This window comes from Eptatretus burgeri, chromosome 5 (genome assembly GCF_056783735.1).
Source record: "Eptatretus burgeri isolate ZD-2024b chromosome 5, Ebu_testis_v1, whole genome shotgun sequence".
NCBI lineage: Eukaryota > Metazoa > Chordata > Myxini > Myxiniformes > Myxinidae > Eptatretus > Eptatretus burgeri.
The window spans coordinates 31983041-32055129 of record NC_140965.1 but is presented as its reverse complement, the minus strand read 5'-3'; the positions used below and the strand labels follow the sequence as shown (position 1 = coordinate 32055129).

Here is a 72089-nt window from a genome sequence, read left to right as displayed (position 1 = left end):
ATCTGTCTAAACTTATTCATTCACATGGGAACACGGGACAGACACGGCTCTGTCTCATCTTATTCATTCACATGGGAACACGGGACAAACACGGCTCTGTCTCATCTTATTCATTCACATGGGAACACGGGACAGACACGGCTCTGTCTAAACTTATTCATTCACATAGGAACAAGGAACAGACACGGCTCTGTCTAATCTTATTCATTCACATGGGAACACGGGACAGACACGGATCTGTCTAAACTTATTCATTCACATGGGAACATGGAACAGACACGGCTCTGTCTAATCTTATTCATTCACATGGGAACACGGAACAGACACGGCTCTGTCTAAACTTATTCATTCACATGGGAACATGGAACAGACATGGCTCTGTCTAATCTTATTCATTCACATGGGAACAGAGACAGACATGGCTCTATCTCATCTTATTCATTCACATGGGAACATGGAACAGACACAGCTCTGTCTAATCTTATTCATTCACATGGGAACACGAGACAGACACGGCTCTGTCCAATCTTATTCATTCACATGGGAACACGGAACAGACACGGCTCTGTCTAATCTTATTCATTCACATGGGAACACGGGACAGACACGGCTCTGTCTAATCTTATTCATTCACATGGGAACACGAGACAGACACGGCTCTGTCTAATCTTATTCATTCACATGGGAACACGGGACAGACGCAGCTCTGTCTAATCTTATTCATTCACATGGGAACACGAGACAGACACGGATCTGTCTAAACTTGTTCATTCACATGGGAACAGGAGACAGACACGGCTCTGTCTAATCTTATTCATTCACATGGGAACACGAGACAGACACGGCTCTGTCTAATCTTATTCATTCACATGGGAACACGAGACAGACACGGCTCTATCTAATCTTATTCATTCACATGGGAACACGGGACAGACACGGATCTGTCTAAACTTATTCATTCACATGGGAACACGGGACAGACACGGCTCTGTCTCATCTTATTCATTCACATAGGAACAAGGAACAGACACGGCTCTGTCTAATCTTATTCATTCACATGGGAACACGGGACAGACACGGATCTGTCTAAACTTATTCATTCACATGGGAACACGGGACAGACACGGCTCTGTCTCATCTTATTCATTCACATGGGAACACGGGACAAACACGGCTCTGTCTCATCTTATTCATTCACATGGTAACACGGGACAGACACGGCTCTGTCTAAACTTATTCATTCACATAGGAACAAGGAACAGACACGGCTCTGTCTAATCTTATTCATTCACATGGGAACACGGGACAGACACGGATCTGTCTAAACTTATTCATTCACATGGGAACATGGAACAGACACGGCTCTGTCTAATCTTATTCATTCACATGGGAACACGGAACAGACACGGCTCTGTCTAAACTTATTCATTCACATGGGAACATGGAACAGACATGGCTCTGTCTAATCTTATTCATTCACATGGGAACAGAGACAGACATGGCTCTATCTCATCTTATTCATTCACATGGGAACATGGAACAGACACAGCTCTGTCTAATCTTATTCATTCACATGGGAACACGAGACAGACACGGCTCTGTCCAATCTTATTCATTCACATGGGAACACGGAACAGACACGGCTCTGTCTAATCTTATTCATTCACATGGGAACACGGGACAGACACGGCTCTGTCTAATCTTATTCATTCACATGGGAACACGGGACAGACACGGCTCTGTCTAATCTTATTCATTCACATGGGAACACGAGACAGACACGGCTCTGTCTAATCTTATTCATTCACATGGGAACACGGGACAGACGCAGCTCTGTCTAATCTTATTCATTCACATGGGAACACGAGACAGACACGGATCTGTCTAAACTTGTTCATTCACATGGGAACAGGAGACAGACACGGCTCTGTCTAATCTTATTCATTCACATGGGAACACGAGACAGACACGGCTCTGTCTAATCTTATTCATTCACATGGGAACACGAGACAGACACGGCTCTATCTAATCTTATTCATTCACATGGGAACACGGGACAGACACGGATCTGTCTAAACTTATTCATTCACATGGGAACACGGGACAGACACGGCTCTGTCTCATCTTATTCATTCACATGGGAACACGGGACAAACACGGCTCTGTCTCATCTTATTCATTCACATGGGAACACGGGACAGACACGGATCTGTCTAAACTTGTTCATTCACATGGGAACAGGAGACAGACACGGCTCTGTCTAATCTTATTCATTCACATGGGAACACGAGACAGACACGGCTCTGTCTAATCTTATTCATTCACATGGGAACACGAGACAGACACGGATCTGTCTAAACTTGTTCATTCACATGGGAACATGGAACAGACATGGCTCTGTCTAATCTTATTCATTCACATGGGAACATGGAACAGACACGGCTCTGTCTAATCTTATTCATTTACATGGAAACACGGGACAGACACGGCTCTGTCTCTTCTTATTCATTCACATGGGAACACGGGACAGACACGGCTCTGTCTAAACTTATTCATTCACATGGGAACATGGAACAGACACGGCTCTGTCTAATCTTATTCATTCACATGGGAACACGGGACAGACACGGCTCTCTCTAAACTTATTCATTCACATGGGAACATGGAACAGACACGGCTCTGTCTAATCTTATTCATTCACATGGAAACACGAGACAGACATGGCTCTGTCTAATCTTATTCATTCACATGTGAACACGGGACAGACACGGCTCTGTCTAAACTTATTCATTCACACGGGAACACGGGACAGACACGGATCTGTCTAAACTTATTCATTCACATGGGAACATGGGACAGACACGGCTCTGTCTAATCTTATTCATTCACATGGTAACACGAGACAGACACGGCTCTGTCTAATCTTATTCATTCACATGGGAACACGAGACAGACACGGGCACTGGGCGACATGAACCAGGGAACTCCACGTCCACCAGCCAAGGTGAGTTGCGGTTGTGTCGCCAGTCGTGGGGCCGCTTAATTCGGATTACCCACTGCACGTGCTTGCTTGTGTTGACCGGGAAATGGCAAGAACGCAACACCACTCATCCACGGGTACTTTCCGTATTTACCGTGTTTTCTTGAGTCGGATTTACATCCAGGGACGCAGCTATGATGATTCGCCATTTTCACAGAGGGTTCCTACAAACAATCTGTTTTTGCGACATACACGTGATAACTTTCAAACAATTGGATACCGTCAACGGTGTTTCGAGCGAGCGCAATGAAAAAGTTCCCTGATTGCGAGGGAGGAGGGCACGTGCATTGGGACCGACTGCCCATGCGTGACATGGCACTCTCACTGGAGACCATGTACGTGATGTCATATTTATGATCCGCCATCTTGGATTACAGGTAAACAAAGTGGATTTGCATGTGGACTGCGTGATTGTGTTTATATTTGTTAAAATAAAAGTTGAAATGGTGAATTTTTGCGCTGTATCTGTTCTAGCAATCGTGCGCACAGGGAAGATTCGTTTTTGTATGATAGACTGCCTATAAGTAACAATATTGATAAAACTAATCGATGAATGAATATCACGGTTTTGATAAGGAGGCTGGACTTTTAAGTTATGAGGGGCGTTCAAGAGGGATTTGGAATGAAATTCTCATAGCTGTCCGAGAAATGTCAAAGTTCGGTGTACTGACTAAGGAGTCATTCTGTGTCAAATCAGCCAAAAAAATGAAATTCTGCGGTGACCCCCTCAGATTTTCTTGAAAATTTTCTAAAAAGCTATCTTAACATATATGAGGGAGGTTTGCCAAGTTATACCTCAAAATTCCAAGTAGTGTCCGGGATATGGCCCTACAAACAACCTTGGGGTGTTTCAATTCTGGCAGTCGTGAGTTGCAGATTTGTATCTGAAGCATTTTTGGAGTGCTCTAAATTCCAGAGTTTTGCAAACAGAGTTCTGAAAATTCGCACAAATCGTGTCTATTAGTGAGGCTTTCAGAATCTGACATCAAAAATGTTCTACTTAAAATACTTTTTAAGATAAGTACTTTCAAAAGTAGTGATTTGTAACTTGCAGTCAAAAGATAATATGAGTTTTCAAATTGCTGCCAAGTCAGTTTATTCATCATGAAGAATTTTGTTGCCTGATTTACATAATCTAGTGATTGGATCATTTACACAAGAAAACTGAAACCTTTTGGAACAAAATCTTGGGTGCTATAGGTGTCTGAACTTTGCTCCAGACTCAACGACACTGAAATTTACCCCGGTTTTACCTAGTGTTCACCATGTTGACAGTTACACAGCTCTTTTAATCATTTGTCACTTAAAGACACATACATAGGCTAACTGTGGTAGAAAATTCAAGAGTTGTTCTCAATCCCTTCTATTTATAAACGACAATTTTTTAAAAATGCATCAATTTCTAATGATTCTGCACTCCCAAAAGCTACTTTTTTTAAAATAAATTTTTTTCTCACAAACATATAGAAAAAATAAAGATATTGTAAGGAAGTATGACTTAAGTGGAATCTAACAATATATAAATCAGTTTAGTAAAGCTTAAAGAAGTGTACCAAAATAATTTCCAAAGTTAGGCATGAAGCACAACTCTATCTTATTTCGGCTTTAACCAAATACACAGCCCTGAAGTAACTGCCAATGCTTATTGTTACGTTTTATTATATCCTGCCAATTATAAAACTAATCACTGTTCAATTTGTACAATGGATCCAAGTACATTTGTCCAAAAATTTGATATGAAATTATGAAAAAAAAAGTTGAATCAGATATTATACCTACATTTACAAATGGATGTAGACTTTCATACAATGTACACTAAGTATATAAACAATTAGATATGCAAATGAATATTTATAATGGTGATTATTATGATCACATTATGTGTCTTAATTTGTAGTTGAGATTGGCGGCGGCCTTAAACTAAAATATCCTTTTAAAAAAATGTGAGCCAAATTAAAGTAACCACATACTTGTTCTGACCAAAAAACACAACAATTTGATCATTGTGGTGCCAACTTATGAATGTTTGGCATGGCTTCCACTTCAAAAGCACACCGATTGCTTTATTCTACATCTTTCATCGAACATGTTTTTTTTTTAAATAGTGGGCCTTTTCAAAAATAGAAGGGGTTGAGAATAACTCTTGAATTTTCTACCACAGTTTGCCTATGTATGTGTCTTTAAGTGACAAAAGTTTAAAAGAGCTGTGTAACTGTCAACATGGTGAACACTTGGAGTAAAACCGGGATAAATTTCAATGTCGTTGAGTCTGGTGCAAAGTTCAGACACCTATAGCACCCAAGATTTTGCTCCAAAAGGTTTCAGTTTTCTTGTGTAAATGATCCAATCACTAGATTATGTAAATCAGGCAACAAAATTCTTCATGATGAATAAGCTGACTGTTGGCAGCAATTTGAAAACTCAATTTTTTTTGACTGCATGTTACAAATCACTACTTTTGAGAGTACTTATCTTAAAAAGTATTTTAAGTAGAACATTTTTTATGTCAGATTCTGAAAGCCTCACTAATAGGTACCATTTGTGTGAATTTTTAGAACTGTGTTTGTAAAACTCTGGAATTTAGAGCCCTCCAAAAATGATACAGATACAAAATTAATCTGCAACTCGCGACTGCCAGAATTGAAACACCCCAAGGGTGTTTGTAGGACCATATCTCGGACACTACTTGGAATTTTGAGCTATAACTTGACAAACCTTCTTCATATATGTTAAGGTAGCTTTGAGAATTTTTTCATAAAAATCTGAGGGGTCACCGCAACCCCCGGCTGAAATGACACGGAATGAGCCGAAGGGTGTGTGTGTGTGTGTGTGTGTGTGTGTGTGTGTGTGTGTGTGTGTGTGTGTGTGTGTGTGTGTGTGTGTGTGTGTGTGTGTGTGTGTGTGTGTGTGTGTTGTTGTTGGTTGTTATCTCCATATGATGCAGGTTTCATAAGGTGGAACGGAGTCTCCCAGGTCTCGAAGTATCCACCTTCGTGTGTGTTATTTATTCGTATGCAGCCTTGTGGCTGCTTGGCTGCATCATTTTCTGGGGGTGATGCTGTTCCGCTGATGCAGTGCCCATGTTACCAGCAAGCTGTACTCATTTTGCCGACCTCGGAAGGATGACACGCTGAGTCAACCCACCTGGTGTTAATTCAACGGTGACAACATGGTCTTGAAATCAAGACCCTAGGATCTTATGCCAGCCACCTTAACCATGAAAGCCAACACCAGTGGTGGGTGGGTGTGCATATGTATGTTTGTAAGTTGCTGTTGTTGACTGCTATCTCCACATGTGAGTGGGTTTCAGGAGAGGAAATGGAGACCTACCCGATCTCAAAATATCCACCTCCGTTAGTGTGTGTGTTTGTGTGTGTTTGTGTGTGTTTGTGTGTGTGTGTGTGTGTGTGTGTGTGTGTGTGTGTGTGTGTGTGTGTGTGTGTGTGTGTGTGTGTGTGTGTGTGTGTGTGTGTGAGAGAGAGAGAAAGAGATATGTGTATGATCACATATGAACGATTGTGCATGTGTATGTCAATCATGGTGTGTGTGTCTGTGTGTGTGTGTGAGTGTGTGTGTGTGTGTGTGTGTGTGTGTGTGTGTGTGTGTGTGTGTGTGTGTGTGTGTGTGTGTGTGTGAGAGAGATCATGATGCATGTGCATGTACAATCAGGATTAGTGCATGGGTGTGTATGTATAATCACCATTCATATGTGAATTACATGACCTTGAAATGATGATGGTGATGAACGTTAAGTTGGGCGTCCAGTTTGCTACCATTATTTGTTTAGTTGGTGCCTTTCTTGTCGAGTTGGTGAAAGAAGATAAAGCTTTGTTGCTGGATAAACATCCTAGAATATTGAAGGAGATGACAGAGCAGATAAGCATGATGTTAACAACATATATGTGCAATGTCAGTCATGAATTTTTTTTTGTTTTGTGTACCTTGTCGAGACTCGTATGAGAGCTAACACACAACGCACAGCAAAGGGGGCATGAGACAAGAGGGGTGGGAGTGTGATGGACAAAACAGTGGGGAACAGAGACATTAGGAGATCTGTGGAAGGAAGAGGGATGGAGCGAGGAACATGGCTCTCAAAGATTTGTCGGTGAGTAAAGATTTACAATCCTATTAATGTTCTGAGCAGATGTTCTGGGCTGAGCTCGGAGCGAATGTTCTGGGCACAGCTCAGAACGGATGCAGTTGTATTCTGGGAAGCCAAAAGCATAGGCTCTCTGCGAAGCTTACAGCTGCTACAAGCTTACATCACTCTGTGAAGCTTACATCATGTTGTAAAGCTTACACTGCATTGCGAGGTTCATAATCGAGCCACGAGGCCATCGGTGTGACCGGATCCATTCCACGTTTTATCTACATACAAGCGCTACTCGTTAAGGAGGATTAAAGTGGTCAGTATACATCTCCATGTAGCTGATTGTAAGACTTCATGGAGTAAGAAAGATTGGAATGTATTTTGTACGCGTTTTCATGTCACCGCATTGCACGTCTCGTACATTCGTGCCATTTGCAAAACGTATTTAGATGCCATTTGAGGTCTGTTTCCCTGTTGGTTTGATTCATCGTGGAACTGTAATGCATTTCTGAAGTATTGTTGTCACAAAGCATCATTCCTTTACAGTTTCACGGAGCTTTTCGGAGCTTTCACGGAGCTTTTCGGAGCTTTCACGGAGCTTTTCGGAGCTTTCACGGAGCTTTTCGGAGCTTTCACGGAGCTTTACAAAGCGATTAAAGAACTTTCTCGAAGCTTCTTTGGGAATGAATAAACGGCTGAAGGCTTCTGTATGAACCCCACTGCTTGTGTCTATATCTGCGTATGACATCCAACGAACCTGCAATACTACGATTATGAAAACCCTAAGGGCAGATAAGTGCTGCCATTAAAAAAAAAAATGCCCATATATATTGTTATGGAAATGGCCCTTAGTAGGCTACTAAATATAGGATTAGCCCAGATCCCCCATTAAATGCATGTTTAGCCAGGCTGTTCGGCAAAATGGACGTTACATGTGTGTCAGGAGGTGTCACAGGCTGTTATTTGTTTGTGCAGTGGTGGTGTACCGAGAGGTTCCTCTTCTTCCTTCCCCTCTCCGGACGATAGGCCCCATCCAGTCGGCTGAGGGGGGAGTGGCAAAAAGAGGAAGTGAAACTAAGGGGAGGAGCCAGTGGCTTGGAAGCGAGTGAACGAAGGAGAGACAGTGGTGATTCTGCCGGGAGAGAAACTGGATCTGGGCGCGCCGGGTCTGCTTTCTGTGGCCTGGAGAAGCGAGCCAGGGCCGAAGGAAAGGCAGGGAAAGGACTGCAGGAGGTCTGTCTGCCCTCGGCGGGATGAGAGATGACTGGTGGGAGTCAGGATCTGCTGTGTAGGGGACGGCTGTGTTTGTCTGCGATCTGCTTTGTAAAGGAGGCCTGGTGAACAGGCCAGGCATGGACTTGTATGCCGGACCTTGTGAGAAACTAACTGGAGCCCACCGTCGATCTGGCGGGCTTGTGCCATCGACCTTACGCGGGGTGTGAGCGCGTGGAGGCCGCGAACGGTGCGACAAAGGAGGGTGAGCACCATCTTGCCACGCGGCGTGCTCGAGCTTGTGGACTCGAATCCATGGACATCCACTTGTTACGAGCGACATTCGTGCTTTTGACACTTTCCTCTCGTCCATGAAACATCACCAAGTACTCTGTCTTGTCTGCATGCTGTCTATGTCTTGTCTGCATGTTGTTTAAGGTATATCTCGGTAGGGACCCCCTCGAAACCCGTAATCCGTAGTTCCCTAGTTAAGAACTGATTATAGATTAATTAAAACATTGTCATGAATATTTTGCTTGTGTTGTGTTCCCCGAGGTTCCCCAATAAATCTGGCTGATTCCTAAGTAGTTGCCGCCTTGGATTAATTTGTGTTGCGTCGAGGAACGATCCGTTCGATTGGTATATAAAACCGAAAATGGTTACAGACTGGCAGAAAACGCTCGGCATCGAACAAAACCAGTCTGTAACTGGGTCTATTTGCCCAACTGGTAAGGTCCAGGGGTACGTTGGTATCGCGATTGAAGACGCGTGACCCGAGGCCTGTGCCGAGCCAGCCGGCGTTATAAACCCTGGAGACGGCGGTGGTGAGGGTGGCAGCAAGAGTTGGATGAGAATCCCGCCACTGCTGAATCTTTAACAATATATATATATATATATATATATATATATATATATATATATATATATATATATATATATATATATATATATATATTGTTGCGAATTCGCGTCCGCCGGCGTGCGAACGGCCACGTAACTCGGATCGCGGCACGTCGCCCACTGGACGGACAATTCTGTCGTGACCCTCTCGGACTAATGCCGGGAGCTAGTCACGGGTGGGCCTTTCGGCCTCACCACGATCGTGCCAATCGGCCCCCCGCGTGGGATAGGGTTGTTCGCCAAATTCGACCTACCTAAGTACCCACGCGGAGGGTAGACCGGGTGATCACACCTCGCCGCAGGTCGACTCCGGACACGGGCCACTTAAGCAACCCGTTCCGTACTATCGGGATAACCGAGCGGTGTTATCGTCGGCCTCGACGGTTCCGATTAATTATCGGGCGTATTAAGCCCACTACCAACTCTTTACGTGAAGCAAGATGGAGATTCAATTAAAGAAAAGACGAAGCGAAACGGGAAAAACAGTTCAACATAAGGCACATTTATTCCGCGGCACACGGAGAGCACACATATACAATTACAACAATTATGCACATATATCAAATGCTACAAAAGAAACACAACAATGCAGATCTACTACCGACTACGCGAGCACACGGCAACACTTACACAGTTTTACTTTATAGACGGCGCCAACAACACATTTACTCAAAAGCAAAAGAAAAGGGCCACCCTCAAAGACAAGGGGGCAGACGGGGCCTGTGGGCCGCGAGACCGGGTGGATCCTACCTGTGTCTTTGTGATGAGCCGCAAATGTGGCGGCGCGGCGGTGCCCCGACTCCGCGCTCCTTCGCGGGTTTCGTTGGCACCGCTTGGGGTGGGGTGGGAATGGGGCCCCCCTTTTCGCAGTATCTCAGCGCGGGGGGGGGGGGGAAGGGGGAATTGTTGATGCGCTGGGGAAAGAGGATAGCTGGCTTGCTTGGGTCCCGCGACGAGCGACTCCACTGCGAGCTCGTCGCCGACCGCCGTCTTCCTTGCCTCGGACCCGAGCTATCCGGTCTCCTCCGCAATTCTCCTCAGCCGACTGCAGCAAACCACCTGTACGCCCTCGCCTCCCGACTCACTCCGCACTCCAACCCGACTCGACCGCGCTCCAAGCTCCAGGCTTCCCCTCTCTGCAGCTCCCCGACAGACTCCGAACCCCGACAGACTGCGAGCTCCACTCGGCTCTCCGACCTCTCCAGACTGACTCTTCCGAAACTGACTGCCGCTGCCTGGATTTCTGGATCAGAACGAGCTCGGGGGTGGAGCCACGCTCGCCCATTGGACGGAGAAAAAGGGGCGTGAGTCTCCCCTGATCCTCGAATTTGCATATATCGATTCAACACCAACGCGCCTGGAGGCGGGGCCAAACCGCCCCGCGCTTGCTGATTGGACGGATCAGAAGTGGGCGTGTATCATTCCTGATCCGAATTCTCCTCGGAAAGGCCGCACTTTGCACTCGCGGTTCGGCGCGCGTCCCGTACGAGGCCAGGACAGCCTGACGCTCGGCATTCACAAGTGGTGCGGGAATGGCCGCAGAAGGAGAGGTGAAGGTGGTGGAGGGTTTATTGTGGTGGTTTATGGCCATGGCGACGTTTGGAATGGCGGTGATGCGATGTTTGCGGGAGCGAGTTGTGAAGGTAAAGGTCGTGGCTGTTGGCGTTGTTGTTGTTGTTGTGAAGCGGCTTTGCGGTTGATGGTTGTTGTGTGATGGCGGTTGAGACGTGGTTGGTTTAAAATAAAGATAGAACAGGAAAACGACTATCTCAAAGCGTTGCAGCCCGAATGAATCACATTTATTCCCTCTAAACAACGGGTTTGGGGCTAACTACACATGTACTTGCAGAGATATCTCACCTACGGGACCTGAATGGTGGTTTGCGAATTTCCTCAACCGCAACAATATATATATATATATATATATATATATATATATATATATATATATATATATATATATATATATATATATATATATATATATACTAGTGGGGTGTGCTTACATAATATGTAAGCACACGAACTGTGCTTCCCCATTGTCTCGGGTTGCTCAACTGCATTTGATTTTCATTAATTAATTAATTAATTTATTTATTCATTTATTTATATTTTCAACCACTGATGTTGTCTGATGAATCTGTGATTTTTTTTCCGGCTTACCAGCCTCGATGTCCATCGGCACACAAAATTTTAGCTTTCTCCATCACCCGTAAGGTACAGGTACCGCTCTTGAATATCATTCAGTGTATCAGCGGTTAAAAAATTAAAAAAAATTAATACATGTGACATCATGCTTATCTCTGCTCTGCCAACATGAGTTAATGTCACTATAGGCCAACCATTGATTGTCCAACGTACCAACAGCCACATCAATGATCCAGCCAAATTTCAACCGGTTGTAGGCATCCAAACTTTGCCATGCCTTCATGTCTTCCAGGGTGTAAAAATTTCACTAAGTATGGTCGCAAGGTTCATCTCACTTCTGGGCCATGCTGCGTTTGCCAATTCATACGGGTATGTGTTGCCTCCACTAACCTGAATTGTTATAATATCGTTCCCTAGACAAAATTCCAATGTATCGACATATCCAAGTTTCAAGAGAAGCTTTGACCCTGATGCTTTATCCATGACAAAGCACAATGCATAACACTAACTTTCTGCTTCACCCATCGTGAATTGACGTTACTTTATCCCCCGTTTGTACTACAATATGGCCGCGAAGTCATGAGTGCACGCAAGTTGCTGACGTCACTAAACACCCTCATACAGAAAGGATTTGAAAATCTACTTATTAATAAATTCTGGTACAGGATGTGGAATCGAACAATAGTTTCCCTGTTTGAGATGTAGTGTAGTAGATAGTAGAAAATCATGCAAATTATGATAAAGCATCAAATTTGGCATTTCTGTTCTGCATGGCTTTCTGATCAAATCTTCCCGATTGGCCATTTTAAAATCCAAATTTTGAAATATATCGAAAAAAAAAAATTCAAAAAAATTTGAAGTCACAGCTGGCTGAAATTCTTGAAGCGCAAGTGAACATCCCAGACAGAGAACCAATAGTGGGGCAACTTAGCTAAATATAGCATAACAATTGTGCATTTTGTGAGGAAAGCACCAAATTTGGCACACTAGTAGCCTAACATATTATGAACAGATTTGGATATTGGGCCATCTCAAATTTTTGATGGCAGTGGAAAATGGCTGCCACAGCCATCAGCGGCTGAATTTGAGATGGCCCAATATCCAAATCTGTTCATAATATGTTAGGCTACAACTGTGCCAAATTTGGTGCTTTCCTCACAAAATGCACAATTGTTATGCTAAGTTGCTCCACTACAAGGGGAGATGCAGTCATCATTGATGGCTCAGCACTTATCAATGCCCTACCTCCACGCACTTCAAAGATATTTGATGACTATGCTAAAGAAGACATCATCCCAAAGGTGGAATCCTATGGTGGTACGAGAGGGTGGACGTAATGTTTCATGTGTACAAGAAGTCAAGTCTGAAGTCCGAGGCAAGGTCGAAAAGGGGGCAAGGAATCAGAAGAAGAGTGACAGGAACCAGTAAGACTCCAAGTAACTGGAGAAGCTTTCTTCGAGATGGCAGCAACAAGACCCAGCTGTTTCACTTCCTTGCGGAAAAGATGTGTGAAGCACAGACGACAAGCACAGTCATTGTCACAAAAGGAGAAGATGCCATGAGCAACACAAGGAAGTCACTGGATGCTGTGTCTCCATGTTGTCATGAAGAAGCTGACACTCGAATATTTGTATACACCAGAGATGCAACGACGGATGGTAGCAAGTTCATTAATTATCATTAAGGCTAATGACACGGACGTACTAGCCAGAGCAATATCTGTACTGCCATCCTTACAGGAACTAGGTCTTGAGAACATGTGGATTGCCTTTGGCCAAGGAGCCAAGGCATGATGGATTCCAGTCCATGAGGTAGTTTCTGCAATAGGGCCTGAGAAAGCGAGAGGGATCCCATACTTCCATCCGTTCACTGGATGTGACGTCGTGTCTGCCTTCCGCGGTAAAGGGAAGAAAACTGCACGGCAGACTTGGAACGTCTTTGATGATGTTTCTGAAACATTCTCCAATCTCAGCCAGCATCCAACATTGATTCGTGATCTTGACTTTTTTTGAAGTTTTTTTTTTTTTTAATTTTTCAAAATTTGGATTTTCAAATGGCCAATCAGGCAGATTTGATTAGAATCCCCTGGAGAACAAATGTGCCAAATTTGATGCTTGTATCATCATTTGCACGATTCCTCTCAAAAACTGCCGTTATCTGCCCCACTAAAGGCTGCCCTGTCGACTGAATATAAACGGGCGGAGCAACGCAGCAGTTTGGGCGGGACTTATGACCACGCCCATTTGGTTTGGCGGCGTGGCCACGCCCGTTCGGGGGGGGGAACTTATGACCACGCCCATTTGGTTTGGCGGCGTGGCCATGCCCATTCGGGGGGGACTTATGACCACGCCCATTTGGTTTGGCGGCGTGGCCATGCCCATTCGGGGGGGGGACTTATGACCACGCCCATTTGGGCGGGGTTAACGGCCCATTTCGCCGCTGATACCCGTGCTGTTGACATCGGTTCATCGCAATTCACAGAGAGGGAGTAAAGCGAGAGGGCCGTATGGTCAAGAGAGAGTTCGGAGGCAGGAGCTTTTGAAGTGAACAGCGCAATGGTTTTCCGTGCTGCTTGGTTTGCAGGGCTGTGCTTGGTGCTGCTCGAGACGGGGGGTGCGCATCGTGAGTACCCTGACCCGAATGGTCTGCATGAAATACCTGCAGCACGTTGTCCGTTTCACCGAGAAGATGCTCCCAGTTGTTCGTGGCCCACTGTGTTCTTTGTGTTCGTGACGTTTCGTGTGTGTACCCTCGCCGTGTGCTTGTGCTTTACCCGGCTGCCATCAACACCTGGGTGTACCGGATTGTTGCATCGTCCTCGGTTGGTGTGTATCCACCATCAAACTCGAACCGTAAAACAGCTCGGGAGGCTGCTGTATTGTTTGTAGCACTTTGGGGGGGGGGGGGGAAAAACCATTGAGCGATTTCCATCTCACTTTGATCTTTGAACCACGTTGTGCTTTGAGCAAGCGTTCACATCTTATCCCTTACAAGGGGGAAGCGAAATCGTTTCTCCACATCCAGTGTGTCTATCGTGAATTTGTGCCTGTACGAGCTTGTGAGGACCAATCGGTTTGTTTGTAAGAGGCCATATATTTATTATGTACGCAGATCCGATGGCACGGTTTTTGACATTCCTCCCAACACTCCTCTCCTCCAATGATCTATCTGTCTATATATCTCTCTCTCAACTGTCCTTCTGCACCCTTGCGATGATGATGATGATGATGTTTGGCCGTTTTGTCCTGTTGAAGCCATTAAGCTAGAAATAACTGTCTAGTAACGATTTTTTGTGAACTTGTGAAATCCATGAGAACATTGCAGTGTGTGTTCGTGCGTGTTTCTCAATTAAAAAAACCAAAAAATATATTATTTTCTAATTTTGCAAAACCCACCAGCAATGGACTCGTAGTAGATAGCTGATCCCTCATCCCATTTAGACCCTCCTGGAACCTCATCCTATTTAGACTCACCCCCAGTTGCTTTGGAATGCCGAACTAACATTGAATTATGAACGAGAACGGCACTCGGGCAGTGTGACGTGACCACTCCTCATTTTCATAAATGCCAAGGTGAGCCAATGAAAAAAAAGCCAAGAATTCACAAGGTTTCGGAAAAGCGATGATAATAGAAAACCCATACGCCGAGAAAACCTATAGAAAACCAAGACGCCAAGGTGAACAACGAATAGCCAAGATCTTGTGAAGAAAAGCCAAGGAGTGGTCACACTGCACTCTGTGGAGCTCAATCCTCCGCCAGGCTGGACAGTTTACATTTTGTATTCCACTGATAGGTTGGACCTTGATCCGCTCCTGAACCAAAATCAAATCGGCTTGTTCTTCTCGCCGAAGCAAACTCATCCACTTTGGGTTTGTCATCCGTCCAAAACTTTTTGAGATATCTTGTATGTCGTTTTTGATCCCATCTCTAAATGGTGACGAATCACTTGAAATTTTTTTTTAAAGTTTCTCAGATCTGGATTCTTGGATCTTCACCAAAATCAAATTAGTTATCCTCTGTCACACACTCAACTCGTCCACCGATTTTTCATCTGAATGTGTCCACAACTTTTTGAGATAACATGCAATATCGTTTTTAGCCCTCTCTCTCAATGGCGAAGAATCACTTTTAAAAAAATAAGTCTGGAGACGGCGATGGTTCACGAGCAATATACACGGTTCGCCTTTTTTATTTTTTGACTTTCGGGGGGACGCCACGGCAAACTGGCGGGAATCGGGAAAAACGTAAACGATGAAAGTTGTCATACTCGAAGAGCACAACTTGCATACCAACTTTCATTCGAAACAGTTGAAAACCCTAGGAGCTCGATGCCCAATTTATTGATTTTTTTTGACATTTTCTAAGTTCGTGACCTTGACCTTGACGAAAATGAAAAATCGAGCTCAGTGGGGCTATGCAGGTGCCATTGGGCTAACCAAATACCGAAACCCCCTGCCAGATTCGACAAACCCCCTCGGAGAAGATGTAACTTGAAACCGGCTACTCCCTAAAAACACGTTTTTTGGGCGTGGCTCCACCCACCCATAACACAACTCGATCATGATATAAACCTCCCACCAAAATTTTATCAAGATTGGATCGAAACCCACGGAGCTATGCTCGGGACAGACAGACAGACAGACACACACCCATAACGAATATAGTGGTCACTTACTGACTCGTGAACCAATTATCGGATCCGGATTCAGATTTTCACTGAAATCTATTGAATTTCTCTTTGTCACACACCCAACCTGTCCACCAAGTTTCCTCCGAATCGGTCCATAACTTTTTGAGGTATCATGATCTCACCTTATCAGATGAAATGTTATTATGTATTACTTATGAAATCTAAAGATTTCGTAAGTATATTGATGACTTCCGTCCTCTGTTTGTGTGTGTGTGTTTGTGTGTTTGTTTGTAGGCACGATAACTCGAGAATGGAAGAAGCTACCAATGTCAAATTACACCATGTGATTCAGGAGGGTGATGGCTAGCGCTGATTAGATTTTGGTCAAAATCGGTCAAAGGTCAAGGTCACAGTGAGGTCAAACATCCAAAACATTCGATTTTTGATGGTTTGGTACAGAATCATCGTAGAAACTTCTGGTTTGCGTCGCTACCTTCTCTAGATACAGCTTTTATTAGACAAGGTCAGAGGTCAAGTTAACGATTTCGTAAGTACCAGTCTATGACTGCTTGTTTATTGTTTGTCATGTTGTTTTTTTATTATTGTTGTTTTTTTTTTTTGGTTCTTGTTGTCCTCTGCTCATGAAGCAGTTTGTATGTATACTATAGACACGAGGAGATGTCAATGTACTTTTACATAAATTATAAGTGCGTTAGTAGACGATTGACAAATCGACACAAACCCGATGTCCATTCTCTCAGTGAGTATTCTCAGCTTTTCCTCTTTTGTATTTCACTATCTTCTATTTACTTGACCTTGCATTCTCTCTGTGAGTATTTATTCATTTATGCCCCTCTGCCCTCTTTCATCCTTTCCATGAGTTTAGGGTTTGTATTTGCAAAGAAAAGGAATCTCGATTACCATGGGATCGCAGCATCATGGACTATGTTTTTAGAGTGAAACTCCAGAACCGAGCTCGCTGAATTATAGCAGTTGTAATGTTTTAATGTTCATAATTGAAGGCTGATTAAAGGCCTCCATTGTCTTGGTTTAGAGTTTATCAAAGTTGACTTTCTAAATATCCCTGCATCAAAAGTTTCGTCTGATATCTACTCGGTGCTTGTTTGTATTTGTGGCAACTAAGTTAATCCATTATTTATTTATTTCTGGTTGGGAATGGGTTCTAACATCATTAGACTAATTGGAAATATTTATTACGTCGGAATCGACAATTTGGGGAATACCAATTAGATTGGGATGTTTGTAGAAGTTGATTGCATCTTGTCTCGTCTTTCCACCTGGAACCAATCTAATTGTAATGATCGTGTTTCTCTCCACATCCTAAGCCCACCTATTCAGCACTGCCTCATTATCTTTGTTGACCTTCCACTCTTTGTAGTTTGACTCCCAAAAATCCTCCAAGTTAGTACAAAAACGAACCAAACTCACCAAAATCAAATGATAAACAAAACAAAAGTGCCTCAAATATAGCAGTAGATATGTTGTTTACAATGTAGTGAAGAGGTGAATTGGGTTTTTTTTTTTTAATGAGTGAGGACATCTGTGTAAGCTCAATGTTGTGGGATGTTTACAAGGATAAGCAAACTCGAGCTGTTATCAGCTGAATTTGGGAGGCCAGAGCAGACATGCTTTGCATTTCTCGACATCAAACATTTTTGTAAAGTCCTCACTTTACCTTCCCTGCTTGTACTTGCGTTACATGCCAGACATCGATATACCTTTACATGAAGAAAAGGGACATTAGGAGTCAACGCAGTATGTGGCATCTGAAGTCTTTGGGACTTGATCGCACGAGGAAAGTGCTCAGACGGAACATCAAAATGGCTGTTGCAATTGATGGGAATATTTTCTGGGAAAAGGGAGACTGCATTGACGGGAAATGAGAAATATTTAATTCTGTGACGATATCTAAAAATTTTGGCTTGTCTTTATCGCTGTGGGCAGCTTCTGTTGTGGTTAGAGAAGCTATGGGGTGCATGCATGTGCGTGCTCTTTGGAGACTGTGCCAGAGAAAACAGGAAGAGTGTGAAAGGTCATATGTATTGATTTGTGAAGACTGTTTCTCGAACTTCCCCACAGTTCATATTTTTGTTTTGTCGTGTTTCATTTGCAGCTCGGGTCAAGTCAAAATCGTTGTATTTCATGTCCACGGCTGTTGTTTACTGTCATAATGGCTCCATGTATGTATCGTCGCGCTTCTTTTGACATGCTTTCCAAACCACAAGGATAAATGCTCCATGATAGTCGTACTTCAGCATTCCTTGTGCTGGTGTAGATGCCATTGAGCTCTTTAATCTGGGTTAGATTCCTGACGACTATAAACTCTGAACCCCATACTTTGCAGGAAAGGCTTTCCATCGAGTACACCTGACAGAAGGGAAGTTCGGCCAGGTGTATCACCTGAAAAGAGAAGGCTAGTGTGTAGTGGTGCCTTGGCTAAATTCTAAATTCTAAGTTACTGTCCTGGTTTAGGGTTGCTGGAGTAGCTCTTTGAGCTGGAGTAGCATCCTCTCCAAGGTACACTCAGCTATGGAAACATTCACAACCGGTCATGGTCACCCTCATGTCCTCTTGGGTTATTTCAAGGAGGAGGAGGAGGACGAGGCATTCACTTGGTTTATTGGCAACGTTTTCAAGCTACCACATATTAATAAAATATAATCCAACACACACTGCATATTCATCAAATGCTGGTTTAAATTTTCCAACTTCAGTGCCAACTCACCCCTCTCACCCCTCACTCTCAAAGCAACCATCACACTCTTCTCCCTCCAAGCCTCCCTCTCACCTCTCTCAAAAACGCCCCCCTCACCTTTCTCCCACCATTCACCCCTTACTCATCCTTCTCAAAGTTGCCCCCCCTCTCTTCCACAAAGCTGCCTCCTTCCACTGCCCTCTCACCTCCATCTCTTCACTCCACCTCCTCAAATCCTCAAATGCCTTCTTCCCCCCTCTCCCCCAGCACCACAGAGCCTTTTCTCCTCCTCATCTGGCCCCCTCCCCGAGCTATTCTGCAATCCCCCACACTCTTTCAACAACCCTCCTTACCTCTCCCCCTCATCCCTTGTCCTACCCACCCCCTGCACCCAAAGCCTCCTTCCTCCTTCATTAACAGTGTGGACCTCAAATATCTGGGGCCTTCGCTCAAACCTTTCAGATCTCTCCATACAGGTTGCCACTGACAAACCAGACATAATCTACCGAACAGAAACTTTCCTCCCCCAAGACGTGTCTGACTCCCAAGTATCCCTCCCTGGTTACTCCCTCCTCCGGTATGACAGACCTCAGCCTCGTCCTGGTGGAGGAGTTGCTCTCTTCATCAGACTGCATTCCTCACTCTCCATGCACTGCCTCCACTCCCCCACACCCCCAGGAATACCTCTGGCTACGGCTTCCCCTCCACTCCCACCTCATGTTTATATGTGTACTGTTCCGTCCACCTAACAGTGATGTCTCCATCTTCACCTCACTATCTGAAAATATGGACCAACTTCTGTCTTCTCATCCAAACTCTCTTCCTCATATGTGGTGACTTCAATTGTCATCATGCCAGTTGGCTAGGTGTGGGTACCTCTCTCACCTGCCATGGCATTTCAGCAAAACCTTTCTGCGACTCACTGGGACTGACTCAATCGGTCAACTTCCCTACCCGGATCTCAACCAATGGTACACCATCTCTTCTGGATCTGATTTTGACAAATTTCCCTGACAATATCTGTAGCTCTTCCTCCACTGCAATCGGTTCTTCTGACCACGTCCTTGTCAAAGTGGACATCTCTCTGGCTATTATCAGAAAACCACCTCACTGCCGTCCAATCTGGCATTTCACTCGAGCTGACTGGCAGGGTCTCCAAGCAGCCATCAAACTTACAGACTCGTCTCCCATCGCTACTTTCTCCAACATCAACTCATCCTGGGAATTCTTTCAAAGAAACTTGCTCTCCCTCATGCACAGATTTATCCCCTCTCGTCTTCAGTTGTTGTACCCTTCCTCCCGCCCTTGGTTCACTGAAGCTTGTGGTTAGGCAGTTGTCCTGAAACAACTTTCCTTTGCCTCATGGAAAGCGAACCCAACTGAGGGTAATCGCAGTTCCTTCCATAAAGCTCAGAACAAGTGTGTATCTACCCTCAGGAGAGCCAGAAAACAACATCTTTCTAATCTCAAGTCTGAACTCTCAAACCTCTCTCCCTCCTCAAAATCCTGGTGGCAATCAAATCTCTTTCTGGTGTATGTTCCCCCTCCATCCCCTCTCTTACCTCAAATGTCCACACTGCTGATACCGCATATGAAAAAGCTGAATGCCGAAACTCGGTGTTTGCAGCTAAATCTTGTGTCCTAAACCCATCACTTTCTCTACCCACTTTACCGAGTCGCACCCAACTGTCCCTGGACTCTGTGTCCTTTTCTCCTGACAAGGTGGAGAGCTTGTTGTCAAATTCGACTCAGGTTCTGCAACTGGTCCAGACTTCATCAGCCCACGTGTCTTAAAAACCTGCTGTTCTACTCTTGCTCACCCTCTCGCTGTTCTATTCACCCTCTCATTTGCTCAAGATCATCTGCCATCTGCTTGGAAATCAGCAAAACATTACTGCCCTGCATAAAAAAGGTGCAAAAACAGATCCCTGTAACTACAGACCAATCAGCCTTCTCCCAATCATCAGCAAGGTTATGGAATCCATCATCGCTTCAGACATTAAATCCTTCCTCTTCTCCAATGGCTTGGTTTCAGACCAGGTCACTCTACCCTGGATATGCTGCTTCTGCTCTCCCAACAAAGGATGGAAGTCCTCAATGCCGGACATGAAATCCGAGCCGTATCCCTGGACATATCACGTGCTTTTGACAGGGTCTGGCACCCTGCACTACTCACCAAACTCTCTTCCCATGGTATCCAAGGCCATCTCCACTCATGGCTCGCAGACTTCCTCTCCTGTCGCAGTCAACGTGTGGCCCTAAATGGAGTTCTTTCATCCCCTCTTCCTGTCCAGGCTGGAGTTCCTCAAGGTAGCGGTCTGGGCCCTGTTCTTTTTCTGGTTTTCATCAACGATCTCTCCGACTCTCTGGAAAATCCTCTTTATCTCTTTGCTGATGACTCCACTCTCTGCCGTGCCATCTGTCATCCCTGAGACTGGCAAGCAGCTGCTTCTTCACTCACTGCAAATCTGAGTAAAATCACAAACTGGTCAAACACGTGGAACATGTCTTTCAATCTGGACAAATCTCACACTCACTATGTCTCCCTGAAAGGACCATGTAGAAACCCCCCCATCCACTTTCTCAACAATCCTCTGGAAGAAGTCCTTTCTTTCAAGCTTCTGGGTCTCACTATCTGCCATGACCTTTCCTGGGAAAGCCACATTTCAAACCTCGCCTCCAAAGCCAGTCGCCGACTGGGAATCCTCCGTCGTGCAAAGTCCTTCCCCGGCCACCTGAGCTCCTGACCACTTACAAAGCTTTCGTCCGCAGCCTGATGGGGTACTGCTCTCCCCTCTGGGCTGGTGCTTCTGCCTCCCACCTTTCTCAGCTTCATGCTGTGGAAACCAAGGCATTTCGGATCATTGGTATCTCCCGCGATGAGGCTGAGTCTTTGGGCCTCTCACTCAATCACCGCAGGTTGGTCGGTGGTCTTTCTGTCTTCTACCGTCTCCTCTCCAGCCTCGCCCCCCCCCTGCTCTCTCTGCGATTTGTCCCCACCACATTTCCGCAGGGCGCTCAAGGTCCGCCAACAACCCCCTTCTGGTAAAACTACCAAAATCACGAATCACTGCTCACCTTCACTCTTTCATTCCTCTTTTTTCCCACTTTTTGAATAAACTCCCTCACTCTTTTCAATCCCATTCTTCCCTCCAGGACTTCATAACAGCTGTTCACCACCACCTCTTATCATCCCCCATCCAAATCCTCGATTTTTTATTTTTCTACCCCCGATAATCCACCCAAACCCACCTCCTTCAAATTCCCTGCTTTCCTTTTTGAAAGTCCCTGTAATGCCCATCTTGCATTCCCCATGTTCCCCGCCCCATCCCTCTCCCTTCCACAGATCTCCGAATGTCTCTGTTCCCCACTGTTTTGTCCTTCCCACTCCCGCCCCTCGTCTCATGCCCCCACTTGCTGTGCATTGTGTGTTAGCTCTCACACGAGCCTCGACAAGGTATACAAAAAAAACAAAAACACAAAAAATATCAAATTATTCACTGCATAAACTTGCACAATTAATCAAAGAGCCTCTTGTACCCTCCATGGAACACTGCCTCAGGTAATGGACACGTGAGCCCTTTATATCATCACCTGCCAAGAGCCTCACACGCATCATCACACGTGTTTAAACATAGTGCCAAAGTTTTGCGCATAAGAGTAGCTACATTGAGACATGATAGAAACAATTTGATGATTGACTTTAATTTCTTTAATTACCTCCGTCCGCCACGAAGGTTGCCGGATGTTGTTTTCACCTCTGTCTGTCCGTGAGAAGGGTATCTCAAACCGTTATGGACAGATTCAGACGAAACGTGGTGAACAGGTTGGGTGTGTGACAGAATAATTGATTTGAATTTGGTGAATATCCGGATCTGAAGCTTGCCAAATGGCTTGGCAATTGATAAACTGATTGGTAATGGAACACACCTCAACACATGTGCGAGACAGACCGAGGACCCTTTTCTGGTTCTGCCACTTGTGTAATGAAAAAAGTTGATTTTGGGTGATTTTCATTCCTTTTCCCCCTCTTGTTAAGCTTTCTTCACTTTTCAGCACTGCTGGTGTCATTTTGTTTCATCCTTGGGACAGGTGCTCTGATTTGGAAAAACCACAACGTTCAGCCATGTGCATGGGTTTGTCCATTTACTAATGGGGGGTGTTTTGTGATTGTACAATCAATTGTGTGTATTTGTGAACATTAAACAAAGTTATTATGCAATTGCATGGGTTACAAGGCCCTCACACTGCCTCTCATGGGGCCCAAGTTGAGCTCGGGGCCCACCTTGAGCTTGGGATCCTGGGCACGGGCCCTGTGTGCCCATGCATCAATCCGCCACTGCTTCCCCTTCCCCTCACACACCGCCTCACCTTCCCATCATGCTGCCTTCCCTCCCCCTCCCCTCATGCTTACCTGCTCCCAAACCCCTTCTCTGCACCCTTCACGTATATCTCCTGGCGGTCTCAACGTGCTGTTTTAACGTACCCCGTTACTAAATTCAAGTCGAGAGCCCCTCCTCTCATGCTTACCATCTACCAAACCTCCTCCCCACTTCCCCCATATTCTCTCCCCCATCCTCCTCACTGCCACCCCATCCCGTAGTGTATAGCGCCGACGTCTGGTGAGGTGTTGCTCTTCCCACCCACCCCCCCCCGCCCACCTCCTCCTAGTTCCCCCAGCCTTCCTCCATCCTTATCCCTCCTTGCTCCCGCCTCTCCCTCTTTCTTCCTCCCTCTTTCTTCGACCCCCCCCCCTTAATATTCCTGTCAGCGAAGTGACGGGTTGTATTTGCTCGTATTCAATAAATCGAGGGCTCCACTGTTTGGGTGACCCAGTTTAGGAAATTTGTATATCCTGTGGAGGCAGTAAAAGGAAATTGGGAAGTTGGACTAGTTTGCCTGGCTGGAAATAAGACAAGTGCTGTGTGTTGGATTCTAGGATCTTTGAAACCGTGATCTGTGCTCTCCTCTTACCCTCCCCGTACAGGCCTGAGCCAAAAGGACGCGAGCCAGGTGTTGTTACGATCACGTCGTGATTACCAAGCTTTTGAGGAGTTTAAGCAAGGACACCTTGAACGAGAATGTGTGGAAGAGGTGTGCAACCGAGAGGAGGCTCGAGAGGTTTTTGAGAATGAGCCTGAGACGGTAAGGTTGATGGTAGTTTGTAGCTTGTTATACAACAGTAATAATTGTAATGACAAGCGGGGACCCGTGGAACATCCGCCCCATGTAAAATGTGACTTCAAGTCCTCAACTCTCTTGTGAATATGACGGCTCTGAAGATGTCTTTGGCTTTGCATAGCAGTAAGCACCAACACGGACGGCAACTGTATGATTAATTTTTTTGGTTTTCAAGTTGAAATTGTGAGTGGAGTTAGGTGAACTTCCCATTGGTTGGCTGGAATGGAATGTTGTTGCACACAGAAACGTGGCGAAGAAGCGTATTATTATCTGGATGATTAAAAATAACTGGTGATTGTTCTTGACACCGTAGAGTTCCAAAATAATTTGAGGACATTGATAAAGTGCACACTCATTTATTTGGATGTTTCACAAAAAGGAGCTTCGATATATTCATTTGTTTGCTGTTTAGTTTTGGTAATGTAAGTTCATTAGTATGATTGTTTTTTCTCCCTCCCCCGACAACTACCTCCCCTTATCTCAATGTTTTTGGGGGTTTTTTTTTCTTCAACCAATCTCTATCCCCCTTCACTGTGTTCATCATAATGTGTTGATAACCCTCAATGTGCTGGTTGTCCATATATGAATTTTAATGGGAACTAGACAACCCGTGAACCCGTTGGGTTTCCATTGTGACAGCGGTTGATAATAAAAAATAATAACATTTAAAAAAAGACAGCTCCAGCGAACTATACCGCTGAGGTTGTTTGCATTGATCAAATACTCCCGAAAAGTAGTTGACTGAATCGGGAATTGATTTTTTAATATTTTTTTTCGTTGCCCAATTTGAACAAAACTTGATATTGCGCGTCAATGTGAAAAAAAAAAAATAACGGAAAAAGAAAGTCGAAGAAATTGTTGTGCGTAATATTCTAAACACAATTTTATTTATAAATGAACACGGAAGTATTAGATCAAAATGGCTGTTTATTTTATGCTTCAAAATAAATCGTTCTTTGTCTGTACTAAATGTTTAAGATTTTAAAATAAATAATTTTAAGAAAAAAAAAAAGAAGATAGCTCCAGCGAACTATACCGCTGAGGTTGTTTACATTGATCAAATACTCCCGAAGAGTACTTGACTGAATCGGGAATTGATTTTTTAATAATGTTTTTTTCGTTGCCTGATTTGAATGAAACTTGATACTGCACACCACAGGAGAATGGTGAGTAAGGCGGCCCTAAAATTTTTGCGCTATCGTGTCCCGTTTTGGCTGTATTTTGGGAACATACAATATAAGAGTTTTAGTAATATTGTTGGGGTCGGTGGCGAGGACGACCGCGAGATGGAGCAGTCGGGCCGTCTCCCACCGAACACCCGGAATCGAAGGTCGTCACCCCGGATAACTCCGGAGTCGACGGGTCGCTTAAAGGACCATGGTCGCCAATATTTCCACAGCGTGAGGTAGGGTCCACTTGTCTAATTCCAATTTACCTAAGTACCCATGCCGTCTAACTACCGGGGAAGCCACACCCTCGGCCGACTTTGTCCGAACCGAGTCGCTGTTCACGACTCGGATCCGGCATAACCGAGTGGGAGTTACTAAAGCCGCGCCGGTCCAAATAACAACTTGCGGCACAGACGGCCTCACTATTTCTTAAGCCCGCATCATGCTGGGTCAATGGTAGAAACGACAGGCAACGAACTGGAACATTTAACACGGGGTTTATTTATAATTGGGAGGGAGACACAGAGCAGAGTTATCATGAATATGCAGGCAATGTACAATGAGCAATCAACACTTATACAATTTCTACTTATGGGACGGCACCACCACAGACACACACACCAAAAGAAAATGGACCCGGATTGTCTTTATTTCGACTCTCGCAGCCAAGGGGATAGACAGGCTGGAGGTCAGAGTTTGGTCGGTACCTGGCCGCGTTCGCATGGCTTGCCGACCTGCCCTTGTGGAGCTCGGGATTCTTGTGGAAGGGCTTGGGAAGATCGGACACTCGAATCCACACGGAGAACCTCGCTCCAAGGAACCAAGACGAAGCGGCAGCCGCCAGCCAGCACCAAGACGGAAGATGGCCAGCAGACCAGAAGAGACGACCCAGACGGATCACACCGACAATTCTTCAACCCCTCCTGCGAGGTGGGAGGGATCCGTCCTAAGGTAACTCTGCCTCCCATTGGACGGGTGGCGTGTCGGTGGCCCGCCCCCCGAAGAGGCTCTGTCGTTGCTTCTGGCCTTCTGGCTTTCCATTGGCTGGAGGAAACACTCCCTGCCCTTCTTCGGAGCGGAGCCTCTATCTGAGGCGATGGAGGCTCCGCCCACGCCTTCAGCCTAAAACACGTGGATAATGGAGTCGGTGTGCGAAGGTTTGGTTGGGTGGCAGAACGAAGCAGGATATTGTTGTTGGGGAATATAAAAAAAACTAACTACAAAATAAACCAATGTCACCCACAGGGTGACCCGTATCTTGCCAAAAAGTGACCACGTGTGACTTCTTTAAGGTCACACTGAGGTGAACAGAGCTGCTATCCACCAGGAGCGACTCCTTGAGGAATATCTGCCTACGAGAGATTCCGATGAGAATCGTTCTACAGAGTAACCATGAAAAATATGCGTTTGCCTCATAACGTCACCAAATGACGTCATAATGTCTCAAGCTTGACATATCTAGAAAGCACTCATCGAGGTGTTCAATTTGAGGAACTACACGATATGGTTCCTAAAACTTGAAAATTTGACCTTGGGGTCAAACATGTTGACCTTAGGCGTTAACCATGAAGGTCAAGGCCAATCGCCACCAAAAATTAATCAGCTGAGCGCCGGACCATGAACTATATTCCCATGAAGTTTGAAGACGATCCGATAAAAATTACTCAAAAAATAAGGGTTTCGTCGACTCCCCTGATTTGCGACAAAGTGACCTTGACCTTTGACCTTTGACCTTCAAAATTTTGTGCACTGAAAGGGACCTCTATAGGCCTCTGATATGCGAAGTTACAAAAATTTTCAATGATAACTGTGCTCTGCAGAATTTTTTATACGTGATTACAGACAAAAAAAAAAAATTCAGAGCTGGCAGATCCGTCGTATATGCGATCCGTCGTTGCCCGGAACGTCATTAAGCGGCGCATGACTGTACTTAACGAAATAGCTAAACTTTGGGACTGCTGACTGTCTGTGTGCTAGAGGCTTCCAAATCCGTAACAATATATGGATAGATAGATTGCTTGTACAGCCTTCTCTTACAAGAGCGATAATACATTTTCGTTTAAAATCACTGGCTTTCATTTTAACTTGTAGAAAAATAGTTATGGAACTGTATTTGGTCATTTCAAAAGAAAAGCCTCATGCATGACTCGTGCAAGTCTCAATCAAATTTACGTATGAACAGACAATACCAACACAGGGGCTGTTTACGCTTTAGCAGGAGGTCTCGTATGAGGAAATATCAATGTAATACTTATATACTTGTTTGTTTGTATGGGGAAAAAAATTGTTTATATTTCTTATTTTTATACAGGGTCTCATGACAGAGTGAGGACAGACAGTGAAATTCAACATACTGACAGTGGGGCAAAAGCTGGACACAAGCAAGGGAAGGAACAAATGTGAAAAGATGGGAGTAGAAGTAGGAACCTGTAAGTAAGGTTGGGTTGGGTAGGGTTAAAGGGTGTAAAAATAAATAAAGAAATACATAAACATGGCGTAGGGATGGGAAATCACCTGAGATACTGGTCCATGTTGGTGTATATATATATATATGAGAAATTGAATTTTATTTCCACTTTGCTACTCTGAGTTCCCACTGACATGCACCCGGAAATGTTGATTGAATTATTTTATGTTTGGTGATGAAAAGATTTTAACATTTTTCTTCTCCTTCCATTGCAGAATTACTTTTTTCCAAGATACTTGGGTAAGTTCACTTGTAGTCTTAATATTATAGTAGTTATTGGCTATTACGGATTAAATCAAAGATAAAGAGACTGCGCGACTCAGCCTGATGAAAAGTAGAACTGCCATAAGAAGATTACTGTCTTCGAACTCCAGTATTTATTGCTCTGAAGCGGTTGCTGAACTAGGCTCTTGACTGCTGCTATTACAAAACTCAAGTCCACTATTACATGCTAACCAACCTGAATACTACTGTGTAGTAGATTACCACAGCAAAAGCAGTGTGACATCCGCATTCACAGTTCGTCGTCGGAATCATCGTCAGTTCCGCTTTCATCATCCATAAGTTCCATTTCTGCACGGGTCTGTTCATCGTTGGCGCAGTTTTGACACCCACGGCACTCTGTGCAGGACAGTCCTTTTGACCGGCAAGAACACTCATTGGTTTCGCATTTCGTCTTCTTGCAATTACATTTCGTCGCCTCTAACAGTTCCTTCGGTGCTGGTGGTTTGCTCAGCCAGTGAACAGTCAATGCTCTGTTGTGTTCCACCCATCCGTGAAATATAGGAGAAGAGGCTTCTATAAACCTCTCAGTCACGCGGTGGTGGATCGCAGACTGATAGTTCACTCTTTTGCAATGCAGCATCAGAGCGTCGCTTGTTGGCAGCAACTTCTGTTCTCTCAGCGACTGGCTGCAGAATAGCTTGTAGCGAGCCTCATTCACACTCTTCATGGTCGGCTGATTGTACATGGCGCAGACGAATTGTTCCAGGTCGTGAATGATATTCTGATCTAGCGTGAATTCTCGACCAATGCTCCCGAAACAGATGATGAGATGGGGACCCTTCATCATCGAGTCGAATGGCCGTGTTTTGCCCTTACCGTGGAATGCACGGGTGGTATCACTTCCCGTGAAATTGTGCAGACAGAACTTTCCAGGGCATCACTCAGCTTCCTAATGTCAACGATGATAATGTCCTTGGGACTTCCTGTGACCAGATGGAAATTTCACGCCTGAATCGACTTCGAGTGAGCCAACGCCAACACAAACACATCGGTGTCGAAACTCTCTATGCACACCGACTCTTCATTCTGTCCCGCGTGAGTGGCATGTAGCAGGAGCTTCGTGTCAGCTTCCTCATGGTCACATTCACGTTCAGGTACTGACGACACAGTCATGACACCATTCGACGCCTCGATTTTCTCACATTTGCCGGCATGACTGACGTACAACAGCATGTCACCCAGCTTTGATGGAGCGATGTTTCTCGTCCACGATTCGACGATGAACTCTATCAACGCCTCCTTGTTGGCTCCGCTCAGGAGATAATTGGCCCACTGTTTCGGAAAGGCTTTATCACGTCCGTTGATGGTTCACACCTGAAGATCGCACGCCCTGCCCGCTCGTCTGGCATGCTCCAGGCACTTGATGCTGATACTTGGGTAAGTATCAAACACCACGTCCAGTCTCGAAGATTGGTTATGTCGTGCTTTGGCCACTACTATGTTCAGCACCATCTCTTCCAGTTTGCCGAAAGTGTTAGGCAGTGAACCAGCCTTTATCGCCTGAATAACGGCCATTCCATCCACAATCGCTGCACCTTGGATAGGCCGAGCGTCCACACGGCAATCGAGCCACAGTTTCAGTATATGGTTGCGGAGTTTGGCTTTGTCCGTCTTAGCAATCGAACCATCACCAGATGCCAGCGGGAAAGATATGTTTGCCAGTGGGTACGCGAGCAGATCGTGGAGTGTTACATTGCTTTTCCTGCCAATCAACAGCAGTCGTGTGAAAAGACGACGTTCATTCGCAATTTCAACCTTCGGCGTCTGCTGGTGGGGAGTCGCCGACTTGCCTCGCGCCTTCGAGAAAGTTGCCAATTTGACCTTCGAAATCGGACTGAAGAATGGGACCTCACCCGAGAGAAGCCGATCACTCATGAATTGCACGACAGCATTCTCTCCCTTGACATACACGTTCATCAAGTCCGCAGAAGTGGCTGGCGGTGCGATGACACCTGAACTAATATTGACGAGTTCAAGGTGAGCACCGGAGAAAGGGTTAATCATTTGAATTACTGTGTCCATCACTTGTACCACCGCTGCTTCGTTCTTCTTCGAGCTCGACACATCCAAATCCTTTCTCATTAGGGGCTCGTCGTGGATATCCGCCATTGACTCACATTTCCTTGCGATTTCTGCACGTGCTGGTTGGGACAGGATCCACTTCTTCACAGCTGTGCTTTTCTGAGTGTAACCAATGATTTGTCTTTTTTCTGGCATATCACCATCACTCAATCACCAGACAACCATGGGCGCCGCCATCTTGATTTGTTGTTTCCTGGTCGTTTCCTCCGCGATTATAAGCACACGACGCCCACTTCACGGCGGTAATTTCAAATGGTAATAACTGTCGGAGTGTCAACTTGTGCATAAGGAAACAAGTAGGAATTTCAATTGTGTGTTCTCATGAATGTACAGGGTGAATTTCGTTTAGATTGGTGATCTGCACAACGAAACTGAACGAACCGACCCACCTCCGCATGACCATACATATATATATATATATATATATATATATATATATATATATATATATATATATATATATATATATATATATATATATATATATATATATATATATATATATATATATATATATATATATATATATATATATATATATATATATATCTGGAGGTTTATACCTTCTTCCAATCCCTCACCAATTATACAAACGGATATGTTGAAAAATATAATAATGTTGGCATGTGTTGGACTATTGTATTTAGTTTGAACTTATTTGAATGTACCTCTTGCAAGTTTCAGGCAAAGTTGGAATTGGAGCATTAAAATATAAATTTACCCAGATTGATATCTTTTCAAATTTGTTAAAATGACGTTTTTGATTTGTGATCATCCTGTGTTTTTGGTTTCCATTTTGCATTGGCCAAAGGTATGCTATCTTCACATAGCACACCAGCTTCTCCCATGGGAGGCCAAAACTTATCAAGTAATCATAATATAACACACCAGCTTCTCCCATGGGAGGCCAAAACTAATCAATTAATCATAATATCTGTAACTGGGTTGATGATTATTAATTTGATATTTTCTGAATTCCTGTATTATTTTTTTTTTTACAGGTTGCCTGGCTGAACAATCAATTTCCAGAAAACAGATTGGGGATCAACTCTGGAAGGCATCTCTTGTCAAAAACAAATTGCGAATGTGTGTCACAAGTACGTTTGCTACCTGTAGTATGTACCCCGAGCTCAGCAGAGCTCTCCTACCATCTTTCCTTCCTATATAACACCATTGGTGTCCAACTTCATATATATATATATATATATATATATATATATATATATATATATATATATATATATATATATATATATATATATATATATATATACATACATAATATTTTAGCTGAGTATGCTTACACATAATTGAAGCATACGAACTGTGCTTCCCCATTGTCTCGGGTCACTCACCTGCACTTTATTTATTTATATTTTCATTCATGGATATTGTCCGACGATTCTGTGACCCCCCCCCCCCCTTCTGGCTTCGATGTCCATCGGCACGCTAAATTTCAGCTCTCTACGTGACCCGGAAGGTACCGATCTTTAAAATCGGTCAGTGAGTGAGCCAGTCAGTCAGTGGTTAGAAAGAGCTATATATATATATATAATATATATATATATATATATGACAGGATGGGGGTAGGAGTCGGAATGAGAGTTGGGTAGTCATTTGAGAATTATAATGGTAAAATAGGGGGAGAAAAAAGGAGGTATAGCAACAGAATAGGAGTGAATGGGGAAGGGAGGATGAAGGGGGTATCAAAGGCTTGCCATTATTGGAGCACTCTGTTCTGAACTAAGGCAGAAGCTAAAGGTGGGCACAGAATAGCTGTTTCTACCTCCTGCAACATAAGACCGGAGATGGGAGTTTGAAGTTGATGACCACTTTGACTGCATTTTCAAACTTTATATATTGTATCATCTGCACTTTCTGTAAAAAGCTCTGCATATGTTATACAGAGTGAAGACTGGATGTTGATTTTTATTATTATTTTATTTTCCAGAAACAATTACTTGCTTTGATCTCGTCTCTTCCACTTTTGATCCTTGCCCTATGCTATGTAAACACGCTTTCCACCCACATTTGCTTATTTTGCTCTGACGAAGAAGCATTCAAAATCTCAATCGCACCTCATTTCTCACGGGGGTAAGCGTACTCGTATCAACTTTTCCTTGATCAAATCCATTGTTTACCTTGTATTGCACACTGTGAGCCTTCACAAAAATTAGTAATGCAGAGATGGGCACGTTCTCTTTCCCCAAGAGCTGAAACAAATAGCACTAGCTGACTTAAAAAAAAAAAGAACACATCATCATCTTTTTATTTCTGATCTTGTCTCATCGTTTTAAATGCATTTGAGTGTAAAGAAGCAAAAAATTATCATCCACAAAAGTATAATCGCTGCACAAGTATGGTCATAGTGTGGTCGCATTAGCCATAAACTGCACAGTTCATTCGGTGTGAGGTCTCTGTCTCTGTCTCTGTCTCTGTCTCTGTCTCTGTCTCTGTCTCTGTCTCTGTCTCTGTCTCTGTCTCTGTCTCTGTCTCTGTCTCTGTCTCTGTCTCTGTCTCTGTCTCTGTCTCTGTCTCTGTCTCTCTCTGTCTCTGTCTCTGTCTCTCTCTGTCTCTCTCTCTCTCTCTCTCCTTATCTGCACAATCTTGTTGAGGAACTCACTGCGAACCTCATCATTGCTCAAAAAAAGCAATGAGCTTGAAGTATCTCATCATTTGCCCAATTATGTATGTTTTCAGCCAAGACGATTAACACAACTGGAAAGAAGGAACAAAGAAGTTCATTGCATAAACAAAGTGCAGAAAGTAAACAATAAAAGATACCTAAGGGCATTGGGTGAAAGGACCAGAAAGGAGTCTCTAGAAGACAGAGAGGCCAACAACCTTTCTGTAATGTTGGAGCAACAGACCCAGCGATTCGGCTTCATCACGGGAGATTTGAGGGCCTTGGTTGCCACGGCATGAATATATCACGTGAAAGGTGTCAGAAAGGAAAGTCAGCCAAAAGAGGGGAGCAGTACTCTCCAAAACTGTCGATGGTAAGCCTGATTTTTGGAGCAATGGCAACAAATACATGATTTAGTGGGGATTTGCCCTTGCCCTGTATCTAGTGCTTTAGTACATGGGAATAATTCTATGTTGGCTTTAGAGAATTGTTAAAAACAAAATGCAATCCCAGCTTTAAGAATGGCTTTCAGAAAAAGTCTTCATATTAATGAGAGTACTTTTGGTAACTGTCGTGCTGTTTCTGCTTTTGTATGTTACATGATGGGGTGTTTGTATTTGACCATCAGTTTTAACAACGACAACAGCAAAACACTCATGATGATACATAAATGGTTTGATATATCTTGTATATATTTGTTCTGGAGCAAAATAACAATGCTTAGTTGTATAGCTTAATTTAATCATGCTCATATAATGTACCATCAAGGCAAGCAGCAGCCTCTTCACTCTCTGCAGATCTGCATAAAATCACAAACTGGTCCAACACATGGAACTTGTCTTTCAATCCTGACAAATCTCACATTCTCACTATGTCTCTCCAAAAGGACCATCTGGAAAACCACCCCATCTACTTTCTCAACAATCCTCTTGAAGTCCTTTCATTCAGGTTTTTGGATCTCATCTGCCATGTTGTTTCCTGGGAAAGCCACATTTCCAAGCTGGCCTCCAAAGCCAGTTACCGACTGGGCATCCTCCATCATGTAAAGTCCTTACTTGGCACAACTGAGCTCCTGACCATATACAAAGCTTTCGTCTGCAGCCTGATGGAGTACTGCTTTCCTCTCTGGGCTGGTGCTCCCGCTTCTCACCTTTCTCGGATTCTTGCTGTGGAAACCAAAGCTTTTAGGATCATTGGTATCTCCAGCGATGAGGCTGAGTCTTTGGGTCTCTCACTTTCTCACTGCAGGCAGGTCGGTGGTTTTTCTGTCTTCTACCATCTCCTTTCCGGTCTTGCCCCCCCCGCCCCCTGCTCTGTCTGTGGTCTGCCCTCCCCCCCCCACCCCCATATTTCTGCAGGGCGCTCAAGGTCCGCCAGCAACCCCCTTCTGGTGAAACTCCCAAAATCAAGAATCACTGCTCACCTTCACCCTTTCATTCCTCTTTTTTTCCTGCCTTTGGAACAAACTCCCTCACTCTCTTCAATCCCACTCTTCCCTAAAGGTCTTCAAAACAGCTGTTCACCACCATCTATCATATTCCACCATCCAAAACCACAATCTTTTCAACCCCCACTAATCCACCCCAAACCCGCCTCCTTCAAATTCCCTGCTTTCCTTCCTGAAAGTCCCTGTAGTGTCCATCTTGTTTACCCTGTGTTCCCCACTGTTTCGTCCTTCCCACTCCCGCCCCTCTTGTCTCATGCCCCCCCTTTGTTATACGTTCTGCATGTTAGCTCTTATACGAGCTTCGATATTGTACACAAAAATAAAATATTAATGATAAAAAAGTCAGGACATCCTCACGACGGGTCTCATCCAAACAGACCTTTTCTGTCAAGGCTATCTGGTGCACTTTGTCATTGTAAAAAATGCTAAATGAATTTGTTTCTAACACCGGTTGAGTTAATATTCTTCTGTATTTTTCACATCTAATGTTTATCTATTTCTTGCCCGGCGACCCATACCACCACAGATCTACCCAATCAGTGCAAGCCAAGTCCATGCCACATTCCAGGCACAAAGCAATGTAACGACCTGCAGGGTAATTTCAAGTGCCTGTGTCATAACGGCTGGAAGGGCAAGACTTGTGCAGAGGGTGAGTGTTTCACGTGTGTCATCTCGGGTTTTCCTGGTCGCTCACAAACCAAAATGTGGGTGGTTTGTGAGGAGCCAGCCGTTCTTCTGAAAGCTGAAGATTAACTATGTTGAAGTAGTTTTCAGGTCCAGTGGCAAAGGATGGATTCTAACATATTCAAACGTAGCAACCTGGTCGGTAAAGTAAAATACAATCTGTTAACATTTTCCTCCTTTACAGCACGATGATGCAAAAATGAAATACAGGCTTGGAAAGTTTCCATTTACATGTTGTATGGGCACAATATTTACAGTCTCCGATTCCTACAGTCAAGTCGATTTCCTTTGATAATGACACCAAGTTTGCTTGATGCTGTGGCCATATCTTGATGGTGACATGCCAAAAGAGTGGAGACTTCCTTGATAAAATGGCAATGATAAATTGTTAATAATTACAGTCCGTGTCAGATTTAGAAACATAGATTGAAATTGCATTTGAATGTTAGGTATGTACGAGTTCCCTTACAAGGAACGTCAACCCAGGAGGAGGCCATTAGGCTCACCAAAGCATGCGCAATGTTTGCCAACCTATTGTAGTTTGTCCATGCTCTACCATTTTTAAATGCTGAGCATCAAGCAGGGAAGCAGCACGGAATGGCATATTCCAATGTTGTTGTGTTTTTTAAGTGGTTGGTATGACTCGGCCGGGGTTTGAACTGCCGACCTTTGTACCATAATGTGATGTCACGTCCATTTCCAGGCTCTGCTGTGTGATCACTTCCGGTTAATAAACTGCTGTTTGGACACTCGCCTTGTGTCTCTCAGTCTCTCGACTTACGATGCCATCAGTCTCCGAAAGACTTTGCAACCTCCCAGACTCAGAGCGGATGCTCTAATCATTACACCCCCCCCCCCCACCAAGTCTAGTTGTTGGTGAAACAGATGTATAATCATGGTGATTTTACTACTGTTGTTAATTATGACAAGTAATTATAAAAAACATTTTTAACTGTAGAAGGATGTTGGGGTGGTTATGGCAAAAAGTGTTCAAACAAGGTAGGGATGGTCAAAAAAATTTTTAGCACGTGAAACCATCTGAACGTCTTTCTTTGAACTTGAGAGGTTATAAAGCACGTTGCTTCACGCAGTGTTCAAGTTTATACTCGTACTTACAATGGAAATAAAACAATGATTTTAAAGATTGTTAAAACAAAAATTCCGGAAGTTTAGTGTGATTGAAGCGGTCTTATGCACCACCTTATTTAACACGTCCAAGTACTGCTGGACTGGAGGTTCTGTGGGACGTGACAAGAAGGCGATTTGTGTTCTCCATTGTTATATCTGACACTCTGACATTGTTATATTTGTTATCTCCAAGTACTGTATATAATTCAATTTCAAAAAAAACATAAAGATTGTAAAGCTCGTATAACAAATTGATTCCAGAATTTACCGTCGTTGACGCAATGGCTATTATATTGTTACGAATCTGGCAGCCATGAGCACTCAACATTCAGGTCCCCATAGCTCCGTTATTTCGTTAAGTAAATGTGGATAGATAGCTCCCTTTCTCCTATGTCTTATGGGAATTAAGTGTACATGCGCTGTGAAGTTATTTTATAGATAGGATTTTTACCCCAACAACAACAACCCTCTGCTCGCAGCATTGTCCGCGCTCTTCGCGCGCTCGCCGGCATGCGGGCATGTGCGGAATTCTATGCCCCAGGCGGTGTGGATTTCGCACCAAATATGGGCATGGAGCCAAATAAGGGTATGCGTCATTTTCCGCCCAATGGGCGACGTGCGGACCAAAGCCGGGGCGGTTCTTCTCAAGAAGGCAGAACTGTGACATGCCGTCAACCCAATGGGAGCAGGTGCTGGGGGAGCGGACCGCACCCCCAAAACGACGGAAAAAGGATTGATGATTGCGTCCCGTCTGCTCGAGCGCGCTTCTGTCTGGGTCTGCGGCTGACTGCATCTGGCGCATTACAACAAGCGGTCGACCATCTCATCGTGGGAGATCACCTCGTCTTGCCTCCTCTGGGTTCAGCTGCCCTGGTCTGTTCTTTGGCGCCTGGTGCTCTGGGAAGGTGCGGTCGTCCAGCCACGCGAATGCGGCCAAGTAGCTAGCCGCGTTCTCTTCCCTCAGCTCGTCTTCCCTCCCAAGCTGAAGGGGCAATAAAGACCTCGAGATCCATCTTTCTGGGGTATTTGTGTGTGTGTCCGTGGGCCCTGTCTCTAAGTAGTATTGTTTAAGGAATTGCTTGTACATTTGACCCCCTTCTTTATTCGGATAACTCTGCCCTTACATGTTCGCCTCATCCCCCAATTATTGTAAATAAATTCCTCTCTTGTTGAATGTCCCAGCTCATTCCCCGTCATTTCTTTCATTGGCTTAGCATGGTGCATGTTGAGAAATAGCGAAGTAGTAAATTGTTCATTTGGACCGACAGGCCTCGGTAACCATCCGCTCGGGTTGCACAAAGTTCGAGCACGGTAACGGCTCGTTCCGCTCGAGGTCTGTCGAGGATGTGAATTCCCCGGTAGCTTTGCCGCGTGGGTACTTTGGTATATTGAAGTTTAGCAATTAACCCTATCCCACGCGGTCTAATTATTGGCGATTTATGGTCCTGTAAGGGACCCTTGCCTTCTGGACTTATCTGAGGGTCACGACCTAAATTCCAGTGTGTTCGGTGGAGCCGACTATACTGCTCCCTCTAGCGGTCGTGCTCGCCACCGATACCCGGCCCTACAACAATATCACCATATCTGACACGTTGCATTAGTTATTTGTGCCTGTTATTTGTGTCCTTTATGATGTCCTTAAAAAAAAAAACAGTAAGTTTCCTGTTTGGAATGATTTTGGATCATGTTTGACTGCCAGGCAGGCACAGACAGAGCAAAAAAAATATTATCTCACTCCTCTCTGTGCCTCATGTTGAACATCCAAGTTGGTAAAGTATATACTATCCATCCTGGGAAGATATCTGACCTCTGTCATGTAGTACAAGTGATAAATGTCACAAGTGTTTTTAATCCGACATTTCCTCGGATATGATGGTGATTAAAATTATTTGTTTGATATCTCAAATCCCCCAACCTCGTCATTGTACCAAACAGATGTTAACGAGTGTGAAAAACAGAACGGGGGTTGTGAGCATTATTGCAGGAACGATGTGGCTGGCTACATGTGTGTCTGTGAGAAGGGCTTCGCACTCCGCACAGATGGCCATTCCTGCGAAGGTTTGTTCCTTCATTGTGCACGTCTTGTCACATACACTTTCAATATGTCACTCACTACAGATTATGCTTTGAGATGGATTACAACTGTTATTGAAAGGTGTCCACGATTGTGTGTGTTCAGATATCGATGAGTGTGAAATGCCAGACGCGTGTGGCTCTGCTGATTGTATCAACAGTCCAGGATCGCACTCCTGTAACTGCAATAAGGGATTTGTGTACAATGAAACATTGAAGGCTTGTTATGGTAAGTTTTTATTTTCTTTTAATTGATTAATTTATTTTCCATGTGTTTACAATGGCGGGTTTGGTACCTCCTCCACCGAAGGTTTTCACCCCTGTCCGTTTGTCTTCTTTGTCTGTGAGCAGGATATCTCAAAGTTGTGGACGGATTTGGACAAAAATTGGTGGGCAGGTTTGGTGTGTGACGAGGACAATTTTATTCGATTTTTGTGAAGATCCGGATCTGGATTCGAAAACCAGAATATTATTTTTGTTGTGATTCTTCACCATTGAGAGATGGGGTGAAAAACGATGTATATATAGCATGATAGAAAATAGAGTTGATGACTTTATCCAGTCTGAGCGGTGTCCCGTAAGCTGTTGAGCTTGAGTGTAGGTAAATACAGTCACAAGTTTAATAAGAAGCAGGAAGTGACATATCAATATGGGCCAATTCGGTGTCATGTCCACAAAATAATATGATCCACTTTTTAACCCTCAGCCCGAATTGGGCTGAAAAGGGGTATTGTCGTCACAGGCGTTGTCCGGGCATCCGTCCGTCTGTCAACTTTTGGTTTCCGTCAATTTCGAGAACGCCTTGTCCGATTAAATCCATTTTTGCAGGGTGTGTTGGGGTTGAATAGAGGAAGGTTCCTTTCGAAAATGGGCATGCTGCGATTTTCAATATGGCCACCATCTTGAAATTGGTTTGCGTCAAGGGGCTGAGGGGTTACGCCCGCTTTGCGGTGCTATTTTCTTTTTTTGTATGCACTATTGAGGCTCATATGAGAGCTAACACACAGAAATGCACAACAAGGGGAGAAGGAGACAAGAAGGGTGGGAGAGGGAAGGACAAAACAGTGGGGAACAGAGATATGAGGAGATCTGTGGAAGGGAGAGGGATGGGGTGGGGTACACAGGGTAAACAAAATGGACACCACAGGGACTTTCAGGAAGGAAAGCAGGTAATTTGAAGGAGATGGGTTGGGGGTGGATTAGCGGGGGTAGTAAACATTGAGGTTTTAGATGGGGGGGGAGTGAGAGATTATGGTGCACACCTGTTTTGAAGACCTGTATGGAAGAGTGGGATTGAAGAGAGTGTGGGAGTTTGTTCCAAAGGTGGGGAAAAAAAGAGGGATGAAAGAGTGAATGTGAGCAGTGATTCTTGATTTTGGTAATTTTACCAGAAGGGGGTTGCTGGCAGATTTTGAGCGCACTGTGGAACTATGGTGGAGACATATTGTTACAAATCTGGAACCCATGAGCACTCAACATTCAGGTCCCCATAGCTCAGTTATTTTGATAAGTAAATGTGGATAGATAGCTCCCTTTCCCCTATGTCTAATGGGAATTAAGTGTACATGCGCTGTGAAGTTATTTTATAGATCGGATTTTTACACTTGTAACAACAACTTCGCTCCAACCTGACACTCTGCTCGCGGCATTGTCCGCGCTCTTCACGCACTCACGAAGCATTTCGTTCTGGTGCCAAATGAGGGTATGCATCATTTTTCAGCCAATGGGCGCAGAGCGAGCTCCAAGAGAAGCAAAGCCTCTTCGGGGGGGCGGGGAATTGAGACGCCTAGACACGCCCCCGACCAATCATGGAGAGACGGTGTGCTCATGGCAGGAGCGTTGGCCAGTTCAATTATTCGGGGCGTTCTGGCTGGAACGTGAAGGTCTCGTCACCTAGTCGCCTTGTGAGCCTCGTCACCTGGTCGTCCCATCTGGCCTGCCGGCATTTGGTGTGGTCCACTTTCGCGCCGGCTGGCGTCCATCTTTGCACTGTGTTGCGGATTCGAGTCCCGCCGTACCAGATCCAGGACGTTGAAAACCACACGAGGCGGAGAGGTGCGAGACAGGTTCTCCCCTTCAGCTCACCTTCCCTCCCGAGCTGAAGGGCCAAATAAAGGCCGCGGCCATCACTTCTTTTGGGTATTTTTGTGTGCGTGTGTGTGTCCGTGGGCCCGTCTTCAAGTAGAATTGTTTAAGTGCCTTGTACATACTTGCATTTCTTTTAGTCGGTTTAACTCTGCTCCTTGTGTGTTCCCTTCCCCCCATTATAAATAAATCCCCTGTTAAATGTTTCAGCTCGTTCCTGTGTTTTCTTCATTGGTTTAGCACGGTGCATGTTGGTGGATTAAAAAGGCCGTTGCTGCCTTCGTTGTGCATTTGGACCGACGGGACCTCGGTAACCATCCGCTCGGGTTACGCACGGGTCGAACACGGTAACGGCTCGTCCCATTCGAGCTCCTTCAAGGGTGTGAATTCCAAGGTAGCTCACCACGTGGATCTCTAGGTATTTTGAAGATTGGCAAATAACCCTGTCCCACGCGGTTAAATTATTGACGATTCACGGTCCTGTTAGGGACCCGTACCTTCGGAGTTATCGGAAAGGTACGATCTCGATTCCGGGTGTTCGGTGGAGCCGACTCTACTGCTCCATCTAGCAGTCGTGCTCGCCGCCAATACCCGGCCCACAACAATATCTTAAACAGAGCTGGGGGAGGGGGGAGGCCGGAGAGGAGACAGTGGAAGACAGAAAGACCACCAACCTGCCTGCGGTGAGAAAGTGATAGGCCCAAAGACTCAGCCTCATTGCGGGAGATACGAGTAATCCTAAATGTCTTGGTTTCCACAGCGTGAAGCCGATAAAGGTGAGAGGCAGGAGCACCAGCCCATAGGGAAGAGCAGTTCTCCATCAGGCTGTGGACAAAAGCTTTGTGGTGAGGAGCTCAGGTGTGCCAAGGAAGGACTTTGCATGACTTTCCACCCAGTTGGTGACTGGCTTTGGAGGCCAGGTTGGAAATGTGGCTTTCCCAGGAAACAACATGGACATCTGTGTCACTTGGTGATAAATGGCCATTGCCCATGGGAATAAGCTGCTCACCAAAAGGGGATCGATGATAATAGTCCCGCAGTCGAAAGCGACAACCCACTGAAGAAAGAGCCACAACGCGGCATGTGTTACGCAGTTGCAGGTGCCAAGAGCAAAGTTCTGCAGGAGGATGGGGCCGTGAACAGTTTAACTTCAGTAAAACTCAAGTCCATGAGTCATTTTCACGGCGGTGTAAATAGTGAGCTGCAAGACAGGGAAGTTTCATCACACTTGCGTTAAAGCCTCCCTCAATGCTCATCCCCTGAGGGGGGAGGTCCAAAATCTTGATAGTGGTGTGGGGCAAAATTATTGGTGAGAAACAAGCTTACACTACTGCCATTGGATGGACAAGTCAAATGGAACAAAGTTCATGATGGAAAAGTATTATCAAGTTTGCACTGATGAAAAGTACACTACAGGTTGATAGTTTAAAATGTTGTGGACTAGTTCTGAAAAAACCTGGTGAATGAGTTGGTTAGGTGACAAGAACAAGCCAATTAGATTTTGGTTTCGGTCCAGATGCAGATCCGGCCTATCGGTGGGATACAGAATGTAAACTCTTAAGCCTGGCGGAAGTTTGTGCTCCACCGAGTGCCGTTGTAGTTGTAGAATGCGTTCTATGAACTCTACCAAAATGCCTTCCTGTCGCTCTGAATGAAAAAAAACCATTATCCATACAAATGGCTGACTTGCATTTCTGCAATGTAGTGATATTGCTGCGGGCCAGGTGCCGGCTGCGAGCACGACCGCTAGGTGGGGCAGTAGGGTCGACTCTACTGAACACCCGGAATCTAGATTGTACCGTTCGGAAAACTCCGAGGGTATGGGTCCCTTACCGGACCGTGAATCGTCAATAATTCCACCATATGGTACAGGGTTATTTGCCAATCTTCAAAATACCTAGAGATCCACGTGGCGAGTTACTGAGTATTCACACCCTCGACGGCCCTCGTACGAGTGGAGCCGTTAGCGTGCCCGACCCATGCGCAACCTGAGCGGATGGTCGCCGAAGTCCCGTCGGTCCAAATGTACATTTACAGCGGCAACAGCCTTTATAATTCACCAACACGTGCCATGCTAAGCCAATGGAAGAAACACAGCAACGAACTGATACATTTAACAAATGTATTTATTTATAATGGGGGAAAGGAGCACGCAAGAAGCAGAGTTATCACGACTGGTGAGATGCAAGTATGTACAGCAAAGAGCACTTGCACAATTCCTACTTAGAGACGGGCCCACCGACAGACACACACACACACACACACACACACACACACACACACACACACACACACACACACACACACACACACACACACACACACACACACACACACACACACACACACACAGATACCCAGAAGGACATGGACCTGTCCACCTCGTGTGGTTCGGCTGACACGGGCGAACCAGGCCAGCGTCGAGATGCGATGATAGAATCCAGAGCTCCCTTCAGCGCTCGCCCCGGCAACCAAACCTCTCCTCTGTATCCCGAGCTGTCCAGAAGGCAGGAGGTTTCTCTGCCACTTCTCCAAGTCATTGAGTTGAACGTCAAAGCGAGGGTTGATAACTCCACACTCGTTCAACGTGCCTGTCAGATTGACCACAACCTTGCCTGCTCGATGGTCATCAACTATCTCAAAAACTCTCGAGTTCAGCGACAGAGAGACGGCGCGCAACCGACTTGCGGTTCTTGTGGAGGAAGGATCTCTCGTCATCCGATCGCGCCGCACCCTTATTCACCCTTCTCTGGGGGGGGGGAGGGGCGCCTCCGCCCTCCCTGCTCTCCCTCACTGGACGGTTTTGGCATGCATAATCGCTCGTCGCCCTGTCATTGGCCAAAACGAGCGACAAGTCCGTCGATTGGCCCGGGGGGCGTGGTGACGTCACGTGGACCGCCTTTCTCACCGTCGCTGGATCGAATTGGCTGAGCGGCGGCCACCTCACTCGTAGCACGCTGATTGGTCGCGGGCCGGCATGAGGCTCCTCCTTGAACTCCGCCCACCATGGCATCAGCCAGAGCAAGGTGAGGGTGATGCTGGCGTTGTTGTAGTTTTGAGGATTTAAAAATAAATGAAAACCCTGACGATCAAAATAATTCACAGCGCATGTACATTTATTCACCCATTAAACAAGGGACGGGGACCCTAACTAAAAACACATACTTACCGATATAACTGTTCTCTAGGACCTGTATGTTGAGTGCTCATGGCATCCAGATTCGTAACAATATAACTCCAGCTAAACCATGAACTTTCTGACAGAGATATAAATGCAATTATTATTTGCTTGACATGGATTTTTTTTTTCTCTGCAAGAGCGAGGTTCATGGACGAACAACATTTGGTGTACAATCCATACAATTGACCCGAGGCCACGTCTGTGCCTATATATTTGGATGAAATCATCTTGAAGTTGTATTTGTGGAACAATATACATTGACAAAGTGACAACACATTTGATGGCAGACGCTTGGTGGATGAGTGATCAGGGGCGTGCCACACCGATAAACGGGGGAATGGCAGACGGACAGAGGTGTTTCGGAGCGCCAAAAACTTTCAAGTCCAATCAGGAATTGAACAATTGGATCGTCGTAAAATACTTTAAGTATTCATCTGAAATGCATCATTCTCTGTGCCTCCACATACTTATCTCACTGTATTGCTACATTACTTCATCGGGTGCCACTGCAGATAGGAATGCAAAAACATGTTTGTTTCTTTTTGTCCTGCAGATGTGGATGAATGCACCAAGAAACCATGTGAACAGGCGTGTGTCAACAACGTCGGTAGCTATATGTGCCGCTGCGATGGACGCAGGGGATACCTGCTGCACCCAAACTTGCACAACTGCACGGTTAGAACTTGCTTAATTGCAATCCACATCTGAGCACAAGTCGTCGTCTTCTTTTTTGTATGCATCGCATAGCTGCGGGTAGCATCATGTGCTGGGGGTGAAGCTGTGCTGCTGATGCAGTGCCCTCTGTAGGTTATGGAAGGAATTTGGAATTGTTCATGGTGCCGACGACAACTTGCCTACTCTTCATGAAGGACACTGGGATATTTAACGTCCACCAACTAATACTGGGAAACGGGACATCAAGTTTAGTGTCCGTCCAAGGGACGGCGCACAGACCGATGTCTCACCCTGCCTGTGAAACACCATATGATGACAGTTTATAGAAGGAGGAGACGGGACCATACTCTGTGCAGACCGTTGGTGCTGCCGAAACAGTCTCCTTAGCTACTATTGGGCACAATCCTGGACGGGTCGCCACTCCGACAGTACACCAGCATGCTGGCACTCATTTTGCTGACCTTGGAAGGATGACAGGCCGAGTTAACCCCACCTGGTATTAATTCAACAGCTGAGCGGGATTTGAACTCAGCACCCTTGGATCCAAAGCCCGCCACCCTAACCATTAAGCCAACACCAGACAGTTTATAGCTGGGTCGAAATTCTAACCCAGGCTAGACAGCTCGGAGGCGAGTGTGCATACCTCTAGGCTATCTTGCCAGTCCCAAGCACAAGTGTTGGAACTGCAGATCTCATGCAGTTTAATACTATTATTCCTGCAGCAAAGTACATACGTATAGGGGGCCTTTGTTGAGTTTGTGTAACCTACTAATCAAAGAAAAGGATTTAAATTAACTTACCTTAATTTTCCACTATCGTTTCCTCCTTTTACAACACTGCACTTGTGCCATTTATCTTTCGACAAATCAAGCGTTCAAAATGGAGCTATTATGATTGCTCCTAATCTATTCCTCGACAACTTGGTGAGCTACCAATTGTTCTGGAACCAAGTTCCACACCGGTGTGCCTTCAGGTTTCAGAACCCAAACCTGTAATTTTGGGCCAGATTTGGATTGTTTGGGGGTGGTGGGGGGAAGGTTACAGGAAGAGGAGAGTAGTTCAGATCTTGAAACTTCATGGCAGCCTCCAGTGCCTTATTCTGCGGAAGCAAGAAATGAATGCGACTCAACTTTCCTCATTGCTTTTCTGATGGAATCATTCCGTTTGACCATTAGATTGGTGTCGTAATGACCGGCGACTCCAAACTTTTGACGGGTGTGGTTGATTAAAAGAGCTCTCTACACATCTTCGAGAATAAACAGCTTGATCTTGCAGGTTGATACTTAGACAGCAAACTATTTTTTGGCATAAATTGTCTGCCGACTCAATCGGATTTGGTGGGATAAATTGACCTCTCATTTGCCCATCACTTTTTGGTATGAGAGTTATCCTGGTTTTCTTTGGGGGTGAGGGAAAGAAGGGGTTGGAGGAATAGGTCAAGGTCTTGGATCAACCCATAAGATCAAGGTGTTTTTTTTTTTTGTTTTTTTTTGTATACCTTGGTTGAGGCTCGTATGAGAGCTAACACACAACTCACAGCAAGGAGGCATGAGACAAGAGGGGCGGGAGTGGAAGGGACAAAACAGTGGGGAACAGACACATTAGGTGAACTGTGGAAGGGAGAGGGATGGGGATGGGACGGGGAACATGGCGAAGAGAAGATGGACATTTCAGGGACTTTCAGGAAGGAAAGCAGGAGAAATGAAGGAAGTGGGCTTGGGTGGATTATCGGGGGTAGAAAAGATCGAGGATTTGGATGGGGGAAGATAAGAGGTGGTGGTGAACAGCTGTTTTGAAAGCCTGGAGGGAAGAATGGGAAAGAATAGAGTGAGGAAGTTTATTCCAAAGGCGGGAAAAAAGAGGAATGAAAGAGTGAAGATGAGCAGTGATTCGTGATTTTGGTTTATTCTCCAAGATACAGTGGGGAGAACAAGTATTTGATACACTGCCGATTTTGCAGGTTTTCCCACTTACAAAGCACGTAGAGGTCTGTAATTTTTATCATAGGTACATTTCAACTGTGAAAGACGGAATGTAAAACAAAAATCCTGAAAATCACATTGTATGATTTTTAAATAATTAATTTGCATTTTATTGCATGAAATAAGTATTTGATCACCAACCAACCAGAAAGAATTCCGGCTCTCACAGACCTGTTAGTTTTGACTTTCAGAAGCCCTCCCATTCTCCTCTCATTACCTGTATTAACTGCACCTGTTTGAACTCGTTATCTGCATAAAAGACAGCTGTCCACACTCAATCAATCAGACTCCAACCTCTCCACAATAGGCAAGACCAGAGAGCTGCCTAAGGACATCAGGGACAAAATTTTAGACTTGCACAAGGCTGGGATGGGCTACAGGACAATAGGCAAGCAGCTTGGTGAGAAGGCAACAACTGTTGGCGCAATTATTAGAAAATGGAAGAAGTTCAAGAGAACAGTCAATCTCCCTCGGTCAGGGGCTCCATGCAAGATCTCACCTCGTGGAGCCTCAATGATCATGAGAAAGGTGAGGGATCAGCCCAGAACTACACTTCAGGACCTGGTCAATGACCTGAAGAGAGCTGGGATCACAGTATCAAAGAAAACCATAAGTAACACACTACGCCGTCATGGATTAAAATCCTGCAGTGCATGCAAGGTCCCTCTGCTCAAGCCAGCACATGTCCAGGCCCATCTGAAGTTTGCCAATGACCATCTGGATGATCCAGAGGAGGAATGGGAGAAGGTCATGTGGTCTGATGAGACCAAAATAGAGCTTTTTGGTTTAAACTCCACTCGCCGTGTTTGGAGGAAGAAGAAGGATGAGTACAACCCCAAGAACACCATCCCAACCGTGAAGCATGGAGGTGGAAACATCATTCTTTGGGGATGCTTTTCTGCAAAGGGGACAGGACTACTGCACCGTATTGAGGGGAGGATGGATGGGGCCATGTATTGCGAGATCTTGGCCAACAACCTCCTTCCCTGAAGAAGAGCATTGAAGATGGGGCGTGGCTGGGTCTTCCAACATGACAATGACCCGAAACACACAGCCAGGGCAACTAAGGAGTGGCTCCGCAAGAAGCATCTCAAGGTCCTGGAGTGGCCTAGCCAGTCTCCAGACCTGAACCCAATATAAAATCTTTGGAGGGAGCTGAAAGTCTGTGTTGCCCAGCGACAGCCCCGAAACCTGAAGGATCTGGAGATCTGTATGGAGGAGTGGGCCAAAATCCCTGCTGCAGCCTGTGCAAACCTGGTTAAGAACTACAGGAAACGTCTGATCTCTGTAATTGCAAACAAAGGTTTCTGTACCAAATATTAAGTTCTGTTTTTCTGATGTATCAAATACTTATTTCATGCAATAAAATGCAAATTAATTATTTAAAAATCATGCAATGTGATTTTCAGGATTTTTGTTTTAGATTCCGTCTTTCACAGTTGAAGTGTACCTATGATAAAAATTACAGACCTCTACGTGCTTTGTAAGTGGGAAAACCTGCAAAATCGGCAGTGTATCAAATACTTGTTCTCCCCACTGTATGTAAAGAGCTCATTTAATCAACCACACCTGTCAAAAGTTTGGAGTCGCGGGTCATTAAGACACCAATCTAATGGTCTAACCAGACTCGGTGAAATAACAGTTAGATCAACCGCTCTAAATCTGTGCTGCTTCCTTGTTCGACACTCAGCATCTAAAAGGGATCGAGTATAGACAAACAACCATAATCTGGCAATCGTAGTGCAGGCTTTGATGGGCCTATTGGCTTCCTCCTGCATTGAAGTTCCTTATAATGGTCTGGAGCATATTGTAAATTAGTTCTGTCACTGTACCCTACTCCCGTTCATGACTAATTTACAAATTTAGGTTTTGTTTGAACAATTAGCATTTGCAGTTTATCTTGTGAATGCTTTCCATAAGAGATTTCACAATGTGTTTCTCAAAATGTTGCAACAACCTTGTATACTTTGGTGATTTTCTTTGAGAGAATTTAAATTTCAACAACCAACACAGTTGTCTGCATAACAGTTTGTTTGTTAAAAAAAAAAATTGTTCCTTTTAACTTATTTATTTATTTATTCCATGACAGAAAATGGAGCCAAGTGAGATCTGGCACCCTCGGAAGGATCCATCGGCATTATGCCTCATTCCACAGAGCACGGCAAAGCTCACTTTCTACATCAGCTTTGACCTGCCAAGTATCATGAGGTACATTGGCACGTCGATTTCAATCATTAAAACCGAGTCCTTGTTTTATCATATTAAAATATGGCGTATCTATCCGTTCGCTTATAGTCTCGTACAAGCGACACAACACAAGATGATTAGATGAGACAAACAAAGCCACTGAGCTTGGGGAGAAGTACATTCACTTCCCGGGGGTACTCTGGGGACCAGGGTCGTCACAGCAATGGTGCCGCCCGTCTCATCGCACTCAGCGGGCCATTTCCTAATGAGGAATTTCCTCTTCCACATGAACACCAACCTATGGGGATTGTCCATGTCTTATCCGTTTTAAATGATGAATGTCAAGCAAGGAAGCGGCACGTACCAGTTTTTTTAAAGTCTTTGGTATGATTTGCTCGGATTTGAACCATCAACCTCCCAAACTCAGAGCGCACACTTTAAACATTACACCAACGAGTCTGGGAACCGAAAAATTGTCTTTAACCTAAAAATTGAAATGACAAAATTGTTGTAAACTACTCCAGGTTCCTTTGATTGCAAATAATATTTGCCTAAAATAACCGGTGAGAACTATATAAACTGTGCTCAAATATTTTGTCTTAATATCTGTGATTGTCAAATTGATAATCAAACCTCACGTTCTAATTTGACATTTCCTTTGCGTCTATAGTAATGAGAAAATGTTTTGCTGGAGTGTGAATCAATAGCTGTTCCTTATTTAAAAGCAATCTCCACTTGTTTTTTTTTTTTTAATATCCATGAAATGTAAGCTTAAACTGTAAAGTTGGACAATTTTGAGTTTTATTCCTCCGCAATTTTTGGCCATTCAGTCGAGCATGTAAATATCTACAAGCCTTTGATCGTATAGGATTTGATTTACCCAGTCAACTGTACGCGCTTGTCCATTTTGACTCCTCGGTCCGCATGGTTTTGTTTCGAATCGAGCAATCACCGATAAGGCTGTAACTTTTGCCTCTTTTCGTTGGTTTTTTTTTTCTCTCTCTCTCTTTTCACCTGTGAAACTGTAATGAGAGTTCTCTTGAGTGTTGCAAAGCAGTTTGGTACACAGCAAGATGGTGGATACAACCCTCAGATTTTCCCTTTATTCCTTGCGGTAGGCATGTTGATATCAACCATTGCAAACTGTCATCCTGGAGCGTCGCATATCGGGAATTGCATCAGCTCGAGAAAAACTCATCTTTTTTTGGATGGTTTGATTTCCTCAGAATTCCGGATGGGTTAATTCACCCAGAATTGGCGTATTTTATTATCACTTGTGATACCCACTCCAAATGAGAGAAAGAGATAGCTGGGGTCCCAGGCCCATCACCAGCATTTTCAAAGGAGGATGCGAATCTGAAAGTGTGACCTGTTGATGATCTGTGGCCCGCATTCTAAAAGAGCGCCATGCTTGGAGGGTTCCGCGGGCACCCTACTCCCCTCCCACGGGAAAATATTTAAGTATAAACTTTTTTTCCTGCATTTTGGAGGCTTGCTTGGGTTGAATTACTCCAGAAAAGTCTAATTTTTAGTTGGATTAAAAAAATTTTTAGAATAAAGGATTTTAGTCAAACTTTTTTTTTTCAACAGCAATAAGCGTGTGTTCACACCCAATGATCCTCCTCCTCCCACCCCTTACCGACAGGCATTGGTCCTCCCCTCACTCTCAAACCCACTGACTATGAAAGCTTTTTCTTTTCCTTTTTTAACCACCTAAAACACTCTCCTTGCACTCACTCCTCAAACCACCAGTTTTCAACTCGTTCCATCCAGCGGTCCAGGAGTGCATACAAGTCAAACAAATGCAGACACTTCTCAAATTGTAATATGATGAGTACACTGTCCTATGGACGGTGCATTAAGCCAGCTGTCCCATGTTCTGGCATTGACTTGGATTAAGATCTTATGGTATGTTTCCAAAAAAGTATACCAGTAACCCTGGCAAAAAAAATTAAATCGACATGGGTTGTTGTTGCCATTCCTCATTAATGATGTGGCTAAGCAGGTTAAACTTGTAATTGAATCATTGTCCAATTACTGTGTTCATAACAATTATTTTTAAATGGGAAGTTTTACTCTTGCAAATTGTAATCAACTGTCAGGCATACTTTTAATACAATGTTTGGTGTTTTGATTCCTTTCTGGTAAAGCTGTCATTGTAATGAAAGTAACCTTAAAATATGTGGATGACAATGGAAGGAGTTTGAACCTTTTTTTTTTTTTTGCGTAATTCTTTTCGACAGCACGATTGCACATGGGGGGGGGCCTGCAATTGAGGCCTGTACCTGTTATTTGCCTTTACAGGGAAATCCTCGCTTTCTCTATCCGCACGTATGATCCAGAAGGCTTGCTGCTGTACACACAGCGCCGTGAGCCTGAAAAGCGTTCTCTTGCCGTCGCGCTTCGCGATGGACATCTCGAAGTTCAGTTGCAGGATGGCGATGACCGAGTGGTGACAACTGGTGGACCAATTATCAACACCGGCACTTGGCATTCGGTACGAACTGTCTGGGCATCAATAGACTACAGCAACGGTTGGTAGGATGGTTCTGAGGTAGCGCACACCTGGGTACATGAGATATACGATTCGGAAGCAAACACCGAATTGACCCGGAAAGAAACTTGCACAAGGTCGCTCTTACACGAGAGATGCACGGTTTCTTAACACGAGGAAACTTGCACTCCATGTAAGTTTCCTTGTGCATGTGGTAGGCTATTGGTCACTCTCAAATATACTCTAAAAATGATGAGATGGTATTTGTGGCAAAGTCAGTACTGTCTGTTGGTGAGATTGGGCCTTTGTTTACAGGTTGTGGTGGAGCGGTTGCGCAGGCAACTCATCGTGAGGGTGGCAGGAGAAGAAGTGATTAACATAAACCGACCAGATGATGCACATAAAGGCACAAGTAGAGTAGAGATCGCTCTGGGTGGTCTCACAATTTCCACTCCATCACTCATTCGCCCAGTGAGTAATGCTTCTGGGAGAATTTCTTCCCCCCCCCCCCCAAGCCTTGCATTTCTTGTTGAGAACATTTTCGTGAGACCATTTTGGACTCTGTGCATACTTGTTTCACAGCTCCCCTTAAGATTGGATGGATGTATGCGACAACTGAGCCTCCTAGAGCAAGACACGAGCTGGCTCTCTCAACACATTTCTGAAAACCCTTCCCAGCAATGCTTTTCTGCAATTGAGCTCGGGTCTTACTTCTCTGGCTCAGCCTACATCCATCCGAGACGACAAAACTACAGTGATGTTGGTAAGTGCAGCTCACTTGAGTATCAACAAATTGATTCTCTCCAGTTGTACCGTCACTCGGTCTTACTTCACTTGTACTGTAGGGCTGGTGTTGGCTTAACGGTTAGGGTGGCTGCCTTAAGATCTTAGGACTTAGGGTCTTGAGTTCAAGCCCATCAATGCACTGAATTATCACCACGTGGGTTGACTCAGCCTGCCATCCTTCCAAGGTCGGCGGAATGAGTACCAGCGTGCTGGTAAAGGGGGACATTGCATTAGCGGCACAGCCGCGCCCCCAGAAAACGATGCAGCCAAGCAGCCACACGCTGCATCCGAATAAATAAAACCTATACTGTGTCCTTCTGTCTTTGAACTCTGAAGCATTACAACCTGAAAATTTTCCACTTGGCCAGCTTCCTTCATTTTGTTCTCCTCCTCTCCCCCAAAACCCCACATTTGATGGATGTGAAGGGAGACTGCAAGGTTCCAGAAAGTGGACCTCTGCATGAAATATGTTGTTGAAAAAATTATTTATTCATGGAAAACACATAGATAAAATGTTCCGTAAAGTACAACGCATATCTCTTTAGTTTTTTTTAAACTGCATGGTTTTCTATAAAAGCTTATTAATCATTTTTTTGGGGGGTTTTTTTTCACCAGATAGGTCAGTGTCATCACAGCTACATCTGCATTTGGAGGTTTTCTTCTGTGCTCTTATTCCTTAACAGGTGATATTTATGAGTTCAATCCTGCTTGGAACTTGCAACTGGCCATGGACTTTCGGACCATGCAGCCCAAACCTCATTCCGGACTGTTGTTTGCATTAGTGCATGGAAATGAAGTCCCGCTGAGCCTGTCCCTGCAGCCGACTGATAGAATAGCGATGCAAGTATGTGTTTGCATGTACTTACGTGCATTATCTTTTTATTTTTTTTTATTCGATACATTATCACGGCTCATGGAAGGGAACAAAAGGGGAGAGGGGACACATTGGGGGTGAACAAACTGCACACAAGCTGAATGAAACGCAGCAAGAAGTTAGCATTGGTTCATATTTTGCATCTACCAGTCTTGTGAAAGACAACCACTCTCATGTAGTTTAATTTTTATTTTTTTTATTGTTTTCTTGATTAAATTTGCTTATATATTCACATGTACGAACAAAAACAAGAGTTGTAAGAGTAAATACCGATTTGTGTGTTGGCAGGATGGCCTTGAGGTATGTTCACTTGCCTGAACTATCTAGCCTGGATTTGAGTCTCGGCCCAGATATAAACTGTCATCCCGGAGTTTCACAGGCAGGGTGTTTCGTCAACGTGTGTGTTGTCCCTCGGATGGATGTAAAACTGGGTGTCCCATCTGCTAGCATTGGTTGGCGGCCGTTAAAGATTCCATGGTGTGTTTTGCAAAGAGGAAGCGAGCTATCGCCGGCATCATGATTTGATTACAAAATCCTCCTCTGACCAACAGGGGGCACTGCTTTAGCAGCACAGCTGTGATCCCAGCAAAAGATGCTATCCACAGCCATTTGCTGCGTATTAAATAAGGAGAAGAAGATAACAATTTGTATGTTTGTGTGTATCATGGGGTACGGTAGTACTCGATATGTCGGGATGGGACGGGAAAATATGGCCGCCTCATCAAGTGTGTACAAAATTATTTGCTGAAAAGGTACTATAGAGTGAAGTCATAAGCTTTTAAAAGCCATACCTTTTATTCTCAAGCATTTTCACAACTAACAAGAATGAAAAAGACACCAGAATACATCACTGAAGTACCAGATCGAGAGATCGCAAAATTGTTCATCCACCGAATTGTTGATAAATGTCATCTCGCCTAGCACAACGGCTGAAGCAACTACCTTGATTCTGATGAATGGAAGTGACATTGGGATTGTCAAAAGACAATGACAAAAGACATTGTCTTTTGAGTATTGTAGCCATACCATAGCAAAAAAAATTATTGGATTTTCAAAATTGATACCACCGGTTGAAAGCCATTTACGCATGCACGGAGTGAGAAACTCTCCCTTGAAACTCACTGTCTGCTGTAAAGTCTGTCATGACGTGTAAGGAACCACAAAATGCCTAATTTACGAAGGAAAAGGGCTCAGGACGGTCTACTGATGCTTTCATTGATGTTCACAGGGAGTCGTACCGGTTATTGAAAAGAGCGTTCAAAATTCACCTTTCCATATACCATATGCATACTATTGTGCAGTACCTCCTCCTTATGTAAATAGGTGTGATCATGTGACCCCTTTATAAGGCATCTATTTGTTACACGTACACAGGGTAGGGAGGGAAGGGTGTGGAGCGAGGAAATTGGAACAGGAGGGAACAGTATAAGAATGGGGGTATCTCTATTGTGTACATATAGGTAGGAAGTAAATTGAGAAGATTTAAATTGAGGAAAAGAAGAGTATGTAGGATGATGGAAGAAGGAAAGGTGGCGAGGAGAGCTTTGGATAGAATAGAAGGGAAGGGGCAGAGAAAAGAGAGAAGGTAACGAAAAATTCTGCCATATTGGCATACAAAATAAATCGAAGACTCCGAAAGTGAGGACAACAGGGAAGCAGAATGTCTTAAGTGGAGACAGAAGGGACGGGGATATTGGATGAGATATTAAGGAAACTAGGGAAGGGACTTGTATGGGAGATATCATTGAAGGAGGTGGGGGTCGGGGGGGTTTCCCATGTAAACACACCGCAAAATAATTTACTGGATCATGATGTCATTGGCATCCAGATTGGGAAAATAGAGTTAAACAAATCAATGAAAACATTTTTAAAAGATGGAAAAACATAGGGATGGACCAACCAAGAAATATAGGAAGGAATGACGAGGTGCCTTCAGAAAGCATCCACACCCCTCGACTTTTGTCACATTTCCTTGTGTTACGGCATGAATTTAAAATGGATTCAATTAAAAATTGTCACCAATCTACACGAAACACCCCATAATGACAAAGTGAAAACATGTTTTTCGAAATTTCTACAAATTAATTAAAAATGAAAAGCTGAAATGTATTGCAACAATAAGTATTCAACCCCCTGACTCAATACTTGTAGAAGCGTCTTTGGCAGTATGCCTGGTGTTTGGCTTAACAGTTAGGGCGGCGGGCTTTGGATCCTTGGGTCCTGAGTTCAAATCCCACTTGGCTGTTGAATTAATACCAGGGTTAAGTCGGCCTTTCATCCTTCCGAGGTCGGCAAAATGAGTGCCAGCATGCTGGTATACTGTGTCGGAGTGGCGACCCATCCAGGATTGTGCCCAATAGCCAAGGAGACTGCTTAAGCAGCACCAACGCTCTACACAGAGCATGGTCCCAATCTCCTCCTTTGGCAGTGATTACAGCTTCAAGTCTTCTTGGGTACGTCTGTATCAGCTTTGCACATCTGGATTTGAGGATTTTCTCCCATTCTTCCTTTCAGATTTGCTCATGCTCTGTGAAGTTGGATGAAGAGCGTCAGTGAACAGCAATCTTTAAGTCTTTCCACAGATTCTCAATGGGATTCAAGTCTGGACTTTGGCTTGGCCACTCAAGGACTTTCACATTCTTGTTCTGAAGCCATTCCAGTATTGTTTTGGCTGTATGTTTGGGGTTATTGTTGGAATGTAAATCTTCACCGCAGTCTCGGGTCTTTTGCACTCTGAAGCAGGTTCTCCGCAAGGATTTGCCTGTATTTGGCTCCATTCATTGTTCCCTCCATCCTTACAAGTCTTCCAGTCCCTGCCACTGGAAAGCATCTTCATAGCATGATGTTGCCACCACAATGCTTCACGGTAGAGATGGTGTTAGATGGGTGATGAGCTGTGCTCAGTTTCCATCAGACGTAGCAATTTTGCGTTCAAGCAAAAGAGTTCAATTTTTGTCTCATCAGACCACAGAATATTTTTCCTCCTTCTCTGAATCTTTCATGTGACTTTCTAAAAACTTCAGGTGTGCTGTTACATGTCTTTTTCTCAGGAGTGACTTCCGTCTGGCTACTCTCCCATAAAGCTGAGATTTGTGAAGTGCTGCAAAGATGTTGTCCTTCCAAGAGGTTCTCCTATCTCAGTCAAGGAACTCTGTAGTTCGGTCAGAGTGGTCATTGGGTTCTTGGTCATCTCCCTGACCAAGGTCCTTCTTGCCCGGTTGCTCAGTTTGATTGGACAGCCAGCTCTAGGAAGAGTCTGGTCATTTCATAGTCTTTCAATTTCCTAATGATGGAGCTCACTGTGCTCTTGGGAACTTTCAACACACGGGAAATTGATTTATACCCTTCCCCAGATCTATGCCTCCTCACAATTCTATCTTGGAGTTCTACGGACAGTTCCTTGAATTTCATGGTGGAGTTTCTGCTCTGACATGCACCGTCAACTGTGGGACCTCATGGAGAAAGGTGTGTTTCTTTCTAAATAATGTCTAATCAATTGAACTGGCCACAGGTAAACTCCACTCAAGTTGTAGACATCTCAAGGATGATCAAAGGAAATTGGATGGACCTGAGCTCAATTTGGAGTGTGATAGCAAAGGAGTTGAATATTTATTAACACAAGACATTGTCAGCTTTTCATTTTTAATTTTATTTTTTTTAATTTCTAAAAACAAAAAAAAATTCTTCTTTGACATTATGGGGTATTATGTGTGGATCGGTGTCAAAAAAATCTCAATTTAATCCATTTTAAATTGAAGCTGCAACACAACAAAATGTGTTTTTGTAACAACACAACTGCAACACAAAAAACTCACAACTGCAACACAAGTCAAAGGGTGTGACTACTTTCTGAAGGCACTGTACGTTAATTTGTCTGTGAGAGTACATCTTGGAAAATTGCATCATATAACGCATAAAATCGCTCCATGCTCCTAATTTGAAAACTATAGCACTTACAAAAGTGATGTATCCAGTGATTCGCAGGTATTAAGATCAGGCTATCAATGATATGAGTGAGGAAAGCGTTAAAAAAATAATAAAAAAGGGAACTTAAAAGGCTTTATCTTTAGGAAACCGTTGCGGCCTGTTCCAAGTCAATTAATTTTTAAGCAGGCCAGACAAAATTGCGGCTTAACCAAGCGATGTGACAGAGAGAGTGCTGATCAAGATTGTGCACCACCATCTTGGTAAGGCTTTTTTTTGGTTTTGGTGATGAGTACCCCCTAAATCATCTTCTAAAGGGGTGGTTACATGTACTTAAACACAAAATTTTCATTCAAGTACTCCCTTGGAGTTCCATTGGTATGCATGTAAAGTTTGGGGAAGCTTGGTTTCATGGTTTTGGAGTTATGGAGGAGACTGACTGACACATACACATACATACATATTCATTATTATAGATTTGTGTTTTTGAAGTACTGTAGGAATCCTAAGAAAGATTTGGACTGAAACGACGACAGAAAAATCCCTGTCCATCTGCCGATATACCAACACCCACCAACTCTCCTCCCACCGCCACCCCCCCCCTCTCCCCAATCCCTTCTCCCATATAAACATTGTTTTTCTCATTGGCCCATGGAATGCAGGCAGTGCAAGTAACAACAGACAATGATGTCTTACTGAAGATTACATGGTTACCGGATGCCACATGGCATTCACTCAATCTTTCGTTATCCTCTGGCCAGCTGTCCTTGAAGGTAAGGATTAATTATTGGAGGTCACAAACAGAACACTACATGATGATATCTGTTATTTACTAATTTTAATTTTTCTACAATAGTGGAGAAATTTGCTTATTTTGCTTGACTTCGCAATTGTTTTCCAACGGACAATCATCAATGCTTTAAGTGTATGTATAAATGTTGGATTTGAATAATTGATACATTACAGCCAAGTTTCCCGTATAGCTTACTCGGCTCAGCAGTGTAAGTGTCATCATTGCATTGGTGATGATTTCTTCAGTTTTGTCAAAATGGTCAGTACAAATATCTCTCTGAGCTGTAAACAATGGGTAAGTAAACCGTTTCACTGGATGATGTCTTTTGTGATTGTATAAAGTGCCAAATAGTTTGCATCTGCACGTGTCTTTGCTTTTTAATCACGTGTGTTTGTGTATTACCTTTTATTTACTGGATCCTTAAAATGTACAAAAATCGTCGTTAGAAGAGGTTCATCATTGCAGGTAAAGAATGTAGTTAGATTTTTCCACATGACAAACTTGTGGGAGCATTGGACTGAGCAGTAGATACATCTTCCACCAGAGGTAGTAAAGTGGACATTACAGTCCATCAAAAAACGCACTCAGATCTATAAAGGAAAATCCATCTTCAGGTAGTTTTTCAAAAAATAAACATAAAGAAAGTATTCGATTTCTATTGAACAACAGCTACGTTACATTCGACAACAGGATACTCCAGCAAACAGTGGGGATTGGATCCGGCACACTTCTTCGCAAATTCGTTCCTGCACATCTACAAGTCTGATTGGGTCCACAACATGAGCAGGAATTAACAAATATCTGCAAGAAGGTGTGGAAACAAATTTATATTCATTGATAATTTACTGGCAATTAATTATGGGTTTATATTTCATCAGCTTCACGATGATATCGATCCAAACGAGCGAGAATTAAAAAATGAAAACCAGACTCAGAATTCAGTTTCCTTTTTAGAATTACAGATCGATATCACGAATATTAAATTTCACACCAAAGGCTTCCATTCCATATTGTAGGAATGCCACAATCATTGGACAGAGACATATCTAGAAAGCTCTTCAACAGTACAGGTACAAGGGAAATAATCAGGACACAAAGCAACCACAAGCAGCAATTAACTTATCAATAGATTAAATCAGCTGGTGAGACGCATGCTAATATAGGGAGCTTCGGATTAAAACAGGTATTCTTGGTCACAAAATGACACCAAATGGAATTTAATAAATGTGGTAAAAACATTTGATGGAGCATTCAAATAAATACATTTTAAAATATTTTCGGTAGTTGCTCGGCAATGCAGTAGAGCACGTGGGAAATCCATTAAAATGACAGTTTCTGAATTTTTGAGCAGCAGCTCGGTTTGTTGGGGGAAGTAAAATGGATGTGCCGAGTATTGTACTTGTAATATGCAAGATATGGTGTTAATGTATTCATAGATAATTTCACGTCATGTATGTATTGCTCTCAGATGCTCAGGTGTCTCATGTATGCGTGGTATGATAACACATGAAAGCTTTCACCAAGTAAAGGTAAACATCTGTGGATGGGGAATTAGAGAGGAAGTTGAATTCCCAAGTCAAATCACTGTCTGGACATAGCTGAGGTCATGTATCTACTAATGTGAACCCATGGCGGAGGTTGTAGATTCATCGCTTGAAGAGATTTTTGGCAGAGAGGGTTGAAACCTCGATGAAGGATTGAGCCGAGCTGATGATCCAGGCAGTCGGAAAATGGGCTATAAGCAACTGCAGTTCTTGTTTTCTTATAAATAAATGTTGTTCTTACTTTAGGCTTACAACTATTTTGAGATGTACAATTCAAAGTTATGTCCAGGGTCTTGAAGAATTGGTATCATTTATAACATAATTTCATTATTCTCAGCCAAAAGGGAAAGTGTGTATAGTGTGGTGTACGAGATTTCTTGTCGATCTCCTTTTACAGATTACATGATAGGTTGCCATTTTTTACCTGTAGTATAATTCTTGATTCAGTTCCATTAGTAACTAGAACAACATGCGGTACAGCGCATACCTCCACCAGGCTGATTGGTATGCATTTTGTATCCCGCTGAGAGGCTGGATCTGCATCCAGCAGACCTTAACAAATATCTAATCGGCTTGTTCTTGTCACATTCCCAAATCATCCACCAAGTGTTGTCATAATGTCTCCATAACGTTTTGAGATATTGTGACATTTGTGGGGTGGGTTGAGATATCGCAATAGAGTAGCATGGTCCTTGTACGAGTAGTTAGCCTTCTCGATGTATAAGTCGGGAAATGTCAGTTTAAGAATCGTCTTGTTTGCATGTGCACCATATAGGGGTGGTGCGAGGAAATAATTACTTTGGGATTATGGTTAAGGAAATTGTGTGTGCACAAGGTCAATGTGAACCTCTACCGGGGGGCATCGGGAGACTCGGCACGAAAGAAGTAGTGGCTGAGTTGTGAACACCTTGAGGGGCGAAACAATGGATTTCCTGGGAGGGGCGGAGCGTTGCCCAGAGAGAGAAAATGGAGGAGCTAAACAGGCACTTTATCAGAGAGTTGGAGATGACAGAGTGAGAAGCCTGAGGGGAAAACGATCGACATCTGAGGGTAGTTCGCCAGAGCGTTAGAGACTAGGAGAGTTGGTCTGAGGATAACGGGAAACACGACTGGGAAAAAGACTGCTAAGGAGAATCAAGTCTGAGCTTTCTCTGAGGAGGTCGTCCAGCCTGCCTGCCTCTGCCTGTGTTCATCATCCTGCCCATCACCTCATCATCCCTCACCTCGTCATCATCGTCCTCGTCCCTCCTCACCTCCGCTGCCACCAGAGCTGAGTTCCCCTGGTTTTCGTTCCCTTTTCTCATGTCTGTGACTGAGTCTGAGTGTGGTGCTTAGTTCCTCAGATTTATTACCAAATTTGACATAAATATTTATTATTATCGATTCAGTGTTTTGTCTTCCCTATGCCAACCCACTGTTATCTCCTGCATCACAATTACATCATCCCTGGTTCTTTCTATTGTTTTGGGTTATGGGACATAAACCCATTGGTTTCAAAAGCTGTAAGGTTTCTCATCTCTCCTCCTGACCCTCGTGCGCCTCTGAGGGAGGAAATTGTCAGTTTGGCTCATCCGCCCAGCGTCTGTGTTAATTGACTTGGATGTGACAATATCATGCAAGATGTCGTTTTTGGTCCTGTGTCTCAATGGTAAAGAATCGGTTGCACATTATAAAAATTCTCAGATCCGGATCTTCAGCAAAACTGAATCAATTCGTCCTTGTCACACGCCCAACTTGTCCACAAAGTTTCGTCTGAATCCGTACACAACTTTTTGAGATATGCTTCTCACAGACAAACAAACTGGGGTCAACCCTTTGGTGGGGGAGATGACAAGAATGGCGCTCGGTAGAGCACAAACCTCCGGCAGGCTGAACATTTTGTTTTGTAGCCCACTGATAGGTCAGATCTGCATCCAGACCTTAACCAAAATCGAATTGGCTTGTTCTTATCACTTACCCAATTCATCCACCAAGTTTCGTCCGAATCCGTCCTCAACGTTTTGAGATATCGTTATTGGCCACATCTCTCAATGGTGAAGACTCACTTAAAGGATTCTCGTGTCCGGATCCTGACCTTAAACAAAATCGAATCAATTGGTCATCGTCACACACCCAATCTATCCACCAAGTTTCGTCCGAATCCGTCCATAACCGTTTGAGATATCCTGCTCCCAGACAGACAAATATACAGAGGTGAGTAAATCACCTGCATCCACCTTTGGTGGTGGAGGTAATTATATGCAATATCAAACTAAATATAGCATCTGTAACATGGTCAGATGGGGGAAAGGTGTCATAGTGTTACGAATCTGGAAGCCATCGCACACAACAGACAGCAGCCCCCGCAGTTCAGTTATTTTGATGAGTATGTGTTTATAGTTAGGGTCCTGTCCTTCTGTCGAATGGGTTAATTTCAGGTGTGCGCTGCGGGTTTCTTTTTTCGTCAGGGTTTTTTTTACAACAACAACAACAACAACAACAACAGCGGCACCGTCGCCTCGCTCCACCGACGCCATTACGCACGTGGCCTTAGGTGAGGAGGTAGGCGGAGCTCCAATCAACTCAGATCGGGACTCCACCCAGAAGGGTGGGAGTTTCCCCGCCTACCGTGGGCCTGTCCAATGAGGGATGGCCAGCGAATCTCGCGACGCAACCGTCCAATCAGGAGGCGAGTGGCCAGGGAAGAAATCCCTCCCACCTCAGGAGAGGCTGATTGATCGGCGTGTTCTGTCTGGGTCTGCCTCGCCCGGTGTCGTCTGTTCCACCTGGAAGCTCTTTTTGGCCTTGATCGCCTGTTGCCTCGTCGTCTCTCGCCTCGTCCGCCTTCGTGCTGGCTGGCGTCCGTCGCTCTATCCCTCGTCCCTGGTGCTTGGTGCTGTGTTGGGGCGGTGGGTTCGAGTCTTGCCGAGCCAGTTCGACCAGACCACACGAGACGGACAGGTGCAAGTGCAGACTCTTGCCCTCAGCTCGCCTTCCCTCCCGAGCTGAAGGACCAAATAAAGGCCGCGGCCACCATTTCGTGTGTGTGTGTGTGTGTGTGTGAGTGTGTGTGTGTGTGTGTGTGTGTGTGTGTGTGTGTGTGTGTGTGTGTGTGTGTGTGTGTGTGTGTGTGTGTGTGTGTGTGTGTGTGTGTGTGTGTCTGTGGGCCCAGTCTATAAGTAGCAATTGTTTAAGTACCTTGTACATTACTTGTCTTCCTTATTGATAGTCGGTTTAACTCTGCTCTTTTTGTTCTCCCCTGCCCCATTATAAATAAACCCCGATTGTTCAATGTACCAGCTCGTTGTCTGTCACTTTCTTTCATTGGTTTAGCACGGTGCGTATTGGGAATTAGGGAGGCCTTGTTGCTGTAATTATTAATTTGGACCGACGGATCATGGTAATCCCCGCTCGATTTACACCCGGATCGGGCTCGGTAAACGGCTCGTTCCGCCCGAAGTCCGTCGAGTGTGTGGTTTTCCCTGGTAGTTAGACGACGTGGGAACTTAGGTGTATTGAAATTAGGCAATTAACCCTACCCCACGCCGTCAAAATATTGGCGACCACGGTCCGCTAAGGGACCCGTGACCTTTGGAGTTATCCAAGGGTTACAACCTTACAATTCCGGGTGTTCGGTGGGAGACGGCTCTGCTGCTCCACCTGGCGGCCGTTCCTCGCCACCAACCCCCGGCCCACAACAATAGAACGCCTCCTTTTTGTGTTGGATGTGAAGCTGGCTGTCCTATCTGCTTATACATCTCTGGATGCTGAAGGCACTTCAGTTTCTTCTTTTTTTGGGGGGGTGGGGGGGACTCTCTCCAAATTCCAAAGTCACTGCAATGAATGAGCATGACTTTTGAGTCAAATTTTGCCTTCCAATGGATTATCCTGAATTGCAACTTCTGTGACAGCCCCATGAAGCCACTTGAATGCACCCTTAACATCAGATCAGATCACATCAGTCAAATTTTGCATTTGCCTTTTCTATCGTTGCAATAATGTGAATAAGCAGTCTGCTTTTTATTATTAATGTAAGCCAAGTAATACTGTCTTCTTCCTTCTATCTTCGTCAGTTGGACTCGAGAAGTCTCCAGCTCCCCGTACCTTTGCTGTATTCAAAGCTTCCGTCCCCTGCAATGCAAACATTCTTCGGCGGCCTCTCAGGTTTTAACCCCTCTGTTTCCTCGTTTTTGCCTTCAACCTCTAAAATATATAATTGTACTGTGTGATATTATACAATTAATAATGCGATTTTCCTGCAGATGACGTTGCGATGGAAGCGACACCAGTAACATTCCCATTCCACGGCTGCCTGCGCAATGTTGTGCTCAACGGCGAGGAAATAGAGTTCCCCGCATCATCATCACCAAAAGTTACATCCCATTCCTGCCCAATACTAGGGCAGGCGTAATACGCATTCAAATTATTGGGCCTAAAGTTGTATGTGATACTTGCTGCATGTAACTTGTGAAAATTGCCACAAATGCATCAATGGACCACAGCATCACCACCTGCTTTCTGTTGTTGTACCATAATGTGGAGGCAGGATTTAGCTCATGAACATGAAGAATTAAAATACTTGGGGAAAACAACTCATGGATTCAAAGTTCCATGTTTGGAAAGCTGAAAGGCATTCTTCATCACAAGATCCCAAAGTAATGGTACCAATTCAACTTGTAGCCACAAGACCTTACTGATTTATATATTACAAGAATGAGGTCATCCACATATTACCTACACAGATGAAGGGAGGGGACTGGGTTCATAAAATAAGTTGAGAAAAGGGAGGACAGGGGACAAAAAGAAAGGAATGTGGAAAAGGGGTTGGTAGGGTTGGGGGTGGGGGCGGGGATGTGAGGGAAGAGGAGATCAAAAATCCCATCATTCAGCATATGATATATATAGATGGCCCCATTCCGAGCAAGGAGGATGGCCGTGCTTAGATTTGAATCTGCAATTATATTTGAATTTTTAGTTGATTTGTATATTTGAAAGCAAGCTTTTTTGTAGTAGTTGTTGTAGTCGTAGTGGGGAAAAAACTACCTTGGTTAATTTGTATCTGAACAAACCCTTTGCCTCAAATTAATATGGACAGATCCTGTCATCATACTGAGCTCGGCCTGTTTTGATACACTATAGCTACGGCCCAACAATGTCGTGTTACTATGATCATCTCATTTGCTTCTGTTACAGTTTGGCTTATTTAGATGGTGAGTGAAAACCTACATGAAAGTTTGGTCAATTGAGAACGTAACAAGATAGCTCATCGCACCGTCTGAACCGAAAATGGTCACATTGAATGTTTTTCGCCTTGCAGTAAAGCACCAGGCCCTTTCATTTTGCTTCAAAAATTTTCAACCGATTGTTTGAATACTTTTTATCAGTCGCTGGATGCTTGAGTAATTGTGTTGTCTATTTCTAAGAGTTGTTGTGTAACCATGACATTATTATCAGCTTTTATTTTCTATCATGAATAACTGCCCAATTGATGTACTTTATTTTGATAATGCTGTTCTTGCATGTTAAGCTTTGGTTTTATTTTCTTACTTTTTTACATGCACTTTGGTGAAATTGGGTTAAATATTTTGTGCTTTCACTACAATTTTAAGTTAATTTTCAATAAATGTTGCAAAAAAACAAAGCTACAGTTTACCAGTTACCAATGCCTGTTATATTTTGTGGAATGGTGATAGTGGGGAAGTGAACCAAACCTGATTTATTTTCTCTGATGTAACTTTAAACTCCAAGTAAAAAAAATAATGGATTAGGTTTTTAATTTTACTCGAACGTTCTCATGTAAGGATAAACTTGGGTGGGGGTTATCCATTGATTTAGAAAATATAAACTAGTTCACATCCTGGAACATCAATTTCAATTTCGCCAAGACCTACATTCTTCCTTTGACAAAAAGACATAATTATTCTGAAACCATCGTCCGGATCAATTTTGGTCTCTCAGAATCCTTGTTGTCCCTATTTAATACCACTTCCTTGGGAAGAATATTTGGCAAAGGTAATAAAGCAGATATTCTGGAAAATTGCTCTAATTGGTGGAAGGTTGACTCCAATCCTTGAGATATTGTTAATTCCTTCAATTCTTATTTTACTAACATTGGTACATCACTCGCTAATAAAATCTCACCAACTAACATTCACTTCAGGGACTATTTGCACAACTCCAATGCATCATTCTTAGCTCACCTGTTCGAAGAACAGAGAGTTATAGTGATACCCCCGGCGTGAGCGTCAGCATCAGCGTGAGCATGAAAATGTTAAAGTTTTTGGTGCAAGTTATTTCCTTTCTAATGTTTTTATCTACCACACTATTTTTTTACTGATTACAATATACAAATACATATATTGCTTTAAAATTATTTAGATCAGACTTCACTGCAATGCTTTATAAAAAATATTATTAGACTAGTCTTTTAAAAACGATAAATGTATAAACAGGCGAGCATTGGGTGGCTTTGACATCAACTCGAGTTATTTTCCTTGTTCCAACAAATTATTTTGAAATAATTGAGATTGACAGTAAGCTCAGTTGTGCCACTAGTTATGGCTTTTATGAAATTTGTTCTTCATGTGATAAAGTCTGTCATATCTTTTATTTCTCACCCCTTAGCCAAATATATTCAATCTATCTTTTCTTCCTGGTTCTGTTCCTCCGACTCGATCGTCAAGCCATTCACAATTACAGATCCTATCTGCTCATCCGTGTTTTTCTAAAATTTTGGAGAGACTTATTTATAACCGTGGAACCAAATTTTTCTCTCAATTTTAACATTGTTTTTGATCAGCAGTTTGGCTTTTGTAGTAAACACTCTACAGATATGGTTTATTCATTTGACAGATTTAATATTTTCATTCCCTCTCTGACGGATTGTATACCACTGCGGTCTTTGTTGACTTGTTCAAAGCCTTTGATATGATTGATCATAATATTCTTCTCTCCAAACTTGATTTTTATGGTGTTCGAGGTTGTGCTCTTAAATGGTTTAAATACTATCTTATGACTAGGCAACAATTTACAGTTATTAAAAGCTCGAATTCTTCATAGACAGCTGTCATCCATGGAGTTCCCCAAGGATCTATACTTGGGTCTCCTCTTTTCCTAAATTGTTGATAAATTAGGATGGTGTTTGCACAGGCATGATGGGCTGAATGGCCTCCACCTGTGTCTGTTTTCCTTGTATTTTTCTTGTATTTCCTATTATATTGTCATGTCCATGGAGTTTAACCCCTACCTGGATGGATGGCAAAGCTTCTCCCTTGAAGGCTACAACCGAGACTCGGAGATTGATGCGCACGCGGGAAAGGGGACGCAATGGCGGAGAGACGATCCACCCAGGAGGAGCACAGCACAGGGACGCTGCACCAAGTTGCACAAGAGGGAGGGGGTTTATACCTGAAGGCCACCACAGATACATGTATTCCTTTTCATTTGAAAGAAACTGTAGCCATTTAATGAAAATGAATGAATACTTACAATGGGCAATAATTCAAAAGGTAATGATAATAATAAAGTAAATAAATCCTATAGTCGAGGTGCTGCTCACACAGACTCAAACACAAACAGGAACACAAAATGAAAAGAAAAACCTTCCCTTCTTACTGTTCTTGTACTTGGCTTGTTCCAGAGCTGATCCTTGTGGAACTGGAATGGGGGCGCTTCTATCCGCATGTGCAGACGTGTGCAAACGGTGCTTCTCTCATAGCGGGACAAATGCACGCCAGGCAATCCATGAGCGGAACTCCACACCAAGGCTCAGAGCCCAGTGTAATGGCTTTGTGTGCTCTGATCGTCCTCACTGACCAAGAGCAAAAGGCCAGCGTCTTACTTCACCATGTGATCCAAATCACCTAAACACAAATTCAGTGGTCATGTCGTCCTCCTCGGAGTGCGCTCAACCTCCGCTCTCGCCTTTCATTCTGCCTCTGCCTCGAGCGTGCGCTCTGCCTTTCTCTTCCTTAACTATTCAGTCAGAAGCTTCCCACAATGCACAAGCCCACTGAGTCCGATGCCTCTCAAAATGTCCAGCCTACTGATCACGGCTCTCCACCAAAAACGCGCAAGCCAACCTTTGCTTCTCGATCACTCTCCTCTGTCCTCTTTATCCTCCACCTCCTGGACATGGCCTGCTCGTACCCTAACCCGGGAAGGTGGGGCTTCTGCCTGCTCAGCCAGCTTCTGATGTCACGCCCATCAATCGTCCCTTGGGTGAGTGACTACGCTTGATGTCAACCTTTGAAGGTGGGGCTTTCTGCCCATTTGTTGTGGTTTTAGGGACCTGTTCCCCACCTTTATTACCGATCTTGAAATATAAAAACAGAGGGAAAAATAACAGAGGGAAATTACATACTGGGGAACATATTTTTACTCTCTCGGATAATTAACACCACACCACCCCTCGTGTGGTGACACGTAACACTTAAGCTCACAGATTCTCTACTTACTTACATCGAGATGCCTTCTACACGTCCACGGACCAAGCAACTCTACACAATGCTATTGTTGCGAATTTGCGCCCGCCGGCGTGCGAACGGCCACGTAACTCGAATCGCGGCACGTCGCCCACCGGACGGACAATTCTGTCGTGACCCTCTCGGACTAACGCCGGGAGCTAGTCACGGGTGGGCCTTTCGGCCTCACCACGATCGTGCCAATCGGCCCCCCGCGTGGGATAGGGTTGTTCACCAAATTCGACCTACCTAAGTACCCACGCGGAGGGTAGACCGGGCGATCGCACCTCGCCGCAAGTCGACTCCGGACACTTAAGCGACCCGTTCCGTACTATCGGGATAACCGAGCGGTGTTATCGTCGGCCTCAACGGTTCCGATTAATTATCGGGCGTATTAAGCCCACTACCAACCCTTTACGTGAAGCAAGATTGAGATTCAATTAAAGAAAAGACAAAGCAAAACGGGAAAAACAGTTCAACATAATGCACATTTATTCCGCGGCACACGGAGAGCACACATATACAATTACAACAATTATGCACCAAAAGCAGATGCAACAAACGAAACACAACAATGCAGATCTACAACCGACTACGTGAGCACACGGCAACACTTACACAGTTTTACTTTACAGATGGCGCCAATAACACATTTCCTCAAAAGCAAAAGAAAAGGGCCACCCTCAAAGACAAGGGGGCAGACGGGGCCTGTGGGCCGTGAGACCGGGTGGATCCTACCCGTGTCTTTGTGATGAACCGCAAATGTGGCGGCGTGGCGGTGCCCCGACTCCGCGCTCCTTCGCGGGTTTCGTTGGCACTGCTTGGAGTGGGGTGGGAACGGGGCCCCCCTTTTCACACTATCTCAGCGTGGAGGGGAAAAAGGGGGGAATTGTTGATGCTCAGGGGAAAGAGGACAGCTGGCCCGCTTGGGTCCCGCGACGAGCAACTCCACTGCGAGCTCGTCGCCGACCGCCGTCTTCCCTGCCTCGGACCCGAGCCACTCGGCCTCCTCCGCAATTCTCCTCAGCCGACTGCAGCAAACCACCTCGACCGCGCTCCAGGTTTCCTCTCTCTGCAGCTCCCCGACAGACTCCAAACCCCGACAGACTGCGAGCTTCGACAGACTTCTCCTCTCCAGACCCAACTTGACTCTTCTCAAACTCGCCTTGACTCTTCTCAAAAACTCGCTTTGACTCTTCTCCAACTCTGACTGCCTCGAACTCCCTTAATTCGCCCCGCGCTCGGCGCTTTATAGTCCGGCAGGAGAACCCATATGCAAATTTCTGGATCAGAACGAGCTCGGGGGTGGAGCCACGCTCTCCCTTTGGACGGAGAAAAAAGGGCGTGAGTCTCCCCTGATCCTCGAATTTGCATATATCGATTCCACACCGACGCGCCTGGAGGCGGGGCCAAACCACCCTGCGCTTGCTGATTGGACGGATCAGAAGTGGGCGTGTATCATTCCTGATCCGACTTCTCCTCGGAAAGGCCGCACTTTGCACCCGCGGCTCGGCGCGCGTCCCGCACGAGGCCAAGACAGCCTGACGCTCGGTGCCCACAAGCGGTGCGGGAATGGCCGCAGAAGGAGAGGTGAAGGTGGTGGAGGGTTTATTGTGGTGGTCCATGGCCATGGCGACGTTTGTAATGGCGGTGATGCGATGCTTGCGGGAGCGAGTTGTGAAGGTAAAGGTCGTGGCTGTTGGCGTTGTTGTTGTTGTTGTTGTTGTTGTTGTGAAGCGGCGTTGCGGTTGGTGGTTGTTGTGTGATGGCGGTTGAGACGTGGTTGGTTCAAAATAAAGATAGAACAGAAAAACGACTATCTGAAAGGGTCGCAGCCCGAATGAATCACATTTATTCTCTCTAAACAACGGCTTTGGGGCTAACTACACATGTACTTACAGAGATATCTCACCTACGGGACCTGAATGGTGGTTTGCGAATTTCCTCAACCGCAACACTATATTCCCAATTAAATTATTCCATCTTCCCCCACAATCACAACAATATCTTAACGATCTACACACTTTTTGTTCTTTATTGACTTTTTTTCTTATCTTTACTGCTGATAACAACTATAATCTATTCCAATCCTACTTGTGATTCTTTGATGAATACTCTCATTAATAGTGAGCTCATTAATGTTTCATTCTGGTTTGAATCAAACAAACTTTCCATAAATCCCAATAAAACCAAGTGCATGTTCTTTAGTAAATCTGCCAAACCTCTGTCTGACACTATTTCTTCTATCTATATTGACAATGAACCCATTACTTTTGTTCATTTGGCGAAATTTTTAGGTGTTACCTTGGATGACAAACTTAACTGGACCAATCATATTTCATCAACTGCTAAGATTATTTCTCGAAACACGGGCGGCGTACTGTCTCAACTCCGTACTTTCCTTCCTCCTTATATTTTATTCTCCCTGTATACAATACCTTAATTCTCCCTTACCTCAACTATTGTAAGATTGGGCACGCTCGAGTACTAATCAGCGACACACTCTCAGTTATTCAAAAGTGCGCCATAATGACCTGCACCCTTTCTCATCCATGGGACGACACTGCACCTCTTCACCAAACTTATCACATTAACGCTTTTTGACATTGATAAATTACAGACAGGGATATTTATGTACAAGCATATCAACAAACTTTTTCCACAAGTCTTTTTATCTTACTTTACAGTTTAGTCCATGACATTCACACTTTTTTGTAAGTTACGGCAGGAATTTGGAATTTGTTCAGGGTGCTTTTATAGTACATATTTTATTGATATGCTCGCATTCTAATTGTACCTGCATTATAGACATACTCGCATCCTAATTGTACATACTTTTATACACTGATTTGATGATGTCACAATGATTAATGAATATGTGATGGATGAACACATGTGCAGGTTCTGTTAGCTTTTCTTACAAATATGGTGGATGCAGATAGCTTGGGCAGACAATTGGTTTGGAGAAATTGAATCGGGGGATAACAGCAGACAGCGATTTTAAGTTGGTAAGTCAGGTAACCATGCATTATTTAACTTTTAGTAACATTACTTCACTCACAATAGAAACCTCTTTCCTTCTGTCTGGTTTTTTTGGATGGCATTTGAAGTATAAACTTCTCTGATACATCTATATATTGTTATGGATCTGGGGTTCGAGGCTTGCCACGAGAGGAAGCATTCAGGTCCCTCCCGAACACCCGGTCCTGAGGCCACGGGGTTCAGATAACTCTGTGTGCTGATGGGTTGCTAAGCAACCACAAACGCTGATTGGTACCACCAATCCTGGCAGGGTTACATGACTCCACATGATACCTTACCTGTGGATGGCCTTACCAAAGGGGGGTCACATGCTCTCAATGCTTACTTATGTGGAACTTTCCGTATCAGGTGCAGCCAAGCGGAGCTGCCAAGTACGCACCGGCTAATAAGAGCCAAATTGGTGGGGTGCATCTTCCCAGCTAAACTGTGTGTGGATTATACTGGACCAGTGGATGAAAAGACAGAATGAGCTGAATACATTTATAATGAAGACAATTTATTCATAAAACAAGGGTGAGGAAAGGTCAATAATTTATTAAGCAATGTGTACAGCAGAGGAAAGCAAGGATTGATGATGTGTTGCAAAAGAAAAACAGTTATTTATAAAAGACAAGACACAAAACACAGGTCAGAGCTAAACCAAAAATTAACGTCTACAATCTTATCTTGAAACGAACATAACAGGCACCATAAGATACACCCGAGGAAATCAGAGAGCAAGAAAGATGAAAGCTTGAAGTGTGAACGACCTCTAGAATACCTAACACGGTCAATGGATCAACGCAACCCAGTCACTTAGGAGGGGAGGAGGGAAGAAAACTGGGGGTGTTTATGGTGTGCGAGTGGGGAGATGCAAAATGAGGGGAAATGAGATGCAAATGTAATTCAGAAGAGGGAGAGTAAAGGGGTGCACATCTGCAGTTGCTCTTTTTAGTTTTGTGCATCTACAGCAGATGAGAGAGACATAACATGAGATGATAGCTTAAAGTGGCAGATGAGAAAGTCTATATGTGTAATTACTATGTCCTTTGTCGGTCTAGTATTCCACCTACTCAGCGCTTTGCTCCACCTTTCCCCTCATGCCCCTGTTCAGGTCTGGACGCTCCTCATCGTCCAGCTCTCTGCACTCAGAAGCAGCCGTCTCACACCCAGGAGAAGATTCTCTAACCTCATGCGGAGACTGACTGACTCAACACTGACTGACTCAAGACTGACTTGCAAAGACAACTGACTTGGACTCTTTCCCAGCTATTTTATCGAGCATGGGTGAAGGAGGAGCCAAAAATTGGATCAAAACGCTCTGTACGCATATCCGAGTGCTCCTATTGGTGCAATGATGCCTCCCCAAGAAGTTCCCCACTCTGAGGCCCCCAATCCAAAGAAGGCCTCATTTACTCTCAAACCTCGCCGTGCAATGGAGCTCCAGGATTAACATGAGCTGCAAGTTTTTTGGAGCGCTCTCCAGCCATGAACGTGCGTTGGGCTTCAAATGAGGGTCACTATTTAGTGGAGTGCCAGGGCCACTCAGATGATGTTGAATGGACCCCAGCGTATTGTTGCACTCCAAGCTATGTGCCAATCTGTTCTGACCCCATCCATCATGGTGGGTTATGTCTGTTGTTCCCCGACATTCTTAAACCTTACCTGTGGACGGCCTTAAGGCCCGGTCACACCTTGACGTTTTAGCCAGCGATGGCAACGTGTTAAAATGTATGTAAAACGCTGGCTTACGTTGAACTTTTGATGTTTTTTTTTAAAGATTCGGACGTATTCATAGCGACTTGGTCTTATGTATAACGCATTGGTAACTACACAGAACGTTTCGTTGTGTTATAGATAACTTATACCAACGAATGCTGAACCTGTTGTCGGCCTACACAACCGATGCCCAACGATAGTCTAACTCAGGCATAGCGCGTTGCACGCATCGCCGACGATGTCGTGGCGTAGCCTATTAAAAGGCTGACGCACAACGATTCAAATCATAACTGCCGTAGAAATGGAAGGGTCAAAATCGCGGTCGCACCTTGGCGATCTTGCCAGCGTATGCCGACGTAACAAAAAGTGTGTCTAAAACGTTGGGGCACGTCAAATACGGTATGAGTAAGTTTGGTATGCGCGAGTAGAACGCTAAATACGCTATCATAAGTCGTAGTAAGTAGAGTACGTCAAGAAATTTTGAACATGTTCAAAATTTTACGAC

At 44.4% G+C, this 72089-nt stretch overlaps 1 protein-coding gene across 2 annotated transcripts; it reads left to right on the top strand.

Annotated features, from left to right (window-relative positions):
- Positions 1–13791: 13791 nt before the first annotated feature.
- Positions 13792–64023, top strand: GAS6 (growth arrest specific 6). Of its 2 annotated transcripts, XM_085881296.1 has the most exons (16): positions 13792–14012; positions 23724–23881; positions 27769–27793; positions 30922–31017; positions 34520–34642; positions 37741–37863; positions 37985–38107; positions 43698–43819; positions 47891–48009; positions 50293–50485; positions 50798–50953; positions 51065–51245; positions 51952–52112; positions 56729–56839; positions 62456–62546; positions 62645–64023. In XM_085881296.1, exons 1-16 carry the CDS (start codon positions 13946–13948, stop codon positions 62791–62793), a joined length of 1998 nt encoding a protein of 665 aa, XP_085737422.1. In that variant the 5' UTR covers positions 13792–13945; the 3' UTR covers positions 62794–64023. The 2 variants fall into 2 exon arrangements, with proteins under 2 accessions (XP_085737422.1, XP_085737423.1); XM_085881297.1 differs by lacking the exons at positions 37741–37863; positions 37985–38107.
- Positions 64024–72089: the final 8066 nt, after the last annotated feature.

Excerpts from the sequence above, each read along its gene's own strand:
- GAS6 (XM_085881296.1), top strand. The coding sequence starts at position 13,946 with ATGGTTTTCCGTGCTGCTTGGTTTGCAGGGCTGTGCTTGGTGCTGCTC. Across the intron at positions 34,643-37,740 it reads GGGCAAGACTTGTGCAGAGG|ATGTTAACGAGTGTGAAAAA; the intron begins GTGAGTGTTTCA and ends TGTACCAAACAG. Across the intron at positions 50,486-50,797 it reads ACACCGGCACTTGGCATTCG|GTTGTGGTGGAGCGGTTGCG; the intron begins GTACGAACTGTC and ends CTTTGTTTACAG.